Below are 72,089 nucleotides of genomic sequence, written 5' to 3' on the forward strand. Positions count from 1 at the left end.
TGTTACGTAGGATTTGAGTTCTTTTGCAGGTCCTTTCTGGGCCTCTTTCTTCTCATATATAACATAAGGGTAATAATTCTTAGCCCATGGAATTGGTGTCATGACCAAACAAAATAATATACCCTCTATACAAGAGGCACTCCACGACTAGATGAATGAACGTGGTGTAAGAGCTTACACTGTGTGCTCATACTTTGTATGCACTAAGTAAATGTTTATCATATAATCACTATAAAGTATGTGAGATATACCCTCATAATATTTAAAGGTGTTTGCCTTATAGGGTTGCCTTATAATGCAGGAAGGAGGGTCAGAGACACAGGTTAATTATTTATTAAGTGTTTATATGTATGTATGAGAGAGAGAACGTTATTGCAAGATTCCCTAAACCCTTTGGGCTGAATAATTATAATGTGTAAGAGAAAAATGGACCACACAGGGTATTTAAAGACATTCTTCTTGGTTGTCCCATAAGATACCATACTTCCCAAATCCTCGATAACATGAAAGTTGTCAGAAACCTGCTAGTATCCAGTTAACCAAATTAGTTAGGTTAATACATAGGGCACTGATTTGATAATATCCACTGCTCAGGGATTCCTAAATTTCCTTTACAAGTGAAAAAAACCCTAAAAAGATCATTCCTCCTATTTCTCCAGAAACACATTCATTGATGCTAATAAAGTTCAATCTTCTCTCAGAATATTTCTACAAAAAAAGAGACTACTGGTCCCGAAAAGAATCTAAATCAGCATTTCCCTGACTCAGTTCCTTAGAACACTAGTCACAATGAAAATTTAATAAATATGCACACTGAAAGTCAAACTGTGGCAATTTGGGAAATGTTAGGCTTTAAAATTAGGACATCTCAGACTCTCTAATATGTTAGTTTGTATTGTGACAGACGCAGTGTCATTTCATAAAACTTACTTGAGTCAGAGGAGATTTCAGCCATGGTAGGCTATCTTACTTTTCACCAAGTATTTTAAGTAGATGGGCAGTGTCCTTTGTTTACAATTGGAAGCAGCACAGCAGAGAGATTAAGAGCCCAGACTAACCTCATGGGGTTGCTATGAAAACCAAACGAGATAAAGTTTACAGAGCACTTAGAATAGTGCCTGGCACACAAGAAATGCTATGTTAGCTATAGTCTTACATATAAAGAGAAATTACATGAAGAAAATTTTTGTGTAAATAATTGTTAAGCACAATTTTCCCCTTTCCTTGTGTTTGTGAGGCATACTTAAATCTTTACTGAGAGTTTTAGAATTGCCCATTTCATTACATCTCCAGTTAGAAAAAGAAATATAAAAGGGAAAGGCAAATAAATTCTAGTTACGTCTTGAAGAAATGATGGATTTATGACGTATTTAAGCAGACAAGAGTGAATATACACTCGTGGATGGGATTTGAGCAGCTGCATTTCCATGGGCAAGTTCTACACGGAGACATGAGTTAGGCAATATTATTATAACTATTTTAAAGGTACGTGATTTGCAAAAGAGTGAAGTTAGGTAATCTGAGCACATACTTCAAAAGTTTGGCAAAGCTGAGATTTGAAAATGAATGTCCATGCTCTAGAACAGACACTCTAACCATTATATTTTTAACTTAACCTTATAGCAACAGCTTAATAACTGGTTTTAACCATTCAGGTTGGCAATAAAAAACTCATTGGCACAGAGGAAATAATGCTCTAAAGACTCTGAAATCTGGAAATCTTTTTATTTTACTCTCCTTATATATCTTTCTTCCCCCTAAATAACAATAATTCTCTGCAGCTGGTCATGAAAATTCAAGTCTAGACTTTAAAATGTATATTTGATTCTGACAGGTTTTGCAGCAAAATTTTGTAATAGAGTAATTGGAATTTAGATTATAAACTGCTGTTTGTCATATTTAATTGATATTTTGGTTGTTTCCACATTGTGTGGGTGTGAGGGTGAAGCCGTGGTATTCTTGGGTGTTCGGAGTGTTTCCTAAAACTGTAGAAAGATGTGGTTAGCGAGAGTTATTTTCGGAGGTGCTGAAATGATCTGAATGGGAAGATGTCCCAGGCCTCAGATATTAAAGAAATGCCTGAAATTTCATTCATTCACTTGACTGCTATTCCTCACATGAGTGTGAGCTGAAGTAAGGAGCCACATGGCACATACATGTTTTGGTACATAAGTGAACACTCAAGTGGTGTTAAGTTGGTAGATGGGAACACGGAAGTGGACTTTTACTTTCTTTAGCTCTCCTGATTTCTCAGTGAGAGCCTGGGCTCACTTGGCAGAAAGAGGGGAGTCCCCATGTAGCATTTTACTTGTCCACACACTTTCCCATGGTGAGAGTACCCCTGCCTAATGACCTGAGTTTCAGTCTCTTTTCTGGTGATTCCTAATGGTATATCTCCATCCCTTGTCTATTCACTGAGTTCACGTATCCGATGCCTGGTCTGTGTCTCCACACGGATGCCTTGTAAACGTCTCTGACTTAACTTCTCCAAAACAGAGTAACTGATTTCTCCCCACACTCCCAAAGACTTCTTCTTCCCCAGTCTTCTGCATTTCAGTGAATGGTGTCGCCATCTACTGAGTTGCTTTGACCAGAATCACAGAACGTATCCTTCATGTGCCCCTTTCTTAAAGGTAACATCTCAATGATTAGCAAATACTAATCTAATAGAAATACCACCTCTGTAATACAGCAGAAATCCATTCATGTCTCTCCATTTCTGCTACTAATACTACCTTAGTCCAAACCATTACCATCCAACCCGATTCTCATCTAGACTTTTGCATCACACCCAACTTAGCCTTCTCGCTTCTACTTCATTACTTGACAGTTGTCCAGTAGCCAAGATGTTACGCAGCTTCTGGAGATATCAAGTCAGAATAAATAAAAGCCCTTAAAAGCTGATTCACATACTATTTTGACCTTTAATACATAAAAGTAACATAAATTATTAGAAAAGAATTCCAAAAGGGGCAGGGAGAATTCTTCCGGAACGATGTTTCTCCTATATGGAGAGCACAATGAACCTAGTTAATTGGGGTCAAGATTTCAAAACACCACCAGAAGAAAAGGAGAAAACCTATTTCAGTGTGTTTATCCCACCTCACAGCCTAACTACAAGGCAGGGGCTACATAAATGTTCAGTGTAGTCAATATCCACGTGACAGGAGGCCCGAGGCTCACCCATCCTGTACGCTCTCACTTTACGGTGGGAAGGTAAGTGAATTAGAACCAAGAACTGGACGCATTACTCTCTGGAGGGCCATGGGTCACACTTGAGAATCTCTGTTTCACAAGTTGCTAAAATGCCACACCATCCTGGTTGTCTGCTCTACGCTGAAGGAGGAAATGCTCTGTTAGAAGTCCAGGGCAAAGTGGAGCCCTCTAATCCACAGAGACATAAGAAAGGACAACATTTGATCTCTTTGCAGATGAGAAAGATGATTACCTATGGAACCTAACAGGTGTGATAGTGTTTCTTTTATGCAACACTTTCCTTTGAACTCTTGTAATCCGTGTGGAAAAGTGAAACTGGAATTCTTTTCAGACTGTGAGGCTCTTTGCAAAGTACAGGGTAGAAACAGGGTAAGATCATTGCTGGCGGAAAGACAGCACTCAGCCTGAGGCTTTCCGTGCTCTGCTCTTCCTGTCCCCACTGGAAAATAGAAGCACTAAAGGTCATGTGTAATCTGGGTTTATAAACCAGGATATGAGGCCAGGCAAGCTTTGCAGAAAATACAGATCCTTTTAGTGATTAAATCATATTCTCCAAATAAACATCCCTTTACTTGAGAATTCATCAAGGTAATGATGGCTGTGGTATTCAGATTAGGGATTTTGGATTCTGTTTTACTTGGAGCCATGACTGAGGGGTGTTTATTTTTATTTTTCTCTTTTCAAAATTGGAGTATATTTTCTAAGTACTTGTATTCCGATGTGGAGGTTTTGAATGGAGGTAAGGGGCTAACCACTGGCATTAACATGAGGTTTTCAGTGTCATAGTATCTGAATCAAATACGCACCTGAATGATCACTACTCTCTCTGTCAACAGAAAAAAAGTGTGGAAGGGAGCAGAGTGAACAAAATCATAGGAAAGGAAAATGCATGTCAAAAAAGTATTGGTTAAGTTACAGTATTTATCACTCAAGGTATGTAATTCCAAAAGCACATTTATATGCGATGATCAGTTAAGTATGCTGAGCCATTCTTCATCAGATTAAAAATGAAGGCGTAAAACGTGCAGGCTGACACCGTGTTATATAGGATTATAGTGTTTTTTTTTTTTAATCAAAGAATAGCAGGCTGTGTTCTATTACCTAGCATGCCCAAGTTCTCCCAAGCCGTTGCGTTTGCAAGGCAAAATGACAAGACTCAAATTTCAAATGCAGCCAGAGAATGAACAAAGAGTGGAGATGACTCAGACTGGAGAAAATATGACTGTTAGAGTATAACCATAAAACAAGCCTCACTGTTCAATCTGTCAACACAAATAACCAGAACGAGTAGGAAGGGCCAGGTGGAGAAGGGGAATCTAAATGAATATGGAGTTCTCAATCTTTCTACTGGTTATAAAAAAAGAAAAAGGATACCTTTGTGAAGAAGAAAGAGAATGCTTATATATTTAAATTCAAGGACTGATTTAATTTTCATCTATAAATTGAAATAGGAGATTGCATGAATAAATGGTTTGGAAACCACCTGGCCAGGATGCTAGGAAATAGGTATAGATTACAACTGTACCTGGTCAAGTCTCTGATAGGGACTCTGTTGATTATCAGAAAGCAATCCCTTACTTGATATGCAATCTATTTATTTAGGAACTTTTCTTTTTTTTAAAAGTTTTGAGTTTTCTAAATATTAAGCCTATGAGAACAAAACACCAGCAGGATTCTGGAACGAAATAGCCTACTCTTTTTCATGCTGCAAAGGAGAATACAGCCATGAGATGAGCAATTGTGACTGGAAATTGTCTGCTATTGATGATAAATGATCAAGTTAGTGGTCTTTGTACTTAGTAAACGAAGGTTGGGGTCTTGAAAGATCTGACAGAGTATAAGCTTTGAGATTATTTTATTGTAGTAAAGATGTGTGTTAAAAACAATCCTTGAGACAGAGATTTTAATTTCAGTGCCTAATACATTGATTAGCTATTGAGCACAAGGTATAGACACAGATCAGTCAATTTAATATTTAAAGCAACGTGCTCCGTGTATGAATCCTGCCCTACATTTTCAGGAATATAATGAATTTGAAAGGCAGAATTTGGATCAGTTTTTTATTGTACTGCATCAGCTGTTTCTTTATAGATCCAGTTACCTTCAAAATGGTTTGAGGTGACAAGGATAACAAACACTGTCACTTGGCTGTCACCAGTGGGTGGCTACGTGCATTATTGACTCGCCACCAGCAGGGTACCTAAGAACTTACACACTGCGGTCATCCTATATTACAGTTATTACAATACAACTTGTCTTTATTCAGATCAATGATGTGTGCTTTCTAGTTCATGGGGAATCTCTGGTACCAAGAAGCAGAAGAATTGCATTTAGCAAATGGAAGCTCTTCCACAGGGCACGTGATTTGGGGGCGATCCACTTGGGCCATGACCTTTGCTCTAATCTTGCTTGGTGTGAATTTTGGGGTTCTGCCATCATCACATTATGGTAACCCCTCCTTTCGGTGGAAGAAGAGAGGACATCACTGACTTTGCATGTTTAACTGAAGTCAGGTCATAAATCTTCAGATTATTCAGCTATAATCATACCCTTAGAACTGGCAAAATAAACTTCTTTGTCACTAGTTCTTGTGGGAAATTTGCATTTGATATATAAATTTTAGGCTATGCATATTTGTTTCAAGAAGTTATGTCTCATATTTCAGAGTCTGTGCATATTTGCAACTATCTTTTCAATGTCAATCAGTAGAATTTCGTACATTTTTACAAAAAAGGTATTAAACATTTGAATAGGTTTATTTTCTAGGTAATTTTCTAGTTTCTATTTCTCTTAATTTCTTTTACTATTTCACTTTAAAAATTTGGTTATTATTGCTGAAATTTTCTAATACTTAAAAATGTAGTTCTGGTCTCATAAACCTGATAAGGGTTTTTTTTGTTTGTTTTTAATTAATTAATTTATTTATTCATTCTTGGCTGTGTTGGATCCTCGTTTCTGTGCGAGGACTTTCTCTAGTTGCGGCGAGCGGGGGCCACTCTTCATCGCAGTGCGCGGGCCTCTCACTATCGCGGCCTCTCTTGTTGCCGAGCACAGGCTCCAGACGCACAGGCTCAGTAGTTGTGGCTCACGGGCCCAGTTGCTCCGTGGCATGTGGGATCCTCCCAGACCACGGCTCGAACCTGTGTCCCCTGCATTGGCAGGCAGATTCTCAACCACTGCACCACCAGGGAAGCCCCTGATCAGTTTTATTTAAATAATTCTCTTGAGTTTTGAATGTTGACAGTCATATCATTTAATAACGATTCTGTCATTTTGATTTTGTATTTCTTTTTATTGTGTTATTCCATTGGCTACAATATCTGGTATAATGCTGTATGATAGTTTTATTATATTATTGGATATTCTTGATTTTTTTCTTCCCTGAATGTAATGGAATGCACCAAAAGTTTCACATCTATTTTTTTTTTTAGCTAATGCCATTTATCAGTTAAGTACTATCATGTCTAATCCTACACTGCTAAGTTTTTATTATGAATGTTTTAATTTTATACAACATATTTTGCATATATTAGTATGATCTTTTTGTTTTATCTATTAATGGCATACATTATGTTAACCAATTTTCTAGAACGAAATAACTTGTATTTCTAGGATATGACTACTTGGTCAGAATACATTTTTTTAAAACACTACTGAATTAAATATCCAGTTGACCCTTGAACAAGATGGGAGTTAGGGGTGCTGACCCCCTACGCAGTGGAAAATCTACAAACTTCTATCTTTGCCTCAAAAACAAAGGAATTGATAAATGGCTCACCCAAGGGCTGGAAGCTGAAACAGTAGTTCTTTTGATTCCACATATAGTGATCTCTAATACGACACAAATTTATCTCCACACCTAGTTAATTTAAAGGTCTGTAAATGAAAACAGATACTATATTTACTGAAAGAATTTTCCCTATGAGTCCATCCATGCAGTTCAAACCTATGTTGTTTAAAGGCCAGTTGTGGTTACATTTTTAGTTTGAACTTTTACTCTCGTTGGTGTTGGAAGCCTTGTAAAATAAGTTTGAAAATCTTTCTACTTTTTTCATTTTCAAGAAGAAAATGCATAGGATTGAAGAAGAGTTTTGTATAAGATTGTTGTTTCTGTTCCATGAAAATTAGAAAGCATATGCGTAAAACCTGTACCTCTACTTTCTATATTTTTGGGAGGGGAGTAGATGATTTACAAGTGAGTTTATTATACATTGGACTAGTAAGGTGTGTGTGTGTGTGTGTGTAGATAAACTTTCCTATTGTACATACCCTTTTCTAGTCACTTTTCCATTTAATTTAAACTTTAGACTTACACACACATTGCAATAAAATTGTTCCCTGTATGATTTTAGTCATTTTTTTCACAGGAGGTAAGATCCTCTTTTTTATTTTCACTGTGTTTATCCCTTCTTTGTTGATTTTGCTGTCTGTATTTACTGACTTTATATATATGTCTGTGTGTGTGTGTGTGTATATATATATGATTTGTTTTTTTGGTGGTTTGGGGGAGTCTTGTTTGCTTACATTCATTTTTTATTTTGTGTATTTTATTGCATATATTTCCTCTATTATTCATATTTTTTCTTCATTTTATTTGAATTTACTGTAATATTTTCTTGCTCTTCAAGCTGAATGTCAACTTAATTATTTTCAGTGTCTTTTGTTTTATAGCAAAAACATTTAAGGCTATGATTTTCATTTAAGTATAGCTAAAGCTGTATTTGACCACATTTTATATAACCTGTTTTTTGCTATGATTTAATTCTAAATATTTTGTAGTTTTCACTATGACATTATTCTTTGACCTGTGCATTAGGAAGAATAATTTGGTGCTGTTTGTTTCCAAATACTTAGGGAGTTAAACATTTTAATTTACTTATTACCAAAGAGGTTATACATGCGCCAGATAAGTTTTAAAAAGTACACAGAGAAATACTGTGAAAATTTATCTTTCTTCCTTCTGCCTAACTAGCCACAACCCCTCCTGGATGTGTTCATTCTTCTTGGGTGTCCTTCCAGATGTTTCTCCGCACTTCCAAGCATTTTATATGCCTCCTTTTTCCACACAGATAAAGACAAGATATGCGATTTAATTTTCATTTTAACAGTACATCTAGCAATGCCATATTCTGTATAAAACTGTAAGGTATTCTATTTTATGAATGTAGCATAATTTATTTCACTTGTCCCATATTTGTAGGCATCTAAGTAGTTTTATTATAACACACAATGGCTGTCCTTATGAGTAAAATACTTTACAAATGTAGGATAAATGCCTAGGAAAATGAATTGCTGAGTCACAGAGTATGTGCATTGATTTTGATAGTTATTTTCAAATTACCTTGCACGGGGGTTATAAAAATGTATAATCCTACCAACAGTGTATATTTTTCAGGACTCTGTATTTATTTTTTTTTAACTGCACGCTGCCCTTTGTTTCTCTTGGTGGTGTTTTTCTTTGTCCTTTTGATTTACCGGAATACTTATATACTAAGAAATTTTTTCCTGCTATCTGGGATGTTACTTGAAAATATTTTCCCAAACTAATATTAGTCCTTGACTTTATAAAATTTTCTGTAATGAATCTTAAAATGTGTACGTATTAAAATTTATTTATTTTATTTAGTGTCTTTTGTGTTTTGTTTTATACTTAGAGAGACACGCCCACTACAGATTTTTAAACCAATCTACATCTCATTCTTTCTTTTTCTTTTTTCTTTTTTTTTGCCAGTTATTTCAGTTATTGATGCATCTGGATTTATGTTAATGAAAGATGTGAAGTAAATTTCCAAATTATTATTTTTCCTTCAGCTGACTACCCAATTTTCTCATTTGTTGAAAAATGCATCTTTCCCATTGATTTGAAATGTCACCTTTATTATATTCTGAATATTTGCTTCACTGTCAATACTCAAACCCTCTAGCTTTCGGACAGCTCCACCTTTTGCTTCCATGATCTTAGACTTTTTGACTCTCCTTCAAGACAAGGAAAATCTCAAGCCTCTAGACATAAATCCTTGCTTACTCCCCTGTTTTGGACAAAATACCTTTCATTCTTTTCTCATCAACCTAGAGAAAAACAGATTTGATTAACTGCTTTATCTAATTCTTCTGTCACAGATGGAGTAGATACAGCAATAAACACAAGTGGAATAATTGCACTTAAAAACACATGTTCCTCATAAAAAATGGTATCTTGTAAATTATTGGTATTAAAATTTGTTGTAAAGTAAGATGGTTTAAATTGCATGATGTTGGGACTTCCCTGGTGGCACAGTGGTTAAGAATCCGCCTGCCAATGCAGGGGACATGGGTTCAAGCCCTGGTCTGGGGAGATCTCACATGCCGTGGAGCAACTAAGCCCATGCGCCACAACTACTGAAGCCTGTGCACCTAGAGCCCGTGCTCCACCACAAGAGAAGCCACCGCAATGAGAAGCACATGCACCGCAACGAAGGGTAGGCCCCGCTCGCCACAACTACAGAAAGCCCGCGTGCAGCAACGAAGACCCAATGCAGCCAAAAATAAATAAATTAAATAAATAAAATTTCATGATGTTTAATCATATATAATTGTGTGAACCCTCTCCCTTTACCTAATGCAGTCAAAACATAATATTTAACCTGTGAACCACTGTATAAGACTCAGGGGTCTATGGAGAAGATTCTGTGGAGTTTGCAGATATAACTGGGTGCCCAGTTGGCACTTCTGCATCAATTAGAGCAGCTATAGATGCATCTGTTTTAGTCAATGGAGTTTTTCTAAGATGTTATTTGAAAGAAATTTCTGGTGCTAAAAAAACTTTCAAGATTCTAAAGTAGACTATATTTTTCCTTTGATGAAGACTGCAATTTGCATACATTTTTAAAATATTTAAATTAAAACTCAGATTCAGCTTTAATCAAGAAGCCATCTGTAATTATTCTATGGTTCATTATATGATATTTCCTCCACAATCTCATAATATCCTCTGTAAACCCTCTTTATTGGTCCCGGTTCTCCAGAGAAACAGAATCAATAGGATATAATATATAGTTATTATAAGGAATTGACTCATGCAATTATGGAAGCTGACAAGTCCTTAGACTTGGAATCGACAAGCTGGAGACCACGGAGAACAGACGGGGTAGTTCCAGTCTGAAGGCTGGAAGGCTCAAGACACAGGAAGAGCCAATGTTTCCATTTCAGTCCAAAGGCAGGAAAAAGCTGATGTCCCAGTTTGAAGGCAGTCAGGAAGGAGGAGTTCCCTCTTATTTGGGGGAGGGTCAGCCTTAGTTTGAGTCAGGCCTTTGACAGATTGGATGAGGCTCACCCATATTAGGGAGAGCGATTGGCGTCACTTAAATCTACAGACTTAAATGTTAATCTCATCCAAAACACCCTCACAGGAACACCCAGAATAATGTGTGACCAAATATCTGGGCACCCCATGGCCCAGTCAATTTGAAATTAGCCATAAAATTAGCCATCATAACCTCCTTTGGTGAACTTACTACATTTTGCATCTTGAACATCTAGAACTCCATAAAGACAGACCAAGTCTTTGAGCTTATGTAATTTTAGTAGTAAGCACTGTCTTTGATCTTTAATAAACTTCAAAGATTCCTGAATAAATTAATTAATTAACATTGATAAAACTATACATGTTGAATTAGGATAATAAATATTTTGGCAGGAATTTGAGTCTCCTTTTAACAGAAAAGTCAAATGAATTCTTCTATTTGGAGATAGATTAGACCATATTTTTAATTAAATAAAAAGTTTTTTTTTTTTTTTTTTAAGAATAAACAATTTGGTTGCCTACCCTATTAAAGCTGGTCCTTGGATTGCTAAAATAATAAGTTATTCAACTACAACTCAAGTGATAAAGTATCCAGACTTATCTGTAAAATTTCTCTGAGAGAAATGAAAGCCACACACACACACACACATATATGTATGTGTGTATATATATATATATATATTTATATTTATAAAATTAGACATAGTTTTAGTGAGTTTAGATAATATATGCTGCTATGTGTTTTAATAACTTCCATAATTAATTTTGTGTGAGTCTTTTTGTTTCTCCTTTTTTCCCAGACATAGGCTCCACGAGGTGAAATGGCATGCAATTAAAGAGGATACTTCTTTTTGAGTGTCTGGGTAGCAAAATCTTGGATCTCAGTAGGATAATTGTAGAATTAGAGGGATTAGATAGTCTGTCTCCTGCTCAACATTGCCTCATTCACCTAGTTCTTTCTATTATGAAACTTAGGGTCAGTGATGTTAAGAATGAAAAGCTTGAAAGGTAATGTCTATGTACAAACAATCTACATTTTTCAATTCATTTTCTCACTGAAACAGTGAGAAACAATGCAAAGATGATTAATATGAATCCCTTAAATTGTGTAAATCCGTGCAACCTAGTCTTCATTGGGAGATTTTTCTTAGATTTAACACAGGGCTACCTTCTTCTCTATAAACTTTTGTTGTTGTGTTGGGAAATTAATTTGGTCTTAAATTTTCTTCCGTGAATAATACAACTGTCCTTGGAGACTTGATTCATAGGCAAATTCTCCTTAGAAAAACATTACTTGAATTTGAAACATTTGTAAAACCATGGCTCTTTGGGACTAGTGGCTTCTGACCTCTGAATCCTCATTAATACCCTAAGGCCATGAATGTACCCAGCCATCACCTCCACAGGCCATTCAGTGGCTCCCTTAATTTGTCAATCAGTCTTGTTGCTTACAGAACATATGCTTCTTATATCCTGGGTATAGGCTTCTAGGGTTGGGGTCTTCCTACTTTGTTATTTCAATCTGCAGCTGCTCTTAACCTGGGTCCCCAGCAACTGTGCTCAAACATCTTTTCTTATGGGATACTCCTGCCTGTGTTCAGCTTCCTTATGTCTAAGTGCCCACATATTCACATAACAGATGCCCCTTTTATTTTTCATTTTTCCTAAGAAGAGGTAGGTACAAAACAATTAGATGGTGACACAAACTGTAATGCCTGGATTGAATAAATTTATATTGGAGCTACCTAAGGAAGAGGCTTTCAATTGACATGCGATGTAAGAGAAAACTAACAAGTCAAAGGAAACAGGTTAAACAATGTCTCTAATAATACTGATTTTAAGGGAGGAATAGGGGAAAATGAGAATAGTTTGTAGAAAAACACTATCATATATGTTGACCTAGAATTCTACATTAATTAAATTATTCTGGTACACCTTGTTCACTGTCCTTTTCCCAAAAGACCAGAAGAAAACTCTGTTGATTAAGCAAGCTAAGTATACTAGACTTATGGAAGTAAGAAGAAAACCATATTGATAGTTTCTGGAGAGACTCTACATAAATTATAGAAGTGTATTTATTGATGTTTGAGAAACGAGATAGGTGATTTTAAGGTGGGTATTTCAAGGTGTAGAACTGGTTGGGATTGGGCAAAGTTTACAATATAATAGCTTTGGTTTTGCAGGCACATCAGAGAAGTGAGAATCTTCAAGTGAAGTTGATGAGCAAATTTAGTCTTGATAAGTAAGCAGTTTAGTTAATTCCTAGTCTTATCTTCCAGGAGCAGTTAATTCCTGAAGCAAAAAGATAAGCTATTTTTGCTCGATCTAGTTATAGGAAAGCATAGGAAAGTATGCAATTATTGTTTAACAATGTACAGGAATTATGCTGGTTTATGTTCTTGTTCTTCAGCTGACGTAAGATAGCATCCTATATGTGTTTAGAGAGAAATTTTTTAAAAAAAGAGGGAAGTTTTTCTCAGCTGTCAACTAGTATACACATCCACACCCAAACACATATTCATAGATGCAAGAACTACCATAGTCAGTATTTACTCCTGGTTTGAGAATAACCATGAAAGGACCCTGGTGTTTCATTGGGGTTTGGCTTTCTCAGTAGTTTTTGACCACCAACAGTGGTAACATGTTTATTTTGAAAGCCTTTCTTGGAAAAAAAATTAACCACATTCAGTTTCTCTTTATTTTAATAAAGTAAAAAGATCTAGAAATACCAAAGTATTTGGATGTTTTTAGGGTCCATCCTTGATGGCTGAGGGAACAATATATCCAGGTCTGTCCATAGGTCAAGCTATGGAAGAAGTGAAAATAGTTACCTTGTGAAGATCCTCCATTATGCCTTAGCCAAAAAAATCCATAAAGAAAGTCTCGAGAAAATTCCGTGTCTTTGTTTTTGCCTAAGACTTAACTTAGGGAACATTTTCCTTGTTGGCATATCCCTGAAGAATGAACACCATACTTGCCATAAAACCCTAATTCCTGCCATGTATACGGAACTTTGAATATGGCAGAAAATTTTCACATGCCGTATCTCATCTTGCTGGGTCAAAAACCCTGTGGTAGATGGGGATTGATTTGTAAAGAGTGAGGTGCCGAAGTGCTCAGGGTCAGTACTCTGTGAAGCAGGAGAGCTGAAAGTAGAAATCAGCCCTCTTGACTGTGCTCCTTCAACTGCTTCAGATACAGGGTTGTGACTGCAGACCTGGGTGTAATGAGGACGCAATCTTCCTCTCTTTAAAAAGATAATTATCTTTATACCTGGGATGCCTTCCTAGACAATCTGGATCAGTCTGGATAGGAACAAAAAGAATTAGATCTCTTACTAGTCCCCTGAACTCTCCTTAGCTAAGTCTCTGTGGAATGGGTGGGTGCGAAAGAGATTGAGCCTGAGGCCTCACTGTGCTGTGCGTTTGAATGTGGTTCTTCTCCAGGAAAAAGTCCTTACTTCAGAGCATTTCAAATGTCTGAGGTGAAGAATTCATTTAATTTTTTTGAATCTTAATATATCACCACTATACACTTTCATAAAATCCAATAAAAACTTACTAGAATAAGTAAAGGGGAAAAGAGCATACAAAACACAAACCTACATTTTAAAAAAAATTATTGCATTCATTATACATAAAATTACCAAGTCATTTTAGAACTTTCAAATTGTTTACTCATACTTTGTGTTAATCTCACCACAGACCTAACAGAGCAGCACTGGTCCGGGCTACACCTTGAGGAAAAGTGCTTTAAGTCAGGGCATATCTAGACTGTAAATGCTGATGTATTTGAAGAGGCAGAAGAAGATCTTTACAAGCTGAGAATTCCATGGGGGAGAAGAAACACAGTGCTTTGTTGAACCACGACTATTAGCTGGGAAATCTCCTTACGTAGACACTCTCCTCCCGGCATTTAAATCCCCATCTCTTAAGGCACCTATATTTTCTATTTTGAATTTGTAGTATTTTATGCTTGCTTTCTTTCAGTTTCTAAAATGTAAGCTCTTTTAAAAAAGATTTGTGCCTAACTTGCATGCATTTCCTTCACTCAGTTGAGCACCTTGCCTAGGAGATCAGTAAAGATGTTTCGACTGAATAATGCGCCCATCTTCATAAATATAACAAAGGAATACAAAGCAAATTACTGTCTAAATCAAGTTACTGGTCATCAAGTACAACCAGCCTGTTCTTAAATTGTAAAAGGCTCAAATTCTGCTAGAGATAAAATAATCAGTTGTTACCCTGGTTATTATGGGATGAAATATGCCCCCTTAAAAGATATGTTGAACTCCTAACCTGCACCCATGAATTTGACCTTATATGGAAGTAGGATCTTTGCAGATGTAATTAGTTAAGATGAGGTCATTAAGGTGGGCCCTAATGTAATATGTCTGGCATTCTTATAGGAAGAGAAGAGAAACAGACACAGAAGGTAGATAACAATATGAAGACGGAGGCAGAGACTGGAGTCATGCCCCACCAACCAAAAAGCACCTTGCAAAAGGCAAGGAAGGATCCTCTGCAGAGGGTCTGAAGGGACTATGGCCCTGCCAATACTTTGATTTTCGACTTCTGGCCTCCAGAGTTATGAGACAATAAATGTTTGTGGCTTGAACCCACCCAGCTTAGGAAATCAATACATCAGGGAAATCTGAAAAAATTGGAATGATGAATTACATGTGGAACTTCCTCAAAATCTGGACAATAGACAGAAAACTTTAGGAATGCAGTGTTGGCTTGAGGCTTTGGACCAGGAGCTCGCTGATTCTATGGCTACAAAGAAGGAGATGAGTACAACCTATCTAGCAAACATCTGATTTTTTAAAGCTGAACAAACTACCTTAGACCTAGAGAAGAAAATGTCAGGTAAAGAAATGGCTTGGCTTTCAGTGCCTGGTGCAATAGAGGTACCTTTCTGTATGCAGAGGAGAGGCATGATGTCCACTCTTAACACTGTAAATGTGCCAAGGTGCCTCATGCTATTTGAATTCTTTTTTTCCCCGAATATCACTAATTATTTCCTGGAAGAATGGGAACACATTTGTAGAGAACCACCTAACTGTCAGTCCTTTTACTCTAATTGTAATTTCCTTTTACTACTGATTTGTTGTTCAGGGTATTCTAAAGAAAATAAGAAAATCTTGTTATTTTACAAGATTTGAGTGAAAATGCTTATCAAAATAAAACTCAAATATAAGGCTGCGTTCAAAGGGCATGTAATAACTTGAAATTCGAAGACGTATAGATCAGTCCTGTATTGATTCAGTTTAAAAGCTTGTTAGGTGTGTATTAGTAGTCATGCATTAAGTGCAGAATGATGCATTTCCAATTTGTAGAATCAAGTATATGAAATCATTAGTGTATGTCCATTAAGTACAATATAATACTTATAAAATTTATGGAATCAAATATAGAAAGCTGATACTATATGAACATTAATTCTCAATTCTAGAGTTATTTAACCATAACTTGTTACAGGAAAGGATCTTCAGTCCATAATAAAAACTGGAAAAAATATGAAGAAAAACTCAAGTGGAAACAAGAACAGGGTGGAGATGGATGAGCACATTTAAAATAAAGTAATAAAACAAAAGCGATCTATTAAAATATCAGTTGCCCGTAAAAGTGGAAAGAAGACTTTAAAGTTGAACTCAAGGGCGTAATTTTTAGATGCTCTTGTACCTGTAAAAGAAAAAGCAGTTATCTGCAATATTTTCAAAGGTCAAGGATATATTCAGAAATAGGTCAGCAGGAACTGGGGTGGCAGGTGCTGCGCGTACCTTGGAGAAGGCGCCTCCCACCTGGCTCCCCGCCTTCCCTCTCTGATGACCCGTATGGAGCCCCACCCAGCTGCCGTACCCAGCCAGGCGCGGGATCCCTGGAGGTGCCATCAACGTTTGCAGCATCGCTCGCTGTATAGACGTGTAAGGCAGCAAATTAGAAGACCAAGCAATTCTAGGAAAGTATTTCTAGTGTGCAGAAGTCCAAGTGAATCTAGTTAGAAATTGAACTGCTAAATATGAACATTCTTCTGGAATAAAACTTAAAAGTCAGACACAAGCTTTTAATCATGTGATTTTTCACCTCTCATTACAAAGCATTCGAATTAGAAAAATCGGCAACTCCAGCATATTCTGAAAATAAGATCAAAGAGAGTCAAGCAACGGAAGACAGAGTAACTTAACAAAGCAAATGAAACATGGGAGATTCTAGCCTAGCTAATATTTGCCATGTGGCAGGCAGTCCTCTAAGTGCGCTCTATATACTGTTATTAATTCATTTAATTTTGGAAATACCTTTCAGAGTAGGCAGCACCTTAGAAGTGAAGAAACTACGGCACAGAGGGGTTAACTTACTTGCCCAAGGTCTCACAGTTGGTAAGAGTTGGAGGTTGGATACAAACCCAGGCAGCGTGTCTCAAGATCAGTGGTCACTCCTTGTCACTACATGATATTGACACTTGCATAGTTTTAGTTTGTAGCCTTTCTGAAACTGTAGCATGTTTATATAAAGTGCTCCAACTTGCTACTCGTAAAGAATTTTTTAATATTCCTTTGCAATTTCACTTAAATAAACATGAATAGCTAGAAATATGTGTCTCATATGATATGAATCCATTTGAGAAATAGGTAAACCTATTAGCAGGTATAATAATCAGGTCTTTGTCCCTTTATGCTTTATGGAAGTTTTTCTTTTTTCCTTTTCCTATTTCAAATCAGAACAGGAGACCTCTGGTTAACAACACTATGTTCAGTGCAATGCTGCTGATTTCCATGACTCATAAACTAGCTTCAAAATCAACTCCATAACTGGGACTGCAAGAATGTTCTATTCAATAACAACAAGATGGAATTAGTGTGTATAGCTTCCTAGTGTGACAACACTTATTTTAAAAGCAAATTGGGATTAGGCTTGTCCCAATATTAGATTCGTTATTTAGAGCACAGACTAAGTGCTCTTTTCATCATTAGCTTGTATTTATTTATTTATTTATTTATTTATTTATTTATTTATTTATTTATTTTTAAAGCCAAATGTAAGTCCTAGGAATGTAGAAATATTTATTTTGGAGGCAATTGCTATTACTTAGACACTCCAGCTGTATTTCATTGATAAAATAGAGGCAGATGTGAGTTAAAGTGTGAGATCCAAGGCAACAACATATGTCTTTTGCACTTTTATATACTGACTCCATCGAAGTCTATTATATTGATTCCATCGAAGTCTATTAGTAAATGTACAAACATGGAAGATTTTGAAGATGGTTCAAAATCACAGTGGGATATGCAGAATATGTTAAATTTTCAACCAAACCAAATGACCACAAAGTTAACTCATCATTGATTTTAAAATGAAAACATAACTTTGAGATTCTAAATTATCTCTGTTGGTTGAAGTTAAACATAGCAGGTTGATCACACATATTTATCAATATTTTCTGCTGATAACCAACTAGGATTGCTATTGGTTTAGTGCTGGTCATTGTTTCTAGGCTTTTTCCTACACAGAACTAGGAAACATTTTAAAGAAACATGCGTAATATTTTCATATTGATATTTCTAATTCAAAGTTAAAATTGTAGAATTTTTACTTAACTTGAGTTTGTATTTGTGTCCTTTTTTTGCCCCACTGAAAGTCTTAACTACATAATTATTTGCTGTATCGTCTATTATTTATTTATCTTTCTATATATCATCTCATAATTGCAAGATAGAATATCAATAATGAAAGAGCTTGAGATTTGAATATGTCATATTCAAAGAAGTAAAACTTCTATCCTGCCACTCTCCTTTCCCTTTGTGTAACAATTTTTATTGATTTTTAATTTTTCTTACTTTGGGTGGGGTTGGGAGGGGGGTTGGGAAGGTGGGAGGGAATGAAAGCAAAAAGGTGTTCTTCAATTTTTTTTTTCTGTCTTCCAGGATTCTAAATTTCTCCTTCTGGCTCAGTTTTTTTCATTCATCAGCCCATTTGCATCAGGCCACTCTCCCTTTGCACCACCTTCTCATCCAGGTGGGGAGGAAAGACAAGACAATCACACATTGCATCAACAAATAAGTATATATTGTAGGGGAGCAGAATATGCCACCCCAAAATGTGTCTTGCTGTCACAAGGATTAATTTAGACTGATTATTTTTTAAGAATGGAAGGCTCAGGAATATTTTTTTTTCTTACCTCCTCCTTAACTGCCTAAAATAATTTAGATAAAGGGCCTATTCGTGGAATAGAGCTATCATCAGAGATAACTGCAAAAAATATGGGCTAGATGTGGTGGAGGACATTTGGCAGGGCCTAGAATCAGACTCCACTCTGTGTCCCATTTTCTCTTCCTGGCCCAGCGAACATTTGTTTATCAGCTGTTTGCTTTTCCATCTCCATGTGAATTGCCTTTTTCCCCTTGGAGTCTCAAACCACTACCCCCAATATCCTCTTTTGTCTTTAGCTGAAGATGATATTTAAGGTGAGGATTTTGGCCATTTTGGCGAGTTAGTACTCCTGGGTCTCTCCCATGTATATATGTTATTAAACTTGTATCTGATTTTCCCCTGTTAATCTATCCCATGTCAATTTTATCCTTAGACCAGTCAGAAGAACCTAGAGGTGTAGAGGAAAGTTTCTTCGTCCGAAATAATATGTGTCAGGCACATTTTAAGCACTAAGGTTACCTCAGTGAAAAAAAAAAAATACAAAAAAAAATCTGTCTTCATAGAAATCACATTTTAGTGAGGGATGCAGAATTTAAATGAATAAATTAAAGTATCAAGGGAGGCCAAGCAGAGGTGGTCAATGCTCTAGAGAAAAAGTGTGTTTCTCAATAACATTGTTTGAAATAGCTGGTGCTTCATGAAAATGAAAAGCGGAAGGCTTTTGTGGTTTTTTTTATGACTTTAAGTCTTGACAGTTGCACTCCTTTAATGCATATATTTAATGCAGGACCACCTCTCCCCCAAATTCTCAAATCTGATATGTGGCTGGTAAATATGAAATAGTGGCAAATGCTCCGGAGGAAAACAGCCTGGGGAAACGAGCACAGAGCAAGAAGTTGCGGGCATGGGGATTTTAACTAGGGTGGTCTTCTATGAGCAAATAACTCATGGGTGCAGGAAGAGAAGAGAGGCCTCTGGGGGCCCTTGATGTATTTCTGAATTTTGCTGTAACTGCAGGGGACACTTTTCCACAAGGACAGACTCACCTTGGCTGATAGCGTCTCACCTCCAGCACTAGTTGTGAGTCCTCTGCTTCTGTCCGGCTTCTCCATCACAGTAGGGGCGCTCAGCCAATAGGAGACGGGGGCTTCCAGATGCTGACGTTCCCAGACCATTCTGGGAGGACTTCTGAATGCTGCTTGGTGGGTGGGGCCTGGCAGAGTGGGTCACTGCCCACAACTGTGACCCTGATGCTGGTCCCTTGTTTGGACTTTTCCTCCTTTCCGATGTAAGCACGTAACCCTTCCACTCTCTCTCTCCTGTTCCTCCTCTCAGTCTCTCTCTATGGGGAAGGCAGTCAGTCAGCCAGGGGAGCATTCCAGGCAGAGGGAAGAGCAAGTACCATGGAGACATGTTCTCATGAACCAGGATCATGGAGGCCAGTGCACTGGGAAGGCGTGTGGGCAAGGGGAAGAGGAGAGAAGTGCTCAGAGGTAATAGGGCCGAATTGGGTAAAACAGCCCCTTGCATCCCTTTCAGAGGAGCCCAAGGTCTCCAGAAACAAGCTCAGAGTAATTAGCAGCAGAAAACGTTACACAACGTTAAATTGCTAGTAAATCGTGCCACGGAAAGACATAGCATCAGAATATCTGGGTTCAGAGATAAAGTGGACCTGTTTACTTAATCCACACACCGGTGTTGAGACAGGCCTGGGACTTGGACCCTTTGCTGCAATGCTTGCACCTGGACAAACCTCTCCTCAGCAACAAAATACGAAGAAAGTGTACTGGACTAAAAACAACTGCATGCATGTGCAGTTGGGGCAAATTCTGGACAAAAGATATAAAGGGACCAAAAAACCCAACTGCCACTTTTGAAGAGCCTGGAGCAAAAGCAGGGTATTGCACATGCCCCCTGCACACACCACCTAAGGGGTGGGCAAAACACCTAAGCCACCCCTCCAACCCGACCCCTGGACACACTGCTACCCTCACCCCGTATAAGGAACCAGCTCGCCCCTCCTCAGGGAGCGAGCAAGGGAACCTGTTGTCTGTTCTCGCTCCGCCCTGCTGCAGCAGGGGTCCCGACAAAGTCTTGCCTGAATTTCTTGTCTGGCCTCTAGTCAATTTCTATTCATTGGGGAAGGCCAAGAACCCTGGTCGGTATCACTGTTATCTCCGCCCGCCATGGTGACTTTGCTTTCTTTTCTTTCTTTTTTATTTTTTTTTCTTTCAGTCTGCTCTGAAATACTTTTCAGCCTTCCTGCCTGTCATCTCTTCTCTCCAAATTATAATCGCCATTTTGTCAATTTCTCCTACCAAAATGCTTTTCCAAATTCCTAGTGTTATCAGACATATTAAGCAATATATACACTTTTTTTTTCTTTTTTTCTCCATTTCCTAAAGCGTGTAACTCTGGCGGGTTGAGGGGGGAAAGGAATGAGCAAACTTCCCTTTACTTAAGTGTTATAAAGTAGTGAATATACATTACATGGTGGAATACTGATAAATTTGTTTTATGGGAGCCTTCAAACAGATACATTTATGTTCAAAGAAAGAAGCATAAAGCTAAATGATCATAACAAGGGTTTCTACTTTTGAGTCTCTAAAGTATTTTAGAGAATAAACTCACTAAAATTTTATATACTTAAAAAAATACAGTGTATAAAATTATTTAGTAATCATTCATCTTTTCAAAACCTTTTCCAAAGAAATGAGGTAGCATCTGCTACATATTTATGCACAAAGTCTTCTAATACCCTTAGTCTTTGAGTGGCTGCCTGGCAAATAAGATGAACCGTTTGCATATAGATTTAAACCTCTGAAAAGAAATTGGTCAGGACAACTAATAAAGGAGATGTTTGATGAATGTGGAGTAAATGAATGAAAGCGTGATCACTAACAAATCTTGCTATTCAAGTTCAGCTAAGCTCTCAGGCTTGTTCAGCTCTCTGTTAGACCTACCTTGATTATCTTACTATTACTTTCTTCACAAAAGCTACACTTAAATATTTCACCCTATTTTAAGCAGCAAACTCAATCCTATTTCCTTTGCTTCAGCAGATTGTCCTCTCCACTGCTGCAGATTAAGGCCATCTGCATAGAAACTGGCCCTGCGTTCATGAATAGTAGTGCAACTCAGACCTGTCCTTCCTTGCTCTGAAACTGTAAGTAACTGCAACTTTCTGTTTGCTTTGCAACACCTAATCCATAAACTTTTGTATTATGTTAGTGTGTGATATCTTATACTTTGAGTAGGCTGATTAAATTAGTAAATATGTATTTAGTGCCAAATATGTTTCAGGAAGGCTTATTGGTGCCAAATACACAGAAGTGAAAGAAATCAAATCACTTCCTATCAGAGATTGCGTTCCAAAGGGGACCAGGGAGAAAACCGAGAATTAATGAAGAAAAACACAAGATTATTTGAGATAATAAGAGTGTTAAGAAGAGAGTAAATGAGGTGATTTGAAGAACTGAAAGTAGTAGGGTTTGCATGGGGATTACTAATTTAATAATGTGGTGAGGAAAAGTACATCCGAGGGGCAAATGTTGAGTTCAAAGACTCTTCCGCTTTTTTCTTAGTTTTCTCCATGAAATTTTAGCAGAGACTTGTGTTCACGTGACAATTTCCTAGAATAAAGCTGGGGGAGGAGACCCAGAATCATGAAGAAATATTTGAAGCAAGTGGAGATGGTGAGATGCATATAGAGAATGCGAAGGAAAAGAGAAGGTTTGCATAGCTATCTTTAAATAATCCAAAGAATTGTTTTAGGGATTGCTGCATTTCTTTAATATGTAAAATCAATAGGCAAAGGGTAGAAATGATAGAAAAATGAGTTCATCTAAATCAATATTAGGTGTTTAGTGATAGAGCCAACTCATGATGTGCAAGCAGAGTTGGTACTGCCGGTCAGAGATGCTGCAGGAGAGACCTCTCTCCAGGGCAAGAGCACCCGTCCAGCGCTGGGTGGTGCCTATAGTTCTTTGCAAAGCAAATACTAAACATACATATTATGCTATGAGCGAATGAAAGAACTCCTTGTTAAACACAGCAGCATAATATAGTCAAAAGCTGAAAGCAATGCAAAAAGGAGTTTTAGAAGAAAAATTCTAGACAACTGAATGTAAACTTTGGTTCTGTTCACACAGTGGTGAATTCTTCCTTTTGATTGACAAACACCTGGGCGAACTTTTTTTCTCTCTCTTCTCCTATTTTACATACTTCACTGTATACTGGCTAACAAGTTAATTTACACATTTAAATAGTATCTCAGTATTTGTTTTCCTTAATTTTAGTCCTAATAGGTTTCAATGGCATCATATTTTGTGATGTATATTAAATCCAGAATAGAAGACCCAGTGTAAACTAGCCACTTATCAAGTCCGTCTTCATAAGTTAAATGGAACTTCGACCTGTTATATCCTCATTTATTTCTTTTATCCCTAAACCAGGAATTCCTTTAACTTGTGTTACCTGCTCATGTGTGACATCTATCTTGTTGAAGTGGAAAGAATATGGGCTTTATCTTTAAGATTGTGTTGTCCCTCTTAATGAAATGGGAAACATTTAGATCTCAGTTAATCACTAACTCAATGACACTGGGACATTCCTTTAACATATACAGGCTCATAAAATGATAAAATGAGGGCAGTAATTCCTATTTTAAATTGTTGCAAGTTTTACATTAAAAGGAGACATTAAAGGCAGCTGAAATATTAGTACAAAATAGCTGTTCCATAAATAGTTTCTTTCTTTTATCTGGATACAGAGTGGTCATAGAGAAGAAACTTGTTTTCTTATATATTTCATATTTTATTTGGGGGAGATTATTTTACTTCTCAAATTATCAATTATATATATATAATTGATAATTTGAGAAGTAAAATGTATATATGATATATATAGTATCTAATAAGTTAATCAATGTCAAAGAATTTCTAATCTACAAAATGTCATAAAAACTAATGTTTGGAAAAGAGGAAGGGCACAAAAAAAGAATAGATTTTCTTTATAAAAATAAGGTAATTTGATGAGGATTATAATATACATTTCCTTTACTTATTGAGTTACTTATTCATTCATTTTTCATTTATTGGTTCATTCTTTTAGAAGCATTTGTTGACATTTACTATGGGCCAGTGTTTACACATATACTCTATGCATAATGAAATATTTTGATTATCATACCACCAATATAAATACTATATGCTTTTGTTGATGGACCAGCATTTAAATTACCATTACTTTTAACTGTCATATTTTTTATGGCATATTTTTGGAAAAGCTCCAATAATGGAATTTAAATAGACTATCATAATTTCTTATATTATTAAAAGGACTCAATTTGATGTTTATTCTTAGAGTGTTGTCTTTTGGAACATAATTCTGAATGAGGTATGATTGAAAGAAGGCTTTCAAAGTATGTATGAAAGACATGAAAGACCAAATACATTTTTAATGTCGCTTCTTAAAACCAGGTACTGCTTTACTTATGGAAAGCAGAGATGTATCAGTAAAAGTTTAAAATGATAAGATGGATAAGTAAACCACTGAGATGATTTATACAGAAAACTACTTTTGAGTTTATTTTAAAACATTTTGTATAAACTAGATCTTTATTGAAAGTTTAATTATGGTGTAAATGAGTTACACAGGCTTTTTCCACCACTTTTTATAAATGAATAGTTATTACTACTAAAATGAGCTTGTTCAGAATGCATTACTTAATTCTCAGATTTTCACAAGTCACACAATTCAAAGGCAACCACAGTACTTCTTTACATTATTTTGCCAAACTATGGAAGAAACTGTTTTCGATGTTTGATAATAGGATTAATGGATTTTTCAAATTACGCCCCAATAAAAGTCTGCTGCTATTTGCCACTAAGAAGGAAGAGGAGGTAATACTGAAAATGGCTGGTATGAAACTGCAATGAGAAATTGAAATTCAATCACACGTTAAATACCGTGACATCAGCATGCTTTACATTTTGAAGCTAAGAATTTAAAGGCAAAATAAATTACTGACATTTTAAAGAACAAATGGACTAAAATGTGACTTTAAAAAGGAAGTTTTTCTACCATAAATTCCCTGGTAACGGTAGTTCCATAATTTCAAATATTCCTCCAATATCTCAGACTGTTTCATTATCATGAACTACATACCCTAAAACAATGTCAAATATATAATGTTGAGTAGATATGCCATCACCTTTATAAATATACACACACACATACGTACATATTTACATAGGTGATGGTATATCTACTCAACATTATTAATTTCTCAGTAATCTTGCAACTGATAATGAATAGCAAGAGTGACATCAGTGAAAATGGTGTAGCTGTAGTTCCAAAGGTCCATCCTTCTACAAGAATTTTGAAAAATCAAGCAAAAACTTATCAGAATCAACTTGTTTGGAAAACAGTCAGAGCTATACAGGAACCCAGGAAAACAGTGGATCAAGAAAAAGACAACTCAAAGATGGTAGAAAAGCTCTGTGATATTTTTACCTGGGCTTGTTCCCCCTCTAACTGGGCTCAGCAGTTGTCTGGAAGACAGCAGCCCACGTTTCCTCTGTGGAATCTGGATTCCTGGGTCTCGGGGAACAGCCCAGACCTTCCTCTCAAAGAATATGTTTCCCTCATGTTCTAACCTGTCTGGGTGCTACCTAGGCCCTGACACAAGGAGCTTGCCATTTTTTTTGCAGAATTTGGAAATCAACCAGAGCAGAAATGCAGCAGACATTCCCCAAAACTGTTGTAAGGTAAAGGAACAACCCACTGCTGCCTAAGGTGAAGATTTCAGGTGAAGGAAGCAATAAAGCACCAAGTCTGGGAGGAAAAGCTGGCAGAGAGCATCTTTGGGAAAGGAAGGCCTTCAAAACACCTGTAACTGGGGACTTCCCTGGTAGTCCAGTTGTTAAGACTCCGTGCTTCCAATGCAGAGGACACAGGTTTGATCCCTGACTGGGGAAATAAGATCCCACGTGCGGTGCGGTGGAGGAGGCGGAGGGGGACAAAACCAAAAAACAGCTGTATCCGGGCAACTGAGGAAGCCACCTGCATAGCGAGTGCAGAATCCAGGCTCAGAGACAACCCGAGAAGACCCTATGCTCACCTCTGGCTCATCTCCAGGCTCAGGGCAAGAGGAAGTGAGGCCTGAGGCGGAGTCCTCAGCTGCCTGATTGCCCTTGAAGGCGAGCCCAGCTCGGAGCTCCCCTCCGAGGACTAGGGGGCTGGTCTTTTCTTTCTCTCTTTTTTGTTTCCAATTCTTCTTCTTTCCCTCCCTCCTTTCTTTCTTTCCTCCTTTCCTGTCTCTCTCTCTCTCTTCCTTTCTTTCCCTTTCTCTTTCTTTTTTCTCCCTTCCTTCCTCCCTCCCTCCCTCTTTCTTTTTCTTTCTTTCTTTCTTTTTCTTTCTTTCTTTCTTGTTTGACTTTAGCTTTTAAGTAAGTAAAACAAATCAATTATATGTTTTGTAATAATTCATTTCATGTGGCTGATACTATTTTATTACTGAATATTGTGATATTGCAATGTTCCCTAGAAGTAGATGAAGAGAAAATCATATATATGAACATGAAAATACATGAGAAAATGAAAAAATGAGAGAGAAGGAACACTGACTATGATTGTGGAGGAGTAGCTCAGCAAATAGAAGGGGAAATAAAATAAAGGCAAAACATGAGTACTCAGCAATAGAATCATTCCCCCCCAGGCCTACAACCCAGGGTTGTAGGTTTGTAGTAACATGTGTGAATCTTGGAAAACTACAGCGCTACAATCAGTGTATTACCAGACCAGAAACTTTTCTCCTGCAAAAATTCAGTGATATTTCCTTCACTATGACATTCTGTGGGAGAAGGAAGGAATTAACACCATTTTTGCTTCTTTAAGTAGTCATATAAAGTTTTACTTTGCCTATAGAATTTTGCAAATGCTTTTAAACTAATCATTACTTTTAATTAAACTAAATTTTATTCTCATAATTATTCTTATTAATTAGTAATTACTAGGCATAACAGGCATAAATGGCATTTAATTGTATTGAAATTTAAAAAAAGATATGCCAAGCATATACCAATGCTCTAATGGCCAGAAATAGATGATATTGAATGCAATTTTTGCCAAATACTTTCATTAAATAAAATTTTAGCATTTGATGGAGGATTTTTATTAAGTATGCAAAAATTTGACAAACCAACCAAGTAAACATTGAATTTTATTTCCTTGCGTGATATTAAGGAAAATCAAAATTATCAAATACACTGAGGTGTGTAAAATAAATAATTTTTCTTGGTAATGTGACTTTAGAAATTTTAAAATCAAAATAAATTAATTTATCTTGGGCTAAAATGGTAAAGAACTTAAAATACTTTTTTCAAATAATAATTTAGAGTTAACCATACTGGAAAAAAAGAAATACCTGTTAATTTACTAAGTCTTTTTCAGTGTGTGCACAATTCTTATGACAATATAGCCAGGAAATTGTTGGGAACCATTAGTTTCTGCATGTTTGACTAAGAGGAGATCCTGCCCAGGAAATGAAAGCCTGCAATTTTCATAACTTGTAAAATCAACAATATTTTTCATCTGAGGTCATGACGGGTCAATCTTTGGTGAGTGAAAAGAACATGCCAAGGTCAGTGAAAATTCCCACAGGAGAATATTGATGGAGATTAATTTTAGAGGAAGATAAATGGGCTAAAACTGAAAAGAATTGACCATAGACGATTAGGGTTTATGGTTTAGAAACATTCATTTTAGCTGAAGGGTGCTTTTACCATGATCCCTTATTCAACCTGACTAATTTAATTATTATCAGGTGTTAATAGTTCAGCAATTATGCTTGGATTTATTTAACCATAATATTAATTATGGAACCCGAATATTAATAAATAGCAATAAAATAAACAAGAAACATCAGGACCAAATTGGATCTTACAATGAAATATCACTATTGCATACCATTGGCAATTAATAATAATTAAGACTATATAATAGCATGACAGTGATTGGACTATGATATTATATTATTATTTTTTAATTTATTTTTTATTTGGCACCAGCTGGGTTGGAAGACTTGCGGCGGATTACTTTGTCTCAGATCATTGATCTTGGTCAAGAGGGTTGTAACACAAAGGCAGCAGGCTGAGTTTACTGTCTAGGAACCTGGAGCAGGGCAGGGTCTGAGAGATGACATAAATAAGAGTCTAGAAACACTGCCCCTAAAGATGGTAAGCCAGTGCTTGACACCCATGACCCTCAGCTCACTGTAGGACTCTAGAATCATTGCAATGTGCAAAATCCAGATATCCACATAACACTGCATTCAGATAAAATAAATAGTACTATATATTCCATCATTCAACAGATGTTTATTGAGTTCCTACTATGTTCTAGCCATTGTTCTAGGTGTGGTGTTACAGGATGGGCATAAGCATGTTGTGGGTCCCTGATACATCTGGAAAGGCATGAAGACAGTTCAGACTCTCTCACACACACACACACACACACACACACATACACATTTATTATTGCCAGAAGCAGATCAGAGTTTATTTTCCCATCAAGTCACATCACGGAGGTGGTGAGTTAGATGGGCATATGGCTGTTGACCACTTCCTAAGTCTTTCTTCCTCTTTGCTAATCTACCCTTTTCTCCTCACCACAAAGGTGACCATTATTCTTGACTCTGTTATGTGATGCTGCAGGCAGGTCCTCACACACCGTGGTTCCTTGAGGCTTTTGTGTTTACAAGAAGAAACTCGGTTCTCAGAATTCTGAATGGACCTTCTGTAATACAAACGCATCCTTCTCTTGCCAGTAATGATAGGTTTTCATGGCAAAACATCAGTGAATTATTATTGAAAACAACAACAGTAGCAACAACAACAAAAAACTCTTCACATGAGGGTGAAGACAAAAAAGAACACAGGTGATGGTGGCATGGGTATTTGTATATGTCCAAACTCATCAAATTGTACACATTGAATATGTGAAGTTCTCTGTATACCAATAAAGTTGTTTAAATAAATTAACTTAAAAAAAGAGAACACAGGGAAAATAAATGTCATGTTTTGCAAATATATGTAGATGCTATTTTAATGTCAAAATATTTTAAGGGTTAATTTATTCATTTAGCAAATGCTTATTGAGTTTCTTTTATGTGCCAGCCTCTCTAATATTTTCTGGCTATTTTCTCAGTGAACAGCAAAACTACAACAATCATGTGAGATTCATGGGCTTTTTTCTGTCATCTAAAATTCATGTTCTTATGACATAATAGTATAGTAGGATCAGGATATACCTACTGGATGTTTATCACAGTGGGGTTTATAAGAATGAAAAATAGGCCCGGGGACTGCTATTTGTCTTAATGTTGTAGAATAGTTGACTCTTTATGTGCATATATGACTAATAAAAATATTAAAATAAAAAAAAAAGAAAAAAAGAAAAATAGGAAACTAGCCCAAATATTCAATAATAAAAGATATGACTAAATTCAATATGGGATACAATGACACACGTTGGGGCTATCAAAATTATAATGTAGATATATAATTATTGAAGTGGGAAAAAAGCCCTATAACACTAAGAAAAATGAAATTGCATTGAAAACATTGTGTATTACCACTTTTCATTAAAAAAATGAATTTCTATTTAAAGAATATTTTCTTCATTATATACTGCAGGAATTTTCATTTTTCAGGTGTGATTCTATTTTCTAAGAACCCTTTCATGGTACCCCGTGTCTTCCCCTGCCTTGCCCATTGCATAGCAACACTAAGGGACTATTATTGTGAATGTGATTGTTTTTGTTAAACAGAATGTTTTAATAAACAGTGTCTAAGTGAAAAAATGTGTAATTTAGATGAATGACAGCTGGAAATTTCTCACGACCCAGTTACACATTCACAAATTAACAGTGTCAAGTGGTGTTTTCTTCCAGCTTTCCGTCCTCACTCTTTGGTCACTTTATTCTTTTATTTTATACTTTTAGGTAAATTATTATTTTTTAAATAATTTATCTGATTCTTCTGTGCTGTCCCAAGTTTCCCAAACAAACAGGAGTTGGAGAACTACTGATTTCTCAAACTCCTGTTTAAAACTATGTGTTTTTTTCTTTTTTTTTTTTTCAATAAACACTAAAGTTTCTAACTTAGCCGAACGCTCCTTGGCCCGCCCCACAGAAACTGGTTTATTTCGTCCTTACTCCTTCTGGCGTGATGATCTCATCCCGGGTTCCAACACCTTCTTCTCTTCCCATCAGTTTTCTCCAATCATTTAAGAATGTTTGTCCGCTAGTCTTGATCCTCGTAACCTGGGTTTTCCTTTTTCTTCCAAATCTATTGTTTCTTTAAAATTACCCTAAAAGCTATTTTATGTCCAATGATCCCAAAGGCACCAGTGGGCAGCTTACTCTCCAGGATCTATAGCACTTCCGAGCCTAATTCAACCAACACACAGAGATTAAAAGAAGGCCTGGCATCCTGCTTTTATGAATCACCTTTGCTTCCATTGGCTCCTCATCTCAGCTGGTTAAACTAATTTTCTGAGGGACCTGCAATAATTTGAGGAGGGAAGTTTGTACAAGTCGACCCTCTGTGAAGGCGGGTTCTGCATCCGCAGTTTCAACCAACCGGTTCCATCCCGATTGGTTGAATACAGGGATGTGGAACCCGCAGGTGCAGAGGGTACTAAGTTATTTTCTATAAGGGACTTGAGCATCTGAGGATTTTGATATCCATGGGGGTCCTGGAACCAGGAAGACTGACTGTACTAAGTATTACCAAATACCTACTACTGTGCATCTTTCTGTACAACCTTAAATACCAATCATGGGAAGAAGTAAAATTGGATAGGCAATGGTGCTAATGGCACTAATATCTGATGCTACTGTACATGGGAGGAAAGAATGGGATGGAAAACTGGGGTAATATGTGAACATTTCTGCAAAAATTGGTCTTGCGTCTCTCAAGTTTCAACAAAAAACATTACCACCATTAACGCTGACAGTCATCAGCAGCTTTACACCTTGATTTCAATGTGAACTTGCAAATTCACAGCTGCCAGATTAGTCATCATAGACTCTAAAGAATCTTGCCATTACAGTTTTGTAGTTCTTTTCTTAGGGTGAGATATTTTGAAAATGGTTGCAATGAAATAAATAGCATTCGTATAAAAATTATCTATATGGCCCAAGAGCAAACTGTTCTCTGGATCTTAGCCTACATATCCTGCCTTTTGTTGTAATGGTGAATTTTAGGTTATGATGCTCTAACTGAATCTTGCAAGTTATAACAGGTATCCAGTTATTCCTAATTGTTTCCTAAATGTTTCACTAAGTTTCTATTAAAGACAGTAGTTAGGAAAAGAATTTAGAAGATATGGTAGGGGTTAGGTTCCTGATATAATCCATCATATAGTGAAGGATTTTTCAGATGATAGAGTGATTACCATTGTTGCCAGGTGCCATGGTCCAGTGGAAAGGGCACTACCTGGGACTCTTCAACAAAAAGCACATCTTGATTCAGCACCTAATTACAGGTGGCAATATGCAGCAAGGTGAAAACTCAGTCTTGGGTTTCACCTCTGTACAAAACCATGACCTTGTGTGAGCTATTTAAACTTTCTGTACTCTAGTTTGCTAACTGATAAAATGAAGAAGACACTATTTGAAATATCTTACCTAATTTATGCCCCTGGTAATAAATAACTTGATATATGTGAAAGAGATAAAAATTAATCTTATAAAAGTTTACCTATTATACTTATCTTATTTGTAGTTATTTGTAATTAAATAACATATGAGGAATGTCATTTTGTGTGATTATTTCTAAATAACTTACAAATTTCTTTCTTCAACTTTGAGGAAATTTTGCTTTCACATAGATATCACAAAGACAGATTCCAAATTCATTTCTGAAAGATCATGTTTTACAGTTGTGACATTAAAGTAGAAAAAAAATTGAGGACATTTTAGGGTTTATTAACTTTTGAGGTTATGATAGCTACAATTCAAAAAGTTTTAAACAATTTGAATCAGGTGAATTTACTTTGTACAGTAACCTCAAAAATCAAGTGAAAATTGATAGGAACTACAATTAACCCATTGCAAAGTGGTTTAAATGATTCCAATTTTTGTAAATACAGAAAATATAAAGTAAAATTATTTTTCATTTGATGGCAAAAAACTATGGTCTTTATGACCATAGTTTTGAGTTTTAAGCTAACAGTAGCCAAAAGAGAAAGGTAAGAGGGTACAATTCTTTAAAATAATGGGGAAAGCTGCAGCTTTACATTGGATTTTGTCTTAGAAATACTTTAGTCAAAGTTCACTTTGAAAGTAATGGAGGATAAACTAATCTCCCATCGAGACTGACCATGTGAAATCATAACATATGAAAGTAGCAATTTTAAATCTACTGAAGCACAACCATGGAGTGTAATTTCAAATCTAAATCCTTGAAGAGATTAGGAAAGAGAGAGAGTGAGCAGAGTAGGATGTTACCTCTCCAAATAGGATGGGAGGTGAGAGAATATCACCCTACTTGACATTGAAATGATACTCTTTTATATTGATTTTCAGCCCCATGATTTTGGTAAATGTTCTCAAAAACTACTGAAAGGCAAAAGCTCAATAGAAGTTAAGCTGTAGCTCTTAGCTTCACCTCGAAATAACAGAACATGTTCACTTTGCTTTTTACAGGGCATTTTCATTTCTAAAATGAGCACCCCTTCAAGGCTGGAACCAAATCTTTTCCATTTTTGAGTTTGCCACAGTGCCAATAAGAATGTTTAGCAAAAAATAGGTCGCAATAATTAAAATTGAATCAAATTTCCTATTCATTCAGATTAAATTAATTCAGTTCAATTTTATGTTTCAGAACTATGGAGCATAACCGCTTCCGTATCCACTACTTAAGTTCTAAGAGAAAACTAAGAGTTTTTGAAAAGAAATGCATAATTATTTGCTTCTCTTAAAAGTATTATTTCAAAGATTGGAAAAGTGACTACAAATGTATCATTAACAAATATATGCAAGCTTATTCATATTCCTGTACTTAGTCATTTTTGACATATGGAATAGTTTGTTTCACCGACATAGTTTGTTGAATTGGTTCCAGTAACAGTAACAACAAGAATAGGACTCGTTGGTGATATGTAAGAACTGCACAAAGCTTTGACGTAGAGTATCTCATTTAACGTTTACTTTCACACTGTGAGGAAAGAACCAATGCCACCATTTTGGTACAGGACTAGGAGAGTGAGATAGGCTCATTCAGTTTTGCAAACTGAAGGAAATGGCCAACTGCACCTGTTTTTAGCTAATTTACTATTAAACAAGCAAATGGTAGTGCCAAATATAAATCCAATGTTAAAAATATACGGGTAGGTAGACGGGACTCCATGATGTCTCACTACCCTCCCAGAGGCCTGTCCCAAGTTAAGTGGACAAGGCAGTCTATACGGAACGATGATCTTCCAGGACCTTCCAGGATCCTGAACCTCTAGGGTGCTGGAGAGGCCTCATCCACACTCAAGGATCTACCCTATTATCATATAAGAACATCCTTGTCGGGTTAGAGTTTCGTTCTTCTCTTTTCAATTTTTTGCTACCTCATTGAGTCTACAGCAGTCTTGGCCTTGTCCTACCACAGAGAAATTGAGAAACTTGTTAAATAATTTGGGACCAGCTGACATTTGAGGGAGGATTGGAATCAGTATCTGTCTAGCTCCTAATGCCTCAATTCTGCCTGTATGATTCCAGATGTCTGTCTTTTCCCTTGTTTTATGCATTGATTTAAAGTTCCAATTAAAAAAAGAAAACAATTCCATGACAACAAATGTTAACAAAATTAATACAAATATAATCTTCTTTAGTATACAAAATATAAGATATAAAATACATTAGAAATATCTACATACATTAATCAAGTTTTTAATCTTAACAGTGTTGCCATGTTAGGAATTGTTAGTTTGTTTTCCCATTGAAAATTGTACATTACTGTAGTCAGAACTGGATGTTATTCTTTAGAGGAAAGGAAAAATCTCACAGAGGACTAAAGCTAAAATACATTGTGAAATGCATTAAACTTTCCATAATTAGCCTTTATGTTTAAACTTATTTTCTTTTTTAAAAAAAGATTTATTTATTTTATTCATTTATTTATTTAGCTTCACCAAGTCTTAATTGTAGCATGCAGGATCTTTAGTCGCGGCATGAGGGATCTAGTTCCCTGACCAGGGATAGAACCCAGGCCCCCTGCATTGGGAGCATGGAGTCTTAACCACTGGACCACCAAGGAAGTCCCTAAACTTATTTTCTTATCAGATCATTTTTTCATATTCCCTCAGTACTATTGTCACATGCCCCATCTCTCTTTTCCTGCTTCTGTTTTTTTTTAATTTTTAAATTTGTGTATTTTTATAATTTTTATTTATTTATTCATCATCGAGGTATAGTTGATGTAAAATATTATGTAAGTTTCAGGTGTACAACATAGTGATTTACAATTTTTAAAGGTTATATTTCATTTATAGTTACTGTAAAATATTGGCTATATTCCCTGTGTTGTACAGTAAATCCTTGTAGCTTATTTATATTACACATAGTGATTTGTACCTCCTAATTCCCCACCCTTATTTTTCCCCTCCCCCCTTCCTTTCCCCAGTGGTAACCACTAGTTTGTTCTCTATATCTGTGAGTGTACTTCTTTTTTAGTATATTCACTGGTTTGCTGTACTTTTTAGATTACACATATAGGTGATATACAGTATTTGTCTTTCTCTGACTTATTTCACTTAGCATAATACCCTCCAAGTCCATCCCTGCTTCTGTTTTTTGAGTACCACTATACATATTGAATATATTAAGTTTGTAAACTAAAGAGCAGATATTTACAATTATTTTTATCTTTTATATTCTTTTACAAGGTGAATTTTTATAAAGAGAAATTATTAGAATATTTGAAGATGTACACATTCAAGAATCTCAGAGTTGCTATAATTTTATAACTTCATACAGAAATAAAACAAGGAAGAAAATAACAAATAATATTATAAGATACAAGCAAATTACATTTGACAGAGATGTAAATATACACAAGTGTAGAGACATAAGTGTCTGGAAATGTGAACTTCATAGAGGCTTACAGGTGGTTTTAAATATACTATAGATGAAATAGCTTATTATCACTTATTGAGTTCCTTTTATATGTAAAACACTAAGGCTGATATCAAGCTGTTTCTTTTTGAAGATATTCTGGTTTGTTTATGGAAGATAAAATCTTCAGAAATACCATGAGACCAATCAAAAAACAAAACAGCTGACATATGCGATTTGATAGAGTCTTGATCACTGGAATCCAAAGGCAAGTTTATGCCTGTCTGGATAACATTCCAGACACGTTGGTCAATGCATGTAACTGTCTACTTGGCAAGCTCAGGATGAAATATGGAAGTATTTGAAGATTAGCATTAAAGTTCGCCTTCTAATACATACTTCTTTCAAAATGATGTTCAAAAGTCATCTCATGCAGGGTGCTTCCCTGACAGTTTTGGCTGTGAGAATCATTTTTCCCTCTTCAAATGCTGCTGTTGAGAAATGTATTTTCTTTCCAAATTTACATGAAATCTTCATAAAAATAAGAAATAAAAGCAGCAAGTGAATCAGTGCTGATAAGAAAAAAAACAACCACCATGAAATGATTTCTTGTTTTGAGACTTTCTATTGGGGCTCTTTTCTGGTAAAATAGGTGAGTATATCCATTCATGCATATACAAAAATATATGCAAACTTGACTGACTTCTTCCATTCTCACTATAAGCACTGGAAAGGTATGCATGGGTAGGAGAATGTGTCCACATAGCATCGTATTGGCTGGAGGTTTATTTGTATCATGTGGAAGAGAAACTTGAACTTCACTTTGATCAATTCTGATAAACATATAAACTGCATGTAAACTGCATGTGGCTTCACATCCGTGGAAAACAAAACATGAGGGTTTTCCTGATGAGTAGCAGCTGACATCTCTCACCCACTCAGTGCTTATCCCTGATGTGGGGCAAGGTTCACAGAGGTGATGAACACAATTCAAGCCATTCTGGAAAAGGACTTTAAAGAGAAAACATTTGTTTGATGCAAGACTCTTGGCGCAGTGGAGTGTAGAGTGTACTTGGGTATCATAACTTCTGATTAAGACAACTATGGAAAAGGGACATCTTGTGAGAACACTTCATCATATAAGCAAGTTTGCTATTTTAAGCTGAGAGTTCAGGAAAGACATCAATGATAATATGACATTTGAAAAGAAGCCCTGAAGGAGGTGAGCCAACAGTCATTGGAATAACTGACAGGTAAGAGGGAAGGCTTTCAGGCAGAGAGAATAAAATTATTTAAATGATTATCAGCAATTATAGTGCCTTGTGACTTTCAATTTTCTTCAGTAAAACAAATAAACATATGTTTAACTGACAGTATTGCACATAGCAACTTATAAAGAGAAGAATTGACAAAAAATCCCTAATGAAATATAGAAATGTTAGTATTTACAAGTGGAATGTGGGAGGAAAAACACATTCAATTTCCTTATATTTCTTTTAAGACAGCAAATGTGGTACAGCTTTAATGGAGGATAAATGGATATCTTTTTTTCTTTTAAAGCAGTTCAGTCACAATTGAAATGAGTAATCGATTTGAAAGAACCCTTTTAAAGAGTCATCATTGATTATTCTCTTGACCTTTTCCTCATATAACTGCATCTGCCTAATAGAACTCAAAAGAAGATACGCCTAAGATCGTGACATAAAATATTCAGAAACAGTCCAGTGAAGCTAAAGGAAGAGGCTGGAATTTTAAGACTCAAGTAGGAAGATATGTGCACAAACAAACAAACATCAAAAGGTCTAAATAGGCACAGTTCACAGAAGTATCAGGGGAAAAAAAGCAAAGAATTATAAAGCTCTATCCAAAATTACTTTATAATGCACCTTTGTTTTCCTACTCCCATTCTGCAAGACAAATTTTGAAATTCTACCTTAAAAAATGTTTTATTCCTCTATGAAAGTCTAATGTATATCTTCTAGATTTATCTGCTAGGCTTTTTGCATTTGAAGGCAACAAAACATTTTAATTTGTTTCTATTACACCAGTATTTTATTTTCAGAGACTGGCTCTATTAAAGTGCTGATTTTTCCGTACACACTTATCTTTGGTCTTTAAAATACCCACCACTTGCTCTACATTGAGTTTAATAAACTACTTACACTGGCCCTGGGGAAAGATCCTTATATAAATGAATGCCTTTAATGGTGTGTAGATGGTTTCTGTAAGCCATTTAGAGCACATCAATGTTTAAATCATTTCTAATATTAAACTTATTTTAGGTCTGTAACAAATGTACAGATATTAGGAGGCATATGCTTATTTATGTATTTATTTTGTATATTTGTGCGATCACAAAATTTAGGAGATTAACTAGGATACTCAAAAGTCAGGTTTCTTAGAAAACCAACATTAAATTTTAACATATTCTGTTGGAACACTAGATGTGGGGAGAGATACAAATGTAGCCCATAAATAGAATCGTATTGCTGCATTGCCTAGTATTCCCTGTGTATGGTCGCTGGTATCCAACTTCTTACAGCAAGCCTAATCCTTGCTTGGTAAAGATAAATCTAGTAAATATTGCCTACATTTGATGTGATGATGCCAATTCCCCTATTTTCTAATTTTGCTAAAATAGATAAAAATATATGCGGGGGGTGGGTGGGAACAGTAAATAAAGACTCCTCTTCTTCTGGTGGTATTTTCCTCAGTTACTTTTAAAAAATTCTTCTTTCAAGTTTATATATTTCTAGGCAAAGGTTTACTTCAAAAATTCTACATTTATCTTAAGGAAAAAAATGCCTGTATGAATTGGTTCCTTGCAAGGCAGCCAGTTGTCAGATGTCAGGATGAGGTGCTTCCGAAGAAGATATTATCAACATCACGGCATCACCATTTATCCACCTTTTGTGAGGTGAAGACCTCTTCAGATCTGTCTTTTGCTTTGCACCATGACTCCGTGTTCACAAGTCTTGTGCCTTTTCAGATATCATCTCTACACTTAGGGTGCACGTCTGAGAATTCAATTCTGTCATTATTTGATAAGTACAAGAAAAATATTCTTTTATCACACTCTCCCGATTTAAGTGTCTTTACTAACACCGTGTAGGTCCAGCTGCCACTTGGCCTTCCCTAGACATATTTTGCATGGATGATGCATTTGCATTTTAAGAGTCATCTGTTATTTTGATTCTCCCTTCCATAGCAGTTTGTTTGATTTCTTGTCTAGTGAAGTCATTCTCATCAGAGTTCTTTCGCTTCTAGTTCCTGCATTATTTTACTACCCATGAAAATTGCGATGGAGACATCTTGTCACCCTAAGGACAAAAAAATGGCTGTAGATTTTTAGGCAGCGGCAGATCAATCATTCTTCCATTTACCAGCATGGGAATCAATTTGGCAGAGATGAAATGTGAGAATATGCCTTGGCTTTTTATTATGGCATAATGCCAGGTGTAACTGATGCTATTTTCAACATAACAAATTATTTCTATGCATGTTTACAATTCATGTAAGTTAAGAAAGCATAGCATGAACATAGATAAAATAAATGTTCAGTATCTTAACAAGCAAAAAAAGAGGAAAGAGGAATAAAGAGTGAAAGAAAAGGAAAGAAACTAAAATTGTTGCTGTACTAATTTTATAGATGGCATTGCCATCTTTCATTTTGAGTCAAGACAATACACTGATGGGCCCATTTTGGAAGCAGATATTGCGTACAGGTTTCCTCCTCTATCTGAAAGTAGAGCATTTCTATGAAACCTTCCATAAGCTGAAATGGCTTAAAAGGAAGAAGCAATTACCTTACGGCACATCTTGCTAACGGATGCACAAAATATATCGAGATAAAGCACAGATGCTCGTGGACACAGTTCAAAGCTACAGGGGCTTGATGCTGCGATGCTGCGTGTATTTAGTTCCTGGGGAAGGGGCTTGCAGGGCCCCTTTCTGCTCGGGTCTGTGCTGACTCTATAGGAACTCCCTGCAAAGCAAATGCTAAACACTATTTACACTCTTAATCTTTTTTCATAAAAGTGAAAATCTTCTCTGGATTTCTTTCAGTTAGCAAAAACAGGTGCAAATGTAGGTGTTTCATCAAAGTGAAGAGGTGTAAAGAGGACTTTTGAAAAGTGGGGATACTTGTATAGTAGTATGTTCATAAGATTATCAATCTTATTTACATAAAATATATTATAGCTTAAAAGTTCATGAAGAAAGTACTACATGTGTGTATCAAAGTGTTCCTATCAATGCCAGAACATGCCCTCCATCTTAGATGGCACTATAGTTTTAATAATCTGCATTTTGACAAAATATTTAAATAGATTAAACATTTTTCATAGTTTCCTATACCCAGAAATATATATGTATACTTGTATTTTAAAAAGCTATATCTAAAAACTTAGTTTTCCTAAATAAATATATATGGTTTTTTCGTAGCTTCATGGGATTATCTGCAACAGGTGAATTCTATCACACATTAATAGAAAGAAAGAATACAAAACTCATGCAAACATCTTTAGAAAATAGAAGTTAGGGAAAGATGCCCCAACTTGTTTATGAGGCCAGATGACCTTGATCTGAACATCAGACAAGGATGGTGCAAAAAAGAAAATAGTAGAACAATTATCCTTCATGAATTCAAACTAAAAATAAAAAGAGAATATTATCAACTGAATTTAGCAATATATTAAAAAGAGTAATCGAGCATGGCCAAGAAAGGTTAAACCAAGCAAGGTTGACTTAACATTAAAAATGTATCAATGTAGTTTGCCACATACGTAAATAAAGGAGAAAAATTATATGATCATCAAAAAAATAGAGAAGATATTTTTAAAACATTCAGCATCTGTCCATTCATAAAAAGGAGTGAAACGGTCTTTGTGACTTATTCTGCTTCTCTCCAAGTCTGTGTGACTTGGACCTAGAGTTTAACCTCTGAGTGCTAGGTTTTCTTATCTGGGGGATGTCAGCTGTTCGGTATGTTTTTGTTGGGAGCAGGATCACACTCCAAAAGAGCCCATTGCTGAGTCTTTTCTAACCCATCCTTCATCCTTGCTTCCTGCTCAGAGGAATCCCAGCCCCTGAGAGGCTTTCTCCGAACACTTCACTCTCTGCTCACACCCATCTTCTTCTCAAGTCTCTGTTGGTAGGGAACTCACCAAATCCATTACATTTGTGTGTTACTCTTATTCTTGTGGCTTTCTTGAATCTTAGTTTTAGTTTCCTTGAGGTCTGGAAAAGAATGAAACAGCATCTGGGATAACTGCATGAGCCTACAGGGAGAACAAATAGATAATTCACACAACTTAATCCTTCAATATGCAACCTTGCCAACTGTGTGTTAACTCCCTTATATGTACAGCATTTAGCACAGATTCTGGGAAATAAATGCCTTCATTCCTTCAGGTTCATTGTTTTGGGGTTGTTATCATTGGTGTTTGAGCAGAAGTGAATTGTAGAAGGAAATTGCAAGCATGGTTACAATCTGGTGGGAAAAACAAAATATTGTGGAAAAATGGAGGAGTGATATAATTAAATAAACAAGCCTTAAGAGCCTAATATTCAGGAAATTCACAGGGCCATGTGCTCGACAAAGATTTTGACAGATAAGTGGTCAAATGTTGGTAAATCTGGAAGCAAGATTCAGTGATGAAATAAGCCAGTGCCCCAAGCCAATGTATTAACTGCAATAAACCAGTTGCCCAGGCGTGGAGGAAAAATATAAAAGAGGGGAGAAAACCTCCAGAAAATTGTGTAAAAATCAGAGAACCCAATTTCTTAGAAGTATAGATACCAAACAATTGTCTAGTTAGGGAATGACTCCAGTTAGAGAAGAGACTTCTTCACCAACTAACCAATTGGGATATGAAATCAGATCAGGACCAGGGCGATCCACTAGGCCAGAGGTTCACTCCCTGCAGCTGGTGAACCGATCCTGTTGTTTTCAAGTTCAGTTTTGCTGAAATAGCCATGGTCATCTGTTTGTGTGTTGTCTGGGGCAGCTTTTGGCTGAAGTGAGCTGTAGAGACTTTGCACCCTGCAAAGTACTCTCAGGCACCCTAGTAAGCCTGAAATACTTACTAGCTGGCTCTTCACAGAAAACATTTCCTGACCTGTGCACTAAATGTTAACTTTCGGAGGAACAGTTTTAGGACATCTTTCACCTACTCCGAGGACCCAAGCAATTGGCTTCACAGTATGAGGAAGGCACAGCTAATCATGAAGGTGAAGTTTAAATGGGTTCACCTATTAGAGGCATCATGTAACCTGGGATAGAACTGAAAACTTCACTGTGAAGCCGGATTGATTAACCATCACATTCTCTTAGATACAACACTGTTCTCTGGTTGTTTAAATGTGTGTCTTGTATTTCTAAGTGGATTGTGTGATCCTTGAGGGAAAATCAGATACTTCTGGGTTTTTTAAACCTCAGAATTCTCATGAAAGAGCAGATATTTTAGCAGGCATGCTTATGGAATGAATTGAAAAAATGTTAGGATAAGTACATAATAAAATATTAATTTTCTTTCATCATAATTACTGAACTTTATCATTAATATTGCATAATAGTGTATGCATTAGAGGATCTCAATGCTGTTCATTATGAGTTTTTTCAATTCCTGTCCTGTGTGATAACATATTTTAAAATATTTCAATAAGACAATGTAAATAACATTTTTCTTTACTTATATTTGTATGTTAGGAGGCATATAGAACTGTTACTTATGATAATGACATAGTAAGTTATCCTCTTAGTTAATAGTTTTCCAATTGTTAGTTATCTAAGAAGACCTTCAGAATACCCAATGAATATCATAGAATTATAACTATGACATAGTACATTTTAAATATATTGGTTTACATAATAAAATTAAATACTACATTGTAGAGCTTCAATAAATATTAAACTACATAAGTTTTGGCAACTACTAATTCAGTTAGAGGAGAGTTTTCTACCCTAAGTGTATAATCTGAGAGAAAAATTAAACTATTTTTATTTTAGTTGATCTTCCATTTCATATATTCCACTCATACTCATTCTATAATGAAAAAAAAGTTCTAGGAACTATAATGATAAAACTAAAGAAAGAAGAGTACTGGATTTCTGATAAAAAGTCTCTCTGACTCTGAGTCCTTCTACTATAATACTATTCTTTAAGCACAAGAAGTGATAGCAATGTGGACAGAAAAGATGTTAGAATGAATTTCATATAGTAAATACATTCTTGTTCTGTCTAAATCATAATTCTATGTTCTATAAGTATTTTTCATATTTTTACAATAACTTATCTTCTTTTGAAAATTGCATTAGAATAGAGTACATGAAGACCAAGTTTTGTAAGTTGATGCCTGCTTCATTCATGATGGGTAGAACGACCAGCTGGGTGACCACACACTTAGAACAACACATCTGGGACACTTACCATGGGTTCAGTGTCAGATCCTAAGCTTTGAAATTTTAGGAATGCTATTTAGCCAGCTAATTCAAGGAGGAATTATTTTGACTTACACTGCACCCAATTTAAATATACTAACTGACAAAATCATTACTAAAGTACTTATTAACAAACAGAGATCATACCTTTTAATGTATCAGTACTGTTCATTTACATAGTGCAGCCATTCTAAGCGGACAAGACTATTTCAGATAAAGGTACTTGGGGAATCCACAGCTGGAACAAAGAGGGTCATAAGTATTTTGTGCCATTTTATAGAGTCAAATTTCTCCAGCCTACTGACCTTTTGTGTTTGTTTGTTTCAATAAAGCTTATTGTGCATTAGAAATAGAATTGCATTGTGCTGGCGCACAGATTTTTCTTCTTTGCTCTTTCTTTTTCCTGAATCCTGTCCTGTTCAACATTACATAGTGTATTCATCATCTTGCAAAATTAATATGATTTTGATTAAAATATTTCACACCATGAATGTATGGACATTAATCAAGATCTAGAAATTATGAAGGAAAAATTTGAAAACTACTATAGAAGGTAACATAAAAATGATATCCTTTCATGAAATCTGTATCCAGCCATGCAAGAACTAAGCTCAGCTACCGATAATAACATTATTCTTTGCTGTTCATCTTCCTTCCCTAATGCTTCCCTCCACTACTTCTTCCTCCTTTTATCTAATTTAAAAATAACATAAATTAAGATTAAAAATGTTTTTAAGAATCTACTGAGGATCAAATATTGCTCTTATTTGTGATACAGAAATAAATCCTTTTTGAGGTCCCAATCACAAAAGAAACATGGATATTTTAGCTAATACAATTTAATTTTACTTTGGATAACTCATTTGGAAATTTTTTAAAAACACTAACTTAATGCTATTTCTTCCCATCAGACTTGATTTCTAAGAAAATGAATTTTTTTGAAGTTTGGTGTTACATGGAATACAAGAGACTATTTAAAATATTTACTTAATATAAGACTCTGAAACTAATGCTAGGTGCGATTCTGTGACCAATCTTATTGTTAATATAATCATGGAAGGGAAATAAATTCTTTCTACCTGGATTAGGAAACTAAATATGTCTAAATATCACCAAGGGTGTAGACACAAATCACAAGTGAATGACCTTTTTTTACATTAAAAATTCCCATTAATGCCAGTTTGTTATTAAGTTATATAACTTCAACCCTTTCTTCCGGCAGAGAGGATCTTTCATTTGTGGAAATAACATTTCAGCTGTTGATTATTTTCTAATCTTGATATATTAAAATGGAACAAAATGTTTCCTCCAGAGTATCCTAAGTGCTCTCTTCATTCTTCTCCTTCTTTCCCTAATAGCATTTAATGTGAGTCCTTTCTCTTCATAGTGAATTGAATAAATTAAGATATTACATTTTAGAATGTTCTGCCTTATTATTATTATTACCCTAACTAGGAACATTTTTTACATGGTTAGTGGTCTATTTGGAGACTGATGCCACCAAAAGGAAACACATTTACAACAACAGAGATCCTATAGAGGAAATTCAAGCTGATGTTATACTGTATACATAGAGCAGTATGCATATTTTCAAATAATATAAGCCTGGATAATATAGACCAATGTTAATAGAAACTAAAATCACCAACAGTAAATGATACTGTGTTCTAATTGTTTTTATTCTTTCCATTGAAAATCACTGGGTATTACTGAGAACATGGTGATTCCAAGGGGAGAATCATGGCTTTAGGTGAAGCCTTTAATTGCCTTACACACCCAGTGTTTGGATGGTTGAAGTGAAACCTCGTCTCACTTGCCTGGAGTCAAGGGCACCCATTGCCAAGGTTATTTTATGGCTCCATTTCTACAAAGGAGAGGCATCTTCACAGTCTCCTTTTACTTCTATTGAGGCTCAAGCAATGGTGAACATGTGTTTAAAAGCGTGATATTTGAGGCCCAATACATCTGGATCTGCTTCCACTTCTTAGTTATCTTGAGAAAACTACTTAAGTTCCATAAACATCAATTTCTTTTTTTAAAATAAGGCATTATATTAGTCTCTACCTCATGGGGTTGTTAAAAGATTTAACTTGAAAATTTACTGTAAAACTGCCTATTAATATAGTTCCATTCATATACAAGTACACAGTAAATGTTAGCTATAATTATTTTGCCATTTATTTTTGGCATTTTACATGGATTATCTTGCCTCAAACCAAACAAATCTTATTTTCCATTTTATTTTAACGATCATAGTTGTATATGACCTAAGTAAAATATATTGTTTCTATTTGGTCATTATCTTGTGAGGCCTGCCAACAGGGTTTAATTGGCTACTTTCACTCCCTTCCCACAAATCATTTTTCAGGGTCTTCTAGTAGAGATTTAGGCTCTGGTGAAGGCACATGTGTATATGTGTATACATGGAAGTCTGTGTGTGGGCATCTGTGCGTGTGTTTCCATGTATTTTAGGCTCCCAAGAGAGAACTCCTTAGAGGAAAATTGCACTGGGGCCAAGCCTCTCCCCACCCCCTTCTAGACAACTAACCCCGTAATGTGAACTGAATTCATCCCATATTTACCAGTTTTGCCAGTTTTCTACCTTCCTCTCTGGCCACTCCTTCTCAGTATTTTTTTCTTGACTATTCTGCCAGATTCTGACAATTGAATATTGAGTTTTCAGTACTCTACAACAGGCCTTCTTTTACTTCTTGATTAATATTTTTTCCTAGAGTGGTTGTACCCATCTTCATAGTTCAATTACCTGTGGCCCTCAAACTGTATGTCTAACACAAAAATCTCTAAATATCTTGAGGTATACATATGTAAATATTTATTTGATATCTGTAGGCATTTCCAAAGGCCAAAGCAAAGCTCATGATCTTTCTCCTAAACAAGCTCTTGGCACAGTGCTTGGGTAAAATGTGGTCTTTTGCCTACAGTATCATATATTAGACATAATTCCATGCTCTTATACAGCTTATTAGACTTGGCTGATGGCTGTTGAATAAATAAATTAGTAGTGATCATTATAAATTAAATAAAAACAACCTTTGCCATAGTAATTGATCTGTGGGAAAAGATAAGTAAAGTATTTTAATAACAGTTAGCTAGTTGTTCTAATTTGCATAATTCCTTTTCATATTTTGAATTCATTTAGTGAACTACATTGCTCATAAGTATTATTCAGGCAAAGAACGGATATACCACAACAGAAAATGCTTTAATTGGTGTCTATCTAATGACTTGGCCACTAGCACAATGTCTACATGAGCAAAAGGAAGTGGAAAACTGATTCAATCTTCTACATTATTAGAGAAAAAACATATGCTCTAATTATATGGATAGCATATCATTGTCAAATGTAATTTCTCTAAAAGATGATGTTGGCACAAATTGGGCTTTAAGACGTCTTGAGGTATATACTTGCCAAGCATATCATTCTGAAGTCTGCATGTGACTTGTCTAACTTGCATTCTGAGACTATACACAGGCAAAATTGGGGAAAAATGTGTTTTTTTTTTCAGTTCCACCCAGTAAAACATTTTAATTATGAATCAAATTTCTAAATAAAGCATCCTTTGTGAATAGCCATGAAGAATTCTGACACTACTCCATGTTCTGATAGCAAAACTTAACATTTAATATGTAGAGATCCGAGTTTGTGACTGTTTACTGAGTAGCTTCTAGGATTAATTCAACCCAAATCACCCCTTCTTCTCTATTTGTAAGCTGCTATGTCCTGCTATGGAAAATGGCAGATGTGTTCTTGGTCCTCTTCCAAATGTGTGACTTCAGTGCTGCTAGGAACTACATCTGCTGGTCTCTCCTCCCTCCCCCATTCTCAGTCCACAAGCTGATGTTCTCTACTTCAGCACTTCCTCCCAATGGATTTGGAGTGTGGCTATCCATCCCCAATCCAGATTCTTCCAGGACTTTGTAATGAGTGGGGCAGATGTTACATTGCCAAACTCACTTATCCTCTTTTTGTCTCATTTTCGTCTTATGTTAAGTGGGAAAATGGTAATATGCACATCATAGCGCTGTTTTGGATGAGGATTAAATGATCTAACAGTGAAATGCACTGAACATTGTATGGCACATCCTGAGTGCTTTATTGGTGTAACTTCTTAGTACCATTTTTATTGTTATCATCATCTGTAGTAGTTGTAGTCACCTTAATGTTGAGATTGAGGACCTTGACAAACATTTACCTTATATTGCTTGGTATTTACCTCTTTACAAGTCAAAGTTGGGTATATGCTGTTATTACTTATTGCAAAATAAAACCTCCATGTGACTTGGTCCTAATATCATTACTAAAAATGGAAGTAGAGACAGCTGTACAGATTCCATGGGTCCTTAAGAGAGAGTCATGACCTCTCTAGGTTTTAGGAATGTTCAGATTATTTACTCAAACCCTCCAATAACTTAGGTGTGATACAGAGATAATCGTCCTCCGAGAGCATGCAGATTTTTTATTCTGCCTTCTTGGCTACAGGTCAGATACTGAGTGATGCTTAGAGCCTTTCCTGATCTACATGAGCAATAGTCCCTTGTAGAGTTTCCTAAGGGCTACAGTCCAGGAACATTCAGGTTACAAATAACAGTTTTTGTTTGTTTGTTTTATTAATAGGGTGTTGCAAAGGACAGTTTATATGTAATGTCTTCAATTTAATTTCATAGTTAAACTTGGTATAAATTAAGGATAGCAGATCAAGATTATCATAGATGAAACAGGAACCTGAAATCACATATGGTTATTCTCTTTTTTTTTAACTTTTTACTTTATATTGGAGTATAGTTGATTAACAATATTGTGTTAGTTTCAGGTGTACAGCAAGGTGATTCAGTTATACATCTACATGTATTCTTTTTCAAATTCTTTTCCCATTTAAGTTGTTATATGATATTGAGCAGAGTTCCCTGTGCTATACAGTAGGTCCATGTTGGTTATCCATTTTAAATACAGCAGTGTGTACATGTCAGTCCCAAACTCCCTGACTATCCCTTCCCTCCACCCTTCCCCTCTGGTAACCATAAGTTTGTTCTCTAAGTCTGTGAGTCTGTTTCTGTTTTGTAAATAAGTTCATTTGTATCATTTCTTTTTAGATTCTTCATGTAAGCAATATCATATGATATTTGTCTTTCTCTGTCTGACTTACTTCACTTAGTATGATAATCTCTTGATCCATCCACATTGCTGCAAATGGCATTATTTCATTCTTTTTAATGGCTGAGTAATATTCCATCACATATGGTTATGCCCAAAGAAGGGGATGAGGTGAAGCAGGGAGCTGTACCTTATTAGAAGCACAGTCAGTTTTTAAAGTTCTCTTCCAGAGACAGAGATCATTTCTTTTAATGCAAAGAAACTTTCTTGCAGCCTGTTAACTGCTTCTTGCATTGCTAGGTTGCTGCTTTGCCTTTTCTGATGGGAGGGCTTGTGTTAGATAAGTCTTCTCTATTTTATTATTCTATTTAATATATTTAAAAATTAACTTCTACAGTAAGTATTATACATCTTAAAATTAAATATATTACTATTATTAATTTTTAAACAACCATATTCAATGAAATAGAATACTTTACCGTTTTAAAATGCTGAATGTTAGTATTTGATTAGCTCTTCTACTTTCATTTTCTTTTTATAGTCCACTGTCTAAAAATGTTATCGAGTCTCACATATAATTCTCTCTCTCTCTCTCTCTGTCAAATATGAGTTAAAATGATATCAACAGCCAGTATAGTTTACAGATAATGTATCCTATGTCCCAGTTTTCATTCTTAAATATTAAGTATCTCAGTTCAATAATACATATGCATAAATATTTATAAATAATAAAATAATCTGTATTCCACACTTCCAACCATGTCTGATGAGGAAAACAATACCACCTACCCAAGAATTTTCCTAGGATGCTGATTTCAAACATGTCCTGTGCTCATCTCTAGTCAATTCAGTTGTGTAGAGTGTAGTGGTTTACATAGTACAAATTACAGTGTGTTAATTAGAATGAGGCTGAGCTGCTGTAACAAACAAGCCTCAAAATGCAGCCGTTCAAACTCAAAGGTAATTTCTTTATTGGTTAACAACCTAGGGTGAGAAATACTCTTGGAAATATTCTGGGAAACAGGGCTAGCAGGCAGCTCTGCCCTCTTAAGGTGTAGCTTCTGAGATTAATCCAGTCCTTATCACTCACATTCCACTGTTGTGAACATAGTAACATCAGCACATTAGAAACAGAGGAGGCTGGAAAACATAACTTCCTGGGCACTCAGGTGTTTAGGAGGAAGACCGTCTGGGGGGAGACAGCTGGCAATCTCTAAAATACATCATGACATGGGTTTGCTGATGCTTGGGTCTACAAACAGTGCACACACTATTGTGTGCATTGTAGGTGCCCAGAGCATCAGAATCTACCTAGAGAGCAAGGGCAGGGTGGGCGTCATAAAAGGGGACACAGTATTGGAGATGCCACTGAAAACAAAACAAACTAACCAAAAAAAGCTGGGAGATCCCATGCATCCTTTTATTTGTTGAACAAAGCTATGCCATGTACTGGAGGAGACTCTTCTCTAACCACCACGATGGTTGTATGTTGAGAAAACGATGGGGCAAGCAGAGCTGAGACAGGCGACATCAATACAGGAAGTATCAGAAATTTCTGAAATCACTGCTGATGTCTGTCTTGTTTAATGGTAGAGGTAAGGGCAGATTAAACCCACTGGGTGGTGGGAATCAGATCTGAAGATGAAGGCAGAAAACAGATGTCAGAGCACATCTGTGACTCAGCCCCGGTGTTTTATGAAGAAATGAGTAGTCTCAATATAATTGTCACCTAATCAGAGATTTGAAAGAAAAAGTCTGAGTGCTTTTCTACTGTTGTTATTCATGTTCCTCAGATACTATTGTCTGTTATTTCTTGTAGCCTTAGATGGGAGGGGTAAGAAGTTATGTGCTCATAAATTCTTGAGTATTCAAGAGGAAGAAATAGGTTGAAAGTTTACCACAGAGAACAATGGAAATTCTAAGCATTAAGCCTTCTTTATAGTGAGACAAACTTTAAGGAACTTTCCCATCACAGATAGAAAACTCTTATTATAGCCATTGATCTGTACTCTCCCTATAAGAAGGTCTCCGAATGCAAACTCCATTTTGAAATCCAAAGTTCATAGTCAGGTTCCTCAAAAATATGTGTTAGAAGTCCTGAACACCAGATGAGAAAGTCGTAATTAATCAGCCCTAGTTCCTTAGCATCGTGGGAAAGCCATTCAAATATTGTATCTTCCCAAGGGTGGATAGAAAAAGGAGTAGCATTCTGCATTTAAAGGACATCATGTTTTTCCTGTGTTCGCTGGAGAGAACCATTTCCTTAATGACTCAACTGATTTTCATTTTTGCTTTTGTTGTTCTGTAGCTTTCTGCCCTTACCTCTGATATTAGGAAATTTTAAATTATTCCACAATTTACTTTTCCTAGTGGGGATTGCCTTGGAGATGTTTTCTCCCCTACTTTACTCTGGAAAGCCAAAACCTTTATGAGAAGTGTATGCCTACTAACCTCTTCTCCTGTGTAGTTAGTCATGGAAAAAGCATTCGATGTTAGATATTTTCAGCCCAACCGAGGAAGACAAGAGCCGTAAGCACTCCCATCTCTAGGCAGCTGCTGTTTTGACGTTTGGCCTTTGTTTTCTTCAGGGACATGAAGCCTGAGGATGTGCAAGCTTTCTAAAATGTCTTAAACATAAACGACTAATGACAAGATCTTTTTTTAAGCATCAAAAACACAGCTGCCTCAGATTTTTTTTTTATTTAAAGCATTGTGGGACACTTCAGTTCTCAGTCTGGAATTTCAAGCAATAAGGATGTGACCGTAACTCCTCAAGGACCGACCTATGGGACCTTTTCATTCCTACGTATTAACACATGGAATTGATTTGAGAATTAAAATGACGTTTGAACAAGAACATTGCAATATAAAAAAGCACAGGGTTTTGTGATTTTGTATGATTATGTTGAATGACAAGGTTTATTTTAAAGCCCTTGCTTCTCCCCTTTGAGCCCAGAATTTTAGTTGTATACTATTTTTGGATTTAAAGGGGGAAAAATCCCTATATATTTATATTGTCTCCCACTAACTTACTAAACAAACAAAATCTATATCTTTCTGCACTAAAGGTTACAATTTAATTCAGTTCAATTCACTACCAGGAAGATACATACATATACATAAAATAATTCATATTTGTTCAATGAACAAAAGAATGAATGGGCTCAAGGAACAGTTATAGGTATTAGGGGGATGCACAAAAGAATAGAGAATAACCCCTGCTCTCATGCTTCTCCTATCCTATGTAAGAAGGGCAAATACTTATGCAATAAATTGAATGACGATAAGACCAATGATCAAAGATCAACGGCTATAAGGGGCTACAGGAACAATCCTGAGTAGGGTGAGGATACTTGATAGAAGTCTCATAGAGGACGTAACATTTGAATTCAGCTTTGATGACAGGTAATTTCTGCAAAGAGAGAAAAGGAGTAGAAAACGTAGACAAAGGAAGAATACAAAACCACATTAAAAGACTTAGTTTTGAGAACATTGTAGTTGAAGATATGGAAACACTTGTAATTTAGGACTTTCCTATTTGTTTGGTAAAGATATGGAGTCTATAGTAAGAAATGAAGCCACGAATTGTTGAATATCTAGACTTTTCTCTTTGAAAGGGATTCCCTTTCCTAGGTGAATCCCCACTTGCCTACAGGACGAGAAGCCGAGACAAGTCTCACCTGGAGTCTTGATGGGCTCCACGGGGCTGCTAGATCCTGACAGTCTGGTTAAGTGTAAAGTCCCCAACAGGAAGCCAGTGAGGATTCAGGAGTCTATATTAGGACCAGATGCCCAGGTACAGAGGCAGAGTTAAAAAGATCAGCCCTGAACAAAAGGAGAGGTGCCTCTCAGAGCTCTAAGTGAGTAAGCCAGGTCGAAGTGTGACACACTGTTCCTGCTGCCCTTGTACATCTCCTGAGAATCATTTCAGGACGTGTTTCCTCTGTGAACTTTTCCTTAACTCTGCATTTACCATATACCCTACCAACGAGTGGGGAACTCTGTTTTCTATTCTCCCTCAGGTATTTAAAAAAGGTATTTCATTTTATCAGCGTTATTTTACTTGTCTTTCATGTCCATCAAACCATGAATCTTTGAGAACACTTACCATGTCTTGTTCATCATTGTCTTAAGTCATCCAGTGGGGGAAAAAAAAGAAAAAAGAAAAGAAAAGCATCTAACGGATTCTTAGTGAATGTCTAAATGACAGGTTGAAAGAATTCAAGCAGATCCTGGAGTCAGTCTCTAGAATGACTTTGATTTGTGAACCAGACCAAGGTCAGCGCTTAATTAGACCTGAGCCCATAGTTGGGGACAATTAAGACCTAACTGAAGGAAAGGCTGCAGGAGAAAACTGTCAGGCCTTCCTTTTCTGCAGGCTTCAAATGTTTCAATGCACACTTCTAGTATGCTGAGACGAGGGGTACAATATAAAATAATTATTGAACCAATCCTAGTAAGTTATTCAACCAATCCTAGTAAGTTATTCAAGTAAGTTATTCAAGTTATTCACGTAATTTATGCTTTATATATCTGAATGAAGACATCATTATTATGTTCAAAAAGACCCTTTCCTTGTCTATTTCCTTTGAGAAAGATTACCTTTTATTTATGTGCTCTGTGAGTACGTAGTCTACAAAGGTTTAGAACCAGGATAGAAAACTAACAGAAACTGATTGTACTTTACATAGATTGGGCATTTATTACCATTTTTTAATTGAGGTAAACTTCACATAACAAAAAATTAAACATTTAAAAATATGAATTCAGTGGTATTTAATACATTCAGAAAGTGTGTAACCGTCACCTCTATCCAGTTCCAAGGCATCTTCAACACCCTAGAAGGAAACTCCCTACTCATTAAGTCATCACTATGTCCACGTTCTGCCTCCCCTAGCTCCTGGTGACAACTAGTCAGATTTCCATCTCTATGGACTTATCTATTCTGAATATTTCATATAAATGGAATCATAAAATATGTGGCCTTTTGTACCTGGCCTTTTTCACTTAGCAGGATGTTTGCTAGGTTGCATGTATCAGAACTCATTCCTTTTTTGGCTGAATGATATTCCATTGTGCCATTATATTACATTTTGTTTATCCCTTCATCTTTTAATGGACATTCAGGTTGTTTTCACCATTTGGCTATTGGGGATAGTGTGACTATGTACATTTATGTATAGTCTTTGTTCAAATACCTGTTTTCAGATCTTTTAGGAATATAAGTAGGAGTGGAATTGCTCTGTCATTTGGCAATTCTATTTTACATTTCCACCAACAACACAGGAGGGTTCCTATCTCTTCGCATCCTCACCAATACCTGTTGTAAATATTTTGAAAAATGATAGCCATCAAAGTTCATTTAATTGATATTTCATTATGGCTTTGGATTACATTTCTCTAATTATTGATTATGTTAAGCATATTTTCATATATTTGTTGGCCACTTAAATATCTTCTTTAGCGAAATGTTCATTCAATTTCTTTACTTATTTTTTACTTCAGTGGTTTATATTTTGTTTTTGAATTGTAAAAATTCTTTATATATACTGGATAATTGACTCAACAGATATATGATTTGAAAATATTTTCTCCCATTCTGTAGGTTGTCTTTTCCTTTCTGATAGTGACCCTTGTTGCACAATAGTTTTTGATTTTGGTGAATTTCAATCTACCTAGTTTTAAATTTTGTTTCTTGTGCATCTAATGTTATTTCTAAAAATTCATTACCAAATCTGAAGTCATGAAGATTTATTCCTTTAGTTTCTTTTAAGATTTTATATACATTTTAGCACTTACACTTAGGTCTTTGATCCATTTTTATACTTTGCCTAAACCGTTTGGTGAGCTGGAGGCTTTTTTTTTTTTAAATTCACGTTCTTTTATTTATTTATTTATTTATGTATTTTATGACTGTGTTGGGTCTTCGTTTCTGTGCAAGGGCTTTCTCTAGTTGCGGCAAGTGGGGACCACTCTTCATCGCGGTGCGCGGGCCTCTCACCATCGCGGCCTCTCGTGTTTCGGAGCACAGGCTCCAGACGCGCAGGCTCAGTAATTGTGGCTCACGGGCCCAGTTACTCCGTGGCATGTGGGATCTTCCCAGACCAGGGCTCGAACCTGTGTCCCCTGCATTGGCAGGCAGATTCCCAACCACTGCGCCACCAGGGAAGCCCCTTTGATCCATTTTTAATTAATTTCTGTATTTGGTGTCCAGAAGGGGTGCAATTCCATTCTTTGCATGTGGTAATCCAGCTGTCCCAACACCTAATATTGAAGAGATTATTTCTTCCCTTTTGAATAGTCAAAAATCAACCAATCGTAGATGTATGGGTTTATTGCTGGGCAATTTGGCACTTGATTTTCAAAACACTTGAGAAATCTCATGCACAATCTTATTTGGGAAACACAAAATTTTAGAACTAAAAGCAATGATATAGTACCATCTCTAAGTCATCCCATTGCCTGTAACACTATCCCTGACCATAGCTATAGAGCTTCACCATGAATGCCTCTGGTAAATGGCAGCCCATCTATTACAAGGCATCAAGTTTCATTAATTGGCATCTCTAATTCTTATAAAATTATATTTTTTCTTTTCTCCTGAAATAATAAACTTTAAGTTTCTGTAATTCTTGGCCATTGGCTATCAATTCTCTTCCATGGAACAAAATAGAAATCAAGTGGAAGGAATGAAGGAAGAAATAAAGAAAGAAAAGAAAGAGGATACAAAAAAGAGAAGGGAAAAGAGAGGAAAAGAAAAGACTAGGAAAGAAAGCTGTTTGTATCCATCATGGTCCAGTTAAAAAAAAAAGATGGCAAATACAAACTGAGAAACTGGAGATAGTTTGATAAAGTAATATTTAAGTATGAGTAGGGTATTGGGAAACAAAGGATTTTCAGTACCTTGGACTTGGTAACAGTGAAGCTTAATGCCACAGTATGATCGAAGGGGTGAGGAGGGAGCCATTAATAAAAGCTGAAAGAGATTCCTGTAAGTGACCATGGCTGAAGAGGTAACCATTGCTTAAGGGCTTCAGGCAGCCTGTGGAGACAACTTTGATCTCTTTTGGGGTTCCCCATTGGCCAAACCAACCAGAAGCCAGAGGGCAAATAATTCCACTGAATTGGTCCATAGCAGTCAGTTTCCTGGATACAGGACAGGGTGTAGGAGAGTAGATTCCCCAAGGTTGTATAGTATTTGGTAGTTGTAAGTTGCTTGAATGTTTATTATCTTCCAGACCCTTAATAAACACCCAAAAAATCTAACAATAATAGTGGAGACTACTAATTGCATGAGCTATAAGAAGCACTAAGTACCTTACCTTGAGGGGTTGGGTAGAGAAGGGGCCAGAGAAATCCTAGGTCAGAATAGGAATGAGCAAGTCCCCCTTTATCAGTAGTTCAGAGTGCAGTCCCTTTAGTGAATGAAGGACAGACAAAACTGCTATCCCGGTGAGGAATCAGAAACTTGAGTCCGGGGGAAATGCTCATTTGTGCTTTTGGAAGGAGGAGATATCTATTTAGAGCTAAAAGCACTGGCTTCAGGAGATGGGCAGTTACTGAAAGACATGTTTTCTTATTCATATAGTATACCTGTTGTGGCACACATTTACAAGTTGTTATTCCTATAGCATACGAGAGGCTCTTCTATAACATCAGAAGTATTTATGTAATATATTTATTAGGCTAAATTTGACCAACGTTAAAAAAACTTTATTTTAGCTCTAAAAGTATTCAGATGTATTGGAGTTATTTTATATAAATCATTCAGCTTTTACTGAGATGATAGACATCAAAACATGCATTGAATAGATGCTAATATTGTCATATTTAATTCTTTTCCTTTTTATACATATGTATACTTCTGTCAGTATTGCTCTTTGCTATGAACAAATGAGTATTCCTTGTTGACAGAAAATTATACTAAATGTAGGGAATGAACTAAGGATTTGACACAAAAGAGACAGAAGTCACCAACCACACTGTAGTTTCAAATGTGCACAATTCTACCCCAAGCTGTGCCCCTTACTTTCAAGCTAAAACCGAACTTATTTTTCTTCATATTTATTCCACTGCCTGTGTTCTCTATCTCAGTGAGCTTAATCATCACCAACATCCTCATTCAAACTGTAAGTCTCTGTTTTTCTTATCTACTCCCTGTTCCAATTTTTTTATGCCTTCAAAGATTGTGCACCATGTTTTACCAAGTCAATTCTTCAATATATTTTGCATTTTCTTCCTTATCTCTACATTTACCATTTACTGCTCCAATTCCATTCTGCATCCACTACTGATGACCTTGTTTCAAGTCTATATCAACTTATTCCTTGAAAAACTTGAAATTAATTGACATTCATATTGAATAAATTTGTGTATGGGGTACTAATGTATATGAATAAACAAGAATTTGTAAATAGGAGATAAAAAAGGATATAGAGTCTAATCCTCCAGAATATAAAGTTCATTTTTTTTTTTTTTTTTTTTTTTTTTTTTTTTTTTTTTTTCTTTTTTTTTTTTTTTTTTTTTTTAAAGAAATTCACGTTCTTTTATTTATTTATTTATGACTGCGTTGAGTCTTCGTTTGTGTGCGAGGGCTTTCTCTAGTTGCGGCAAGTGGGGACCACTCTTCATCGCGGTGCGCGGGTCTCTCACCATCGCGGCCTCTCCCGTTGCGGAGCACAGGCTCCAGACGCGCAGGCCCAGCAACCGTGGCTCACGGGCCCAGCTGCTCCGCGGCATGCGGGACCCTCCCAGACCAGGGCTCGAACCCGTGTCCCCTGCACCGGCAGGCAGATTCTCAACCACTGCGCCACCAGGGAAGCCCTAAAGTTCATTTTATTATCCATTTGTACTTCAAATTTTAAGAACAAATGTGGATTTGTTCTGCAATAGATTAATCTAGAAGTCATGAACATTACACTTAGTTGAGCAACAAGGTCATAGAAGATTTACCTAGCTTGAATTAAATCAATATCACTTTGTTATTCTTTATCCTAAGCCCAAAAGACTATATAAAAATCAACAACAATATATTGATGTAACTAAACCTTCTTCAGTGAGATTTATGAGACACTGATAAGAGAAAAGAGGTTGGCTCAGCAGTAACCAAGGATATGAAATCTTCATTTGAGTTTTCAAAACAGCATCACTTGTATGGGTTCTCTTTGTTAAAAATTCAGACACATGCACCAAGCTAAATAGTATTATTTAATATTCTCTTGTAAATAATACACATCGATATAAAATTAAAATTTTGGTAATTATACACATATCATGGATTTGATGCTGTTTTATCCTTCAAGTTTAAATGTAAGTCAATGTTAATTTTATAGGCACAAGAAATGCATATATGTAAGAATAACTGGGTAGACATAGGCAAATATGTGAAATACCATATTAGAGAATAAATGTGGAAAATAATTAAGGCAGATAATTAAAGTGTTCCTTTTTCTTGAATTTTATTTTATTTATTTTTTATACAGCAGGTTCTTATTAGTTATCTATTTTATACACATCAGTGCATACATGCCAATCCCAATCTCCCAATTCATTCCCACCCCCACCCACCAAACCGCTTTCCCCCCTTGCTGTCCATACATTTGTTCTGTACATCTGTGTCTCTATTTCTGCCTTGTCAACTGGTTCATCTGTACCATTTTTCTAGATTCAACATATATGCGTTAATATACGAGATTTGTTTTTCTGACTTACTTCACTCTGTATGACAGTCTCTAGGTCCATCCACATCTCCACAAATTCCCCAATTTTGTTCCTTTTTATGGCTGAGTAATATTCCATTGTATATATGTACCAAAACTTTTTTATCCATTCGTCTGTCAATGGGCATTTAGGTTGATTCCATGACCTGGTTATTGTAAATAGTGCTGCAATGAACATTGGGGTGCATGTGTGTTTTAGAATTATGGTTATCTCTGGGTATATACCCAGTAGTGGTGTTGCTGGGTCATATGGTAATTCTATTTTTAGTTTTTTAAGGAACTGTTCTCCATAGTGGCTGTATCAATTTACATTCCCACCAGGAGTGCAAGCGGGTTCCCTTTTCTCCACACCCTCTCCAGCATTTATTGTTTGTAGTTTTCTGATGATGGCCATTCTGACTGGTGTGAGGTGATACCTCATTGTAGTTTTGATTTGTATTTCTCTAATGATTAGTGATATTGAGCATCCTTTCATGTGTTTGTTGGCAATCTGTATAACTTCTTTGGAGAAATGTCTATTTATGCCTTCTGCCCAGTTTTGGATTGGGTTGTTTGTTTTTTTGATATTGAGCTGCATGAGCTGCTTGTAAATTTTGGAGATTAATCCTTTGTCAGTTGTTTCATTTGCAAATATTTTCTCCCATTCTGAGTGTTGTCTTTTCATCTTGTTTATGGTTTCCTTTGCTGTGTAAAAGTTTTAAGTTTCATTAGGTCCCATTTGTTTAGTTTTCTTTTTGTTTCCATTACTCTAGGAGGTGGGTCGAAAAAAATCTTTCTGTGATTTATGTCAAAGAGTGTTTTTCCTAAATTTTCCTCTAAGAATTTTATAGTGTCCAGTCTTACATTTAGGTCTTTAATCCATTTTAAGTTTATTTTTGTGTATGGTGTTAGAGAGTGTTCTAACTTCATTCTTTTACATGTAGCTGTCCAGTTTTCCCAGCACCACTTATTGAAGAGACTGTCTTTTCTCCATTGTATATCCTTGCCTCCTTTGTCATAGATAAGTTGACCATAGGTGCATGGGTTTATCTCTGGGCTTTCTATCCTGTTCCATTGATCTGTATTTCTTTTTTTGTGTCAGTACCATATAGTCTTGATTACTAGAGCTTTCTAGTAAAGTCTGAAGTCAGGGAGTCTGATTCCTCCAGCTCCGTTTTTTTCCCTCAAGATTACTTTGGCTATTTGGGGTCTTTTGTGTGTCCATACAAATTTTAAGATTTTTTTGTTCTAGTTCTGTAAAAAATGCCATTGGAATTTGATAGGGATTGCATTGAATCTGTAGATTGCTTTGGGTAGTATAGTCATTTTCAGAATATTGATTCTTCCAATCTGAGAACATGGTATATCTCTCCATCTGTTTGTGTCATCTTTGATTTCTTTCATCAGTGTCTTATGGTTTTCTGAGTACAGGTCTTTTACCTCCTTAAGTAGATTTATTCCTATGTATTTTATTCTTTTTGTTGCAATGGTAAATGGGAGTGTTTCCTTACTTTCTCTTTCAGATTCTTCATCATTAGTGTATAGAAATGCAAGTGATTTCTGTGCATTAATTTTGTATCCTGCAACTTTACCAAATTCATTGATTAGCTCTAGTAGTTTTCTGGTGGTATCTTTAGGATTCTCTATGTATAGTATCATGTCATCTGCAAAAAGTGACAGTTTTACTTCTTTTCCAATTTGTATTCCTTTTATTTCTTCTCTGATTGCAGTGGCTAAGACTTCCAAAAGTATGTTGAATAACAGTGGCAAGAGTGGACATCCTTGTCTTGTTCCTGATCTTAGAGGAAATGCTTTCAGTTTTTCACCATTGAGAAGATGTTTCCTGTGGGTTTGTCATATATGGCCTTTATTATGCTGGGGTAGGGTCCCTCTGTGCCCACTTTCTGGAGAGTTTTTATCATAAATGGGTGTTGAATTTTGTCAAAAGCTTTTTCTGCATCTATTGAGATGATCATATGGTTTTTATTCTTCAATTTGTTAATATGGTATATCACATTGATTGATTTGCATATATTGAAGAATCCTTGCATCCCTGGGACGAATCCCACTTGGTCATGGTGTATGATCCTTTTAATGTGTTTTTGATTCTGTTTTCTAGTGTTTTGTTTAGGATTTTTGCATCTATCATCAGTGATATTGGTCTGTAATTTTCTTTTCTTGTAGTATCTTTGTCTGGTTTTGGTATCAGGGTTATGGTGGCCTTGTAGAATGAATTTGGGAGTTTTTCTTCCTCTGCAACTTTTTGGAAGAGTTTGAGAAGGATGGGTGTTAGCTCTTCTCTAAATGTTTGATAAAATTCGCCTGTGAAGCCATCTGGTCCTGGACTTTTGTTTGTTGGAAGATTTTTAATCACAGTTTCAATTTCCTTACTTATGATAGGTGTGTTCATATTCTATTTCTTCCTGGTTCAGTCTTGGAAGGTTATACCTTTCTAAGAATTTGTCCATTTCTTCCAGGTTGTCCATTTTATTGGCCTAGAGTTGCTTGTAGTAGTCTCTTATGATACTTTGTATTTCTGTGGTGTCCATTGTAACTTCTTTTTCATTTCCAATTTTATTGATTTGCGTCATCTCCCTCTTTTCCTTGATGAGTCTGGCTATAGGTTTATCAATTTTGTTTATCTTCTTAAAGAACCAGCTTTTAGTTTTATTGATCTTTGCTATTATTTTCTTTGTGTCTATTTCATTTATTTCTGCTCTGATCTTTATGATTTCTTTCCTTCTACTAACTTTGGGTTTTGTTTGTTCTTCTTTCTCTAGTTGCTTTAGGTGTAAGTTTAGATTGTTTATTTGAGATGTTTCTTGTTTCTTGAGGTAGGATTGTATTGCTATAAACTTCCCTCTTAGAACTGCTTTTGCTGCATCCCATAGGTTTTGGATCGTCGTGTTTTCGTCGTCATTTGTCTCTAGGTATTTTTTGATTTCTTCAGTGATCTCTTGGTTGTTTAGTAACACATTGTTTAGCCTCCATGTGTTTGTGTTTTTTATGTTTCTTTCCCTGTAATTGATTTCTAACCTCATAGTGTTGTGGTTGGAAAAGATACTTGATATGATTTCAATTTTCTTAAATTTACTGAGGCTTGATTTGTGACCCAAGATGTGATCTATCCTGGAGAATGTTCCATTCGCACTTGAGAAGAAAATGTAATCTGCTGTTTTCGGATGGAATGTTCTATAAATATGAATGAAATCTATCAGGTCTATTGTGTCATTTAAAGCTTGTGTTTCCTTATTAATTTTCTGTCTGGATGATCTGTCCACTGGTGTTAAGTGAGGTGTTAAAATATGCCACTGTTATTGTGTTACTGTCGATTTCCTCTTTTAGAGCTGTTAGCATTTGCCTTATGTATTGAGGTGCTCCTATGTTGGGTGCATTATGTATTTATAATTGTTATATCTTCTTCTTGGATTGATCCCGTGATCATTATGTAGTGTCCTTCCTTGTCTCTTGTAACATTCTTTATTTTAAAGTCTATTTTATCTGATATGAGTACTGCTACTCCAGCTTTCTTTTGATTTCCATTTGCATGGAATATCTTTTTCCATCCCCCCACTTTCAGTCTGTATGTGTCCCTAGGTCTGAAGTGGGTCTCCTGCAGACAACATATATATGAGTCTTGTTTTTGTATCCACTCAACGAGCCTGTGTCTTTTGGTTGGAGCATTTAATCCATTCACATTTAAGGTAATTATCGATATGTATGTTCCTATTACCATTTTCTTAATTGTTTTGGGTTTGTTTTTGTAGGTCCTTTTCTTCTCTTGTGTTTCTCACTTAGAGAAGTTCCTTTAGCATTTGTTGTAGAGCTGGTTTTGTGGTGGTGAATTCTCTTAGCTTTTGCTTGTCCATTAAGCTTTTGATTTCTCCATCAAATCTGAATGATTTCCTTGCTGGGTAGAGTAATCTTGGTTGTATGTTCTTCCCTTTCATCACTTTAAGTATATCATGCCACTCCCTTCTAGCTTGTAGTGTTTCTGCTGAGAAATCAGCTGTTAACCTTATGGGTTTCCCTTGTGTGTTATTTCTCATTTTTCCCTTGTTGCTTTAATAATTTGTCTTTGTCTTTAATTTTTGTCAATTTGTTTACTGTGTATCTTGGTTTGTTTCTCCTTCTGTTTATCCTGTCTGGGACTCTCTGTGCTTCCTGGACTTGGGTGGCTATTTCCTTTCCCATGTTAGGGAAGTTTTCGACTATAATCTCTTCAAATATTTTCTCAGGTCCTTTCTCTCTCTCTTCTCCTTCTGGAACCACTATAGTGTGAATGCTGGTGTGTTTAATGTTGTCCCAGAGGTCTCTTAGGCAGTCTTCATTTCTTTTCATTCTTTTCTCTTTATTCTGTTCAGCAGCAGTGAATTCTACTCTTCTGTCTTCCACGTCACTTATCTGTTCTTCTGCCTCAGTTATTCTGCTATTGATTCCTTCTAGTCTATTTTTCATTTTAGTTATTGTATTGTTCAACTCTATTTGTTTGTTCTTTAATTCTTTTAGGTGTTTGCTCTTTAATTCTTCTTGGTCTTTGTTAAACATTTCTTGCATCTTCTCGATCTTTGCCTCCATTCTTTTTCTGAGGTCCTGGATCATCTTCACTATCATTATTCTGAATTCTTTTTCTGGAAGGTTGCTAATCTCTCCTTCATTTAATTGTTTTTCTGGGGTTTTATCTTGTTCCTTCATCTGGTACATAGCCCTCTGCCTTTTCATTTTGCCTATCTTTCTCTGAATGTGGTTTTCGTTCCACAGGCTGCAGGATTCAGCATATAGTGTTAAATGATATTGCCACTCTCATTTGAATAAAGGGTGCAGCAACTTTACAGTTTCCTCTTCCAGGGAGGATAATAATAGTGAAAGCTTCAGAAACAAATATCCTCAAATTCACCATGAAGGATTTGATGTGCAATTTCTGGAATGTTTTCAACAATGGAAGAAGACTCACACATTTTTTGACATGTGTCCTAGGTATCCTAGGACTGATGGTGATTTGTGAAGGTCATCTTTTCAATCCCTTTCTGCTAGTCTTGGAGGGTCTCCTCCAGAGGCAGGGGGTGGCTGTGGCTCACTGCGGGGACAAGAACACTGGCAGCAGAAGTTCTGGGAAGTAAGTACTCCTTGGCGTGAGCCCTCCTGGAGTCATAACAAGTGTTATTAAAGTTTTTCCATCCCAGTCTATTTTTGGATTGTGAGAAATGACATCCTTGGGTTAGGTATATATTAAATTTGCATTTTAGGAGAGTTTTATATATAATACTACACAGATTTGTTTAGAGAATTCGATAATATTCTGTTAGCTAAATTCTTAATTGATTTTTTTCCCAGCTTTATAATTTCATAGACACTGGAGTTGCAGAATAAAAATAGAAATTATGATTGGTTTTAAGTATATTTGAAGACCTTTTTAAAAATTATCTTTTGTTAATTGAAGTGCATTGTTTGTGCCAAGACTTTTCCATTTACCTGTAGTTAGCAGGAACTGACTCCGTTTTTTGGATGTTTGTTTATTTGGGCTTTTATTTATTTTGAACAAGATTGAAATGTTTGATAATTACTATGCCATCAATCATGAGTTGAATATCCTTTGTAAAATCTTCTGGTAAACATTAGGCAGGAGCCTCAAATTTGATGCAGGTGGATAATTGTCCTGTAATTATCCCTAAATGAACTGCAGGCAAAAGGCTAAGTGACAGAGAAAGACATGATTGTTGCCTAGGATTCCATGTTTTTGGGTGATTTTATTCAATTAAAATTTAGTGATATGCACACATGATTATTGCTCAATACTTATGTCATTTAGGAGTTTTCATTTTTGACTTTATTTGAAGAAAAACACTTTATATTTCAACAATAAGTCAATTGTATTGGTTATAAGGAGGACGACCATATAATTTTTTCTCCAGCGGAGACATTTGTGAGTCTGAGTCATCTTGCTTTGATGGAAAACAGCAGGACTGATCCACAAACACATATAAGTTCTATAGGGAAACAATGAAAGCTCCTAGGAGGTTAGGCATCCTAAAGAGTGTGGAAGGATATTGAAATTTAAAGTAGGGTGGTTGGAAGTGCTTCATTCAGAATGGAGCACTTGAAGTAGGACTTGAAGGCGGTGAGGAAGTGTGGATGAAGAGTGACAGGATGAGTACAGCTCAGGACCAGTGCACTGAGTGGGAGTGACCTGGATGTGCTTAAGTAAAAGGTCATGATCGGTGTCCTGACTTGGGGGAGTGCAGTAGGAGCAGATGAAATTGCTGAGTTAAGGGGGGGCCCTGGGAGGGGGGAGAGAGAAGATTATGATGGGCCTTGTAGGTTTTTAGCTTTTACTCTGAGAGCTAGGAATATACTTACTCAAAGACTTTGAGAAGAGAGTTGATATCTAATTCACAGGGTTGCTCTGGTGCTGTCTGTGTGTATATCTCAGCCCATCTATCCCTATGCAGCATACTTTATTGATTTAAAAATAGAAAGAGATATAAAGCAAAAGTTGTTAAATAAAAACATAATACTTCTATTTCAGTGGAAATTTTGAGATTTTTAGATGCCTGACATTTTTCTCATAATTTTTTTTAAAAAAGAAAAAACCAATTATAAAGTGAATGATAATATGCTTTTTAGTTAAACATGAATGTGTTTGAAAGCAATGATAATTATTTGCATTTATTTTGCAGATGTTTTGAAAGTTTCATTTCTTTATTGAAGTGCATCATAAAATGTGTGTCTTCATATTTGTGGTATAAGAAACAGAGTTTGCCCTTCCTCTCTCGCTATTTCTTTCCCTCCACACCTTTAATTTTTCCAAGTTAGAAAGAATTGAGAGTGACATTTTTGGTAACTTCCACCTAGGTTACCTCAATGGGAAGATTGAGAAGATTAAGGTGTGTTAATGTTGTTAAAAAAGGGAAAAAATAAAGAGTCCATTTCCCTGAGAAATGAAGGAAGAAGATAGAGTAAAAGGAGGAGAAGGAAAGAAGCGAAGCCTTGAAATGTTTGCCCTACCTCTTCCACCTGAGCCCATTGCTACTGAGACTGTGTCAGGCTCAACTCCCAACCAGATGAAAGAGGATAAAACACCATGTGGCAGAGAGCTATGGTTCCTTTGTTGCAGGAGATGGCTGGTCCTTCACAAATACATGAGCTTATTCTCTCTCTTCTAACAGGAAGCCTTAAGGAGGCAGACCAAAGAAGGTGCATCTAGTTAAGAATATCATTTCAGAGCCAGACTTCTCCTGTCTTCCTGCTCTAGTCCTCATGTTTCCTGCCAAACCTCCAGGGGTACTGATGGAGTAGGTGTGGGAGGGCCTGAAGTCTCTCCCTCTACTGGACTTTCTATCTGCAAAAGGATTTTCCTCCCAGCAAACTTCCATTTACAAATTCTGGAGCAGAGTTTAATCAAGTGGCCAGCCCTTCCCTAGAGGGTGGCTAGAAATGGTATTTAGATTCTAGCTTTTAAGTAGTGAAAGGTATAGAAGAAGGCACTTGAGAACAGATACTGTGGAAGAGACCTTATAATATCTGTTACTATTTGAATATGATTTTTTTAAAGCAAGGCTAAAGTAACAACTTTTAGCAAACTATCTCAGTATATGATACATTCATCATTTCAAAATATAAGGTCTTTAGAATATGCCATGGCACAAAGAAACCAGTGTGAGCTAAAATCCTTGGTTTCAAAGTTAATTTTTTAAAGATAATAGTTTTCTCACAATTCTCCTTTTGTATGTGATCTTTCACAATAGCAATGTCTATTTATATGGTCTGTTCACATGCATTAGGAAAATAATGGTGATCGTGGACTTGTAAAGCAAGTAGTGTAGCGTAGATTGGTACAGATATGATATAAAGGAAGAATAACAATTTATTTTCTTAAATACAATTGCTTAGAAAATGCAGCTTTAACAAAACTAATAAAATGGCCTTAGATTTTAGATTTTAGAAGAGATATACATTTATAATATCTATTGGGCCTGGTTAATACATAAATGTGGTTGATATCATAGGTAGATAGATAGATAGATAGATAGATAGATAGATAATGTAAATGCATACATATATAATTAGATAAAATTTAATATCTACATCTGTCTTTCTATCAATCTATTATTGCACTATCTATCAAATAGTGGTTCCATAGCAATGACAGAATATGTGTTGTAAATTGTGTTATGATAACAAAACTAGAAGAAATGCAGTCTCACAGATTCATCATGACTGGAGAGATGGTCAGGTCACTGGTCAGTGGTCTTTTTTTCTTTTATCTATTTATAGGCCCACATAGAGATTAGAGAGAGATGGTCCACCCAACTGTACTCTACCAAGAGTACATCAGTTGATTTTGGACTCTCTAGGACCAGAAGTACAGACAAGGCAGATGAACACAGGCTGTGCCGGACCTTGGTCTCCTGGAACCAGCTCTTCTTAACAGAATATAAGTTAAGACAATGGCCATCCTGCTCAACCATGTTGGATGCTGATTCCCTGCGGGCCACTTACAGCTATAGAATCCTTGTGCAAAGAGCTAAATTTCTCTAAGTTTCAAGTCTCTTTTCTACAAAACTTTTGTATTTTGCAAGTAACTTTGGGGATAGTGCCAGCCTGAAACAAACAAGATTCCCAGTTGATATAAGCATAAGCAAATGTACTGATAATGTTTACATAACAAGAAATGAAGTGAGAGCATTTTCTTTGAGAAATTGATTATATACAGGAGTTGGAAAATGATTACCTTTCAGATCTTTATAACTGACTATTTTGGGAAAGGCCTCCGTCAAAAGCAGTTTTTATAATGTACTTCTGCATTTAAAATAACATTCTTTTTTTTTTTTTTTTTAATTTTTATTTATTTATTTTTGGCTGTGTTGGGTCTTCACTGCTGCGTGCGGGCTTTCTCTAGTTGCAGCGAGTGGGGGCTACTCCTCGCTGCAGTGCATGGGCTCCTCATTGTGGTGGCTTCTCACTGCGGAGCACGGGCTCTAGGCGTGCGGGCTTCAGCAGTTGTGGCACGCGGGCTCAGTAGTTGTGGCTCGCGGGCTCTAGAGCACAGGCCCAGCAGCTGCAGCACACGGGCTTAGCTGCTCCGTGGCATGTGGGATCTTCCCAGACCAGGGATCGAACCGGTGTCCCCTGCATTGGCAGGCAGATTCTTAACGACTGCGCCACCAGAGAAGCCCCTAAAATAACATTCTTAAGTCAAAAGGGAGATTTAATGATGCCAGCACTCACAATAATGCATTTACTGGACTGTCTGGGGTATTATCTTGTTTTAAAATCCGAAGTAATTCAGGAAACTATGATATCACTGTCAAATGATTTTCTTTTCTTTTATCATCATCACACTCGGTTGACTTGCTCTCTGTGAAGCAGACAGATTTAGCTTCAGTCCAGTTGTTGAAAGGTCACAGACCAGGCGAGGAGAGTCCTGGTAAAGGAAATCCTTTATAAAAGGCACATTTCCGAGCGCCGAAGGTAAGCTTCGCAGCGCGCTGTTAGATGTTAGCTTCACAAGACTGCAAGGCCTGTAGCTGGGTGCACCTGCACCTGTTACATTTCTCGTTCAGAAAACAAAAGGAAACACGAGGAAACATTTTGGATGAATTTATATATGAATAGGAACGGCGTGTCATTTTATAGAACTTACTGTAAACAGATTCTTCGCATATGTGACCTAACCAGTATAATGCTCTTGTGATATATGGCACTAAACTATCCCCGTAAACATTGAAGAAAGGTAAACTGATATTAAAAATGAATACTGGATTAGTTTTAACTGTAAACTTTTAAAGTTTTATTGTATGAATATATATTTTATTACAAACTGTCTCAAACCTACAGAAAAGCAGAGAGAGTAGTATACCAGATGCCCACACAGTTTTAGCTCAGACAAAATAAAGACTGAATTCTTAGGGCGATTATCTCGGCTTTTTTATGCAGTCAATTCTTTGTAGATTTATTTTTTTCCACTCCGTTCCCTCCTTTCCTAGATGTAGACTCCATTCTTATGTTGATTTTGTCTTTGCCCTTATTTTTTGTTGGTATCTATAAAAATGTGTAGTATTTTTTTAAAGTTTAATATAAATGCTATCATGATGTAAATATCTTCTTGAAACCTGTTTTTACAATCAATATTTTTTCAAAATTTATTCATTTTGCTACGAAGATCCAACTCATTCATTTTAAGTGCTTTCCTTTGTATGAATTTATTATACATTATTCACTTACTCTCTTAATGAGGTACAATTTGGAATTTCCAAGTTTTCATTCCGCACGTGTGGGATCACTTTCCTAGAATATATTCCTAAAAGTGGAATTGTTATATTTTCAACTTTCCCAAGTATTATCAACTTTCTCTCCAAAATGATTTTACCAAATTATACTTGAACTAGCAATTGTATGAATTTCTGTATCCCCGTATCTCTGTCTAAACTTGAAATCATCAGCCTTAATATTCTACCCATCAGATGGTTATCATAGCACTTTTTAAAGTAACATTTGTCTGATTATTTATGAGGTTACATCATATTTTAGATCTATGTTCATTAGCCTTATATTTTGTTGAAAAATATAACTGTATACATGCTTGCATACAAAGGTATGAATATCATCAAAATTTAAATGTTTATTACTTTGATTATAAAATATCTTATATATGAATAACAATATGTATATATGACAATACACTTGGAAGTAAAATACTTTTCGTATTGTTAAACAAGTCAAATCACCCATTATGTTACCACACGGAGGGTTCAATTAAGCAGGTTGATGTATTTGGATCCTTTAATGCATTGTTTTACAATGTGAGACCATATTATTTTTAGTTTTAATGTCCACTTAACTTTATATCATAGTATCTTCCTATCTTAAGTATTAAATCACTCTAAATACGATGGTTTATTGTATATCATGGCTAAGTAAGATTTCGTTAGGAAGATACACTAATTCTTAACCACTCTCCTGTTGTTTTATAGGGTGAGTCTAGGTTCTTATATTAAAGCCTTTTTTCCTGACACCTAAAGTTATGGTTATTTTTACCTTAGATTTCTTTTAAAAAGGAAGAAAACAAAACAAAACAAATACAGAGGGTAATTCACAGCTTGAAAATTGTTTCTGGCTTCTTATTTTAACGTGTGTGTATGTGTGTGTGTGTGTGTGTGTGTGTGTGTGTAGTCTCTACTTTTGATCAGCCCTAAATGAGCAACAAGGTTTAGAGTTTCTTCCACTTATTATTAATTATCACAAATAATGAAATATCTAGCTTGACCCATTGCCCTCGTTCATAAATTAAAGCATCAAATTTATGTTTTTATTTCCATCCCTGATACAAGTTAGCAAAATAGATAATATTTGCATGAGGTGCTTCTTAATCCCCAGGATTTACTCTGGTTCAGATTTGAGGAAATGTGAAGGACTAAAGTTCTCATCACTTTGACTGAGGTCCCAAGATAAGCAGCGAACAGTGAGGTTAATGGTGTAAACAGCTGGCGAGAATAGCAATGTTAGGCAATGTCTCACTAAGTTGTTGACATCCTTTCCCTTCTCTGTATGAGGTTAAGTCAGAGCATTGACTTCTCCAAGTCTCAGGGTGGCCGTGGACGTCTACACTGCTCACGTGTAGCCGTGGTCACGAGCTAATCTCACTATTACACGACTGTGGATTCCAGCTATCGATACACCATTTCTGACTGCAGTTTGTATAATCCTTTCATTGTTACAGGCGTCACTGCAGTCAGTATGTTAGCTGAGAATCAGGTTTATTTCATCTCCTCTTCTTTTTTTCTGTTGCCTTTGGGTGGCATGGAAAAGTCACATTTGCACATGCAAGTGGTGATAGCTTGCCTCTAGCTTTGCTTATGAAATATGAGTTCCATTTGCAACCTAGGGAGGAATATCATAAAATACATTGCCTTCTCCAGACATTTCCATTTTGGCATATGACTGAGACACTAAAGACATCTTTCTGGTGGGGTCTATAATTTGGAGAAAACTAATTAAGATTAGGATTAGGATTTTTAAAAACCATATTTAGACTTTACTGCTTAGATATGACACATTTTCTTATTTCTTGACAGTTTTAACTTTTTTTAATGTGAAAGAAAGCAAAAAAACTGATATAGTAACTTACATGCATGTGAAGAAATTTAGAGAGTTCAGGGTTTAAGACCCAGCTCATTAATAAGGGCACTGGAGACCCTTTGGGCCAAGGAAACTACAAATAAATTCTAGGTCCTCAGCCCCAGCAGGCTGGGGAGAATGGGTTTCTCTGCAGGAATTCCAGAGGGGTGAGCATCCATGGTGTCTTTTACGCATAGGCAGAAGGCCCCTCACGACAGCCAGCCCAACTCCAGCTTATTCCTAGGTCTGCCTGACAGTCAGAGAAAGGTACAGAGCAAGTGATACAAACTGACAACACTCTTCGAGAGATATGGTCCTCCAGGAGGGAGAGCCGATCCCTTTAAACAATTCTACTAGTCAAGTTTGCCCTTACACTTTCAAAACTGTCATGCAATCTCAATACAATTCTAGCAATCTGAGTCCCTTTAAAAGTCTTTTATTTCCCCCAAAACAGGGGGAAATCATCCGGCTTTCTCTACTTAAGGCCTAAGTTCTCTTGTGTCTTAGTTTGATGTGGCATCATTATCACTTCTAGCATTTATCCATATGAGGGTTTCCAAGGACACTAAGAAATCATTTCATGTTTTATATACTTAAGCAAGAAGAGCGTAGAAGTTAATGGACAGCTACAATTAAGGATAACAGTGTCACACTCCAATGTTCACTTCCTTATGTTTTCCACCATGCCCTCCACACTCAAGAAAGCAGTAAACAATGATATAATAAATTAATTTGCTTAGGCCCACAGTGTACTTGCCTCTTCATTGAGCTGTTAGATTCTCCCTGATTATCAGTTTTTCAAAATGCTTCCAATTTTCTTTAGATATTTCCTTTTTGTGTTTTGTTTCTTGGTTCTGGAATACATTTTTTCAAAGGGTAGGTCCTGACCATTGAGGGGATGGTGAAGTGAACTTGTTGAGTTGTGATTAGCATTTCTTTGAATATGAGAAAGAATAGAACAGAATACAGACCAGGAGTGCATCACATGTGGCAAAGTAAATATGACTTCAGGAGACTTTCTTTTAACATACGTATACAGATAGATTTGTGTCCTGGCGTCCTGGGTCTTGCTGGAAAATGTCTGTCTATTATGAATACCAGACAGAAAGAGATTATAATTCACTGCTCTAGGCCATTTTAACTTCTGTATTTGAGTAAAGACTTTTTTCTTCAAATAGAATGCATCTATTTTTAGCTTAACTCTAATAACATGGTACCTTTTCTTTGACACCTTGATGTTATTCCTTTGTGTTCCCCCCATGGACACCCTCCCCAATACCAGCATTTCAGTTGCAATTATTTGACATCAAAATGTCATCATCACCGCTCACCCTTCTAATTTTGTTTGAAGAGTGCTTTTTCTCACAGTTTTTTACATTCCACTGGCTCGCTCATCCACTCCTCCACATTTCCTCTTCTAAGTGTCATTTTCATCTACCATTCAAGAATGGGTCAAGTTTAGAATGAAGGGAGTTTATTTAGGATCCATTCTAATTGACAGTAAATAGCTTGGGGATTTAGCTGCCACAGCTGTCCCTTATTAGATCATAGTGCAGGTCATCGAATTAAAATAAGCTGTCCTAAATTCTGCACTGTACAAGGGAAGAAAGAAAAAAAGCATTAGGTCCTCTCGGAGAGCCCTTTAGAGCGAATCATGTTGATGGTTTGTGTAGAAAATGGGCCAGATGACAGCCGCGTCAGAGCGGCCTGCCACTGCCACTCAGGCTCACGTGTCGGCTCTTAGACTGGAGCAAAGCTGAAGGCTTACGAGTGACTGGCCGTCAGCTTTGGGTCAGGAGGTCGAGGTGCACAAGGTGAGGTTCTCGCTGAGCTTTCAGCATGTGGCCCTGAGCTTTCCGTCCCCCACGTCTGAGGTTTGTAAATGAGGGGATGTTATGGGTCTGCGTGTAGAGTTTTCAATCACTATCTAGTTTGGAAGCTTCGCTGGATACACATTTACTTTTACCCCAAGTTTTGGAGACAGCTGACTTAGGAGAGCGCCGAAATTAATTGATACTGAGAAACGCAATCAGGCAATTGCAAGGAAGGCTGCGTGCTAATGGTGAAATCAATTTCTTTGCTGCCATTTTCCCTAATAGATCTATGTTGTTTCTAAAAGTATAAAAGCAGCGTAGATTGATACTATGGCGTATGCTTTTAAAATGAACTAAATGCACTTTCTTTCTCTTGTTTCCAATCCCCAAAGCCAAGTAAAGAGTAAGATTGTAAAGACCTAGACTGTGGTGGGATTGGGATGGGACTACCGCAGGGGGACAAGCTTAAGATCATGCTCAGTTTTTTGTTTTGTTTTGTTTTTTAACTTTAAGATGGCCAAAAATAAATGATAGCAGAGAAAAGAAGCACACTGAAGCTTATTCAAGCAATTCTTGGGTTAAAACTAATCTTCACTTGCTCAACATGAGGTGGGCCATTTCTAATGAATAAAAGTGGAAGCCATGTGAAGTACTGAGATTTTGATTTGTCAGTAGTTTTCATTTCCTGGCTGTTTAGAAAACCATAGATAAAAGTATCATTTTTTTTTTCCTATGGAAAGTAAAAAGAAACTAAGCTTTGTAGAATATCTGCTATGTATGACCGTTTTGATTAGTACCTGTATGTGTACTATTGCATTTAAAACCAAGATAAATATTAACGTTTATTGTTCAAGGTTACACAGCTGAAATTCATGGACATGAGAATATATATTTTTTCCCTACTTACTCAATAACAACACTGGATATGGGATATATGTGTATAAATTGAACCTAGTAAGCTATGTCAGGTTTAAAATCTAATTCCTGAAATAGTATTATGGCTAATTGTTTTTCATTCTTTCTTCCAGCTTTCCCTATAAAATCTACTTAATATAAGATGGCAGCAAGAGAAACAAAACATTTCTAGTTCAGCAAATGATGCTTCTGGTGATTTCAAGACATATCTTTATCTTCTCACTTTGTAACT

The sequence above is a fragment of the Balaenoptera musculus genome, chromosome 18, assembly GCF_009873245.2.
Source record: "Balaenoptera musculus isolate JJ_BM4_2016_0621 chromosome 18, mBalMus1.pri.v3, whole genome shotgun sequence".
Lineage (NCBI taxonomy): Eukaryota > Metazoa > Chordata > Mammalia > Artiodactyla > Balaenopteridae > Balaenoptera > Balaenoptera musculus.